Here is a 72,089-nt window from a genome sequence, read left to right on the forward strand (position 1 = left end):
TTAATACAACTACAATACATAAAAGAAATATTGTAACACAAAGGAAAATTAAAGTTTACCACTCGGCTTGTGGATTATGTAAAATTGGGGAGAAATTATGTCTTCGCTCCTCATTCGCCTGTGAAGATAAGTTTAGATCTGGCCAAACTCTTTCAAACGGAACCTGTTCGGATAAAGCTGCTCCAAAACAATCACCTGATGATTGAGGGTTATCCCTATTTTGTGGAACGTCAATATTGCGAACCTCTTCAGCCTTGACATACATGTCCAATATTTTTATCACAAGAAGTCCTCTGTGTTTATCCGAAGTCCTCAAAAAATCTATCAGAGTTTCATCGTCTTCGATGTTAAACTCAGCATAACAACTAACCCCTTGCGGAATAACAGAATACAGATATCTTCCGATTACTTTAATATTAATCGGATGTTTCCTCACACTCATTTATTTACATAACAACGATACCAATATATCGTACTCCATTGTAAATGGCAACTTAACATGACACTGTGGAGAACAACTATAGCGTACTGAGTTATTCTCCACCACAACCTCAACCCCCCAATATAATGAAACCCTAATTTTTTGCTTTTCGGACATTATGACAAAATCCAAAATAAGTTAACGAACAAATATTTCGGAAGACCTGAAGGATCCTAAATGGATTTTAACCAAATCTTAAACTGCTTAAATAAGAAAAATACCAGTCTCGGTGGTACAATAATTGAGGGTATAGCGCATGCATAATAGGCGCTATATATGTAGCGCCTGTTATGCGTGCACTATAGCCTCAATTATTGGTGGGCCAATAAAGTTCAGATGAATTATTGGTAGGGCAGGAAAGTTTAAAACCGCATTATATATAAAATGGTACCCAGTTAGGGTTTTTACCTATTTTTATCGTTTGAGTCCAAAAAAACAACGCTTTAGTTCCGTACTCCATTTTCTTTAGGGTGCTTATGATTTGATTTAATTCAGTTTCATGTAACAATAATTTACTTTCGAAAATCACACAATAATCTTACATAACACTATATATTTTTTTTGAAACATACATAACTTTACTGATCAAAATGATGGATAAGTCACTAGTAGTTAGCTTCAATATAGAAGAATGCAAATCTCAAGCAAGTGTCATAGGAAGGTTATTTCACTATATTTTTTATCAGGAATAGGACCTATCACAAGAATATTTTTTAATTTGGGGCGATAACTCTGATAAAATAAAATTGCCAATCTTTTCTTTCATCTCGGAATTTTTATAGCTGAAATATAATCTTTTCTAAAAGTTCTATCAAAATAAAACACAATTTAAGTTTGGTTAAATTTTTTGGCTTCATTAACACTTAGAGCCTGTTTCGACATAAGAAAAATTTTCCCTCTTTATGATTTTTTTTTAAAACGGTGTTTGGTTATCCAAATCTTATAATTTTTTCAATCTCACTTGAAAATGCATTTTCAAATTTAAAAAAGAGAAGATTGCTAGGTTTTAGTTGCAAAATATGTTGAAAAAAAGACATCGGCAAAAAATTATAACCAAACACAACTTCATCTTCAATTCAAATTTTAGTGAAATTTCAAATTTGAAATTCTTTTTTGGAATTCATGTCCAAACGCCTACTTTTTATCCTATGTAGTTTCACACAAGATCTTATGACAGTACTACTCTTACTAGGGGTGTACATGGACCAGGTTGGTTCGATTTTTATTAAAACTAAACCAAACCAACTATATCGGGTCAGATTGGTCCGGTTTTGTCGGGTTTTTGGATTTTCGGATTTTTTTTGTTACATGAATATTATTTTAGTTTTACTTTGTTAAACTTTTTATAAGCAAATATATGTTTAGTAAAAATTAAAAAGAAAATCGACAAACATATGATCTATTAAAATATTTTTATGGTAGAATTTTGTTAATAACACATGATAGTTATTTTTTTAGTCGCCTGACAATAATTTTTTGTTGATGTATACTTTCAAGGTTAAACGAATTTAATAAGTAAACATAAAAATCATTATGATATCTAATTAATGATAAGTGCTATTTAATTTTACATTATCGAAATACCACTTCAAATTCGAAAAAGATATAAGAATTTGATAAATCTTGACATATGAACATGGAAGAACAAAGAAATTGACGCATTTCAGTAACACTTGATAAGAAAGTGATCATGTAACTCATTATTTAAGGTTAATAAAAATGGAGTACTTCATATTCTATTAAATATTACATTCCACAAGAGAATCCCAAATATTTCTAGAATTTTTGTAAATAAAATTCTATATAAAGTCTTAAAAGTATATAAAAATATTATATATTTATATGTTGGTTTGGTTCGATTTTTTTTTTTTTGTTAATACCAAACCAAATCAAACCAAACCTAGTCGGGTTTCTTAATCGGTTTGGTTTGACTTTTCGATTTGGTACAGTTTTTCTGTTTGATTTTCCGGTTCGGTTTCTACAGCCCTAACTCTTACAATAGGATAACTAGTTGGGATTTGTGCACTAATCATAGTCATTAAAGTCCTTAAATCTATTTAAAAGAAGTGGGGTCAATGCCAACTCACTCCTCTTCATGTGGATTGCGCATGTCCAGGTCACGTGACCTGCCATCACAGTTAGAAGCTTACAGCATTCGCTATGTCTCGGTTGCTCTTCTTATTTGTCCCGCTCAGCTACATGTTTTTTTTAAAGATTATTTAGTTTTAAAAGTCTCTTTTCTATCATTACATATAAATTTAACTTGACCTAGAATTTACTGATATATGTTTTTATAGGCAGAAATCTCATAACATATTTAAGCTTACAAATTTCAAAAACTTGTTCAATCATATTACGTCAACATAAAATTTTAAAAAATAGTAAGACAACTGAGACTTGTAATTTTAAATATGTTATAATATTTGTGTGACTGTAAACGTTTATCATTAAGGTTTAGTTGCTTTTAAATATAAAACATATTATTGTTTCGGTTAATTAATAAGAAAATAATGTTATATAAATTTAATATGAGGGAGCAATATTTTGTACGAAGTAAAATATTTGAGTCTACATATTACTTTATAGGCTCCGGTGTAATGTGTCTTTTTATTGGACAAAAAATTTCATTTTAAGGTAAAGATGCTGAGAGAAGTATATCCGAATATTACATTGTAAAATAATTCAATTACACCATTACCGTACAAACCACCCCTGCCTATGTAGGGATGTTCATCGGTTGGTACGGTACGGTATTTAGATATTTCGGTTTTTTAAAATGCTATACAATATCGTACCTAATTAAATTCGGTATGATTCGGTTCTTGTCCTTTCGGTTTCGGTTTATCAATTCGGTAGCTTCGGTTTATTCGGTTTGAATACTAACTAGTGCGTAGAGTCATATACTGTAATATTCTTAATTAAAGTACTCAAAAGTACAAAACTGAAAACGTTTGTTGACAAAAGTTTTGTCCAAAACCAGCAAATATCAACTCATAGAGAGAAAATTATACATAAAGGAATAAATTTGATCATTAGAAATGTCTTGTTACTTGCTTAGAGTTAATTGTTGAACTTAGAGAATAAAGAAAAACAAAATTTTAGATTTTTTATATTTATGTTATAATTAATAATATGTGTATTGTGCAAAATAATATATATTTCGGTACGGTATTGGTATTTTATTTTAAAATACCAAATACTAAAAAAAATTTAAAAATAAACTATATACTATACAAATACCAAAATATCGAATACCAAATATCAAATTTTTTTATTTCGATACGGTAATTCGATATTTACGGCCCTACCCAGTTGCACACTTTCCAGTTTCCTCCAGTGAATCCAACGCCGTTAGTCCGCCGCATTGACGTTACCTAAACGACGTTGATTCCAAACGGAGTTAGCACGTAACAGCCAACGACAACGAACAACGTTTACCTTTAAAACTTCTCTCATCAAAGAGGAGCAGAGAGAGAGAGAGAAACTCTTCTGATCTCTGAGACCCATTTTCTTTTACTTTTTTCTCATATATATATATTTAAGAAAGGAAGCAATCGAGGCGTGTGTTGTTCATCGTTTGCTGCGTTAATCAAGACGAGGGCCTACCATTAATCCCTAAAAAAATTCACTGTTGGGATTAACTCATCATTACGCTTAGGGAATTGAGAAATTCTGTTTTCATCATTTTACGAGGAATACCAGCAGAATTATGCATTATCCATCACTAATTCACATCAAATGTACGTATCTTCCTCTTTTTTCCTTTTGGATCTACCATATTATAAAATTCTTAGGTTTTTCCTGCATAATTCAGTTGAATTTTGATTGGCAGATTTGGTTGAATAAACCTGCAGCATCCTGTTTCTCACGGAGCCGAATTCCCTGCAGCTGAATTTTTGGAAAAAAACGGAATATATATCGAGAATTCTTATTATCAACCTTACTAGTTCGAAACTGAGACATAGTTATTGTTGTATGGTGAATTATTATCGGCAAACAATAGGCAATTTTTTAGTTTTGTTGGAAAGGGACGGCTTCTAATTAATGCGCCTTCGATCTTCTGTTGGAGGCGGATCTGCTTGGAACTTGAAGAGTTTTGGGTTTGAAATTGTTGAATTACGCAACGACTTTTGGAAATTCAGTTGAATTCTGCTGTACATAGTGGCAATTTTGTCCCTTTTGTTTCTTCGAAACACAGAATTCTGGCCTTAAATGGAGCTGCCTCAGTCCAGAACTTTTGGAGCAGAAGGTAACAGTTAATGTTAATTTATTGGTGCCAAAAAACTGGAATTTTGAATGAATAATCTTAGAGACGAAGTAAAAAACTTAGATTTCCATATATATATTTTTGGTGGCAGGGAGGAAGAAGACGCATGACTTTCTTTCACTGTATTCACCTATTGAACAAGATCCAAGACCTCCGCAAGGTAAATCTTCAGTACATGCAAGGGTTTATCTTTTCTATTTAGAAGTCTTTTATCCCCTTTAGTTTTTTACTGTAATTGTTCTTTCCTCAGTCATATTGTATTGTTTTCCGTTTTCAATTTTTGGCTACGAGGTCTGGATTTAGAAAGTTTACGGCGTCGAATTTAGTAAATGAATGGAGATTTGGAATTTCGTATAAATGTGATTTCTGATGTTAATTGTGGCGGGGATAGAAGGGAAAATTCATATAAGGTACTCACGAGTGTCGCAATTAATACACCCGTGACCCTAACGCTGATTGCTGCATGCGTAGAGTTGGGCCATCTTGTGGGCCTTGACTGTGATAAGCAGCAATTATTGAATGAGATCTTTACGCAAATAGTCGGTCGAATTTACTGTTTACTTTTCCCTGCCGGTATATATGATTTATATTCGTATTATATATGAATTTATATATATTACACATTTGTTAGCTATTTTTAGTTTTTCCCGCCCGGTTTATATACGTATTATATATGAATTTATATATATTACACATTCGTTAGCTATTTTTAGTTTGAACAGTTGGGTGGGCGGCTATTTAAGTTAATTCTTCTTGTTGTGTGGGAATTATAACTCATTTTTCGGTGAAATACTTGTGTTTATATTAAATCAAACTAATTTACTGTGGTTAAGTTCGAAATTAAAGTGAGAATGAAATTAATTAATTTTTGTTTAATAATAAATGTGTATGTGAAGACAATGTCTTGTATTATTAGGATTGGAGTAAATATCGAGTGCGCATAAATTTTTAAGATGGAGTAAATATGAACTCACAATAAACACTTATGCTTCATTTTTGATTTGTTAGAAAATGCGTTCATTTGCTCCTTCATTTCTTGAAGGAGCATCATCTTTCATTATTATGCATGGTATTTAACATGGACAATTATGTCTTCTAGTGCCTTAATATAATCTCAGCTGGCCATGGCTACTAAACAGGTGGCTACCTAAAAACTCATGATTTCTTGCAACCGCTGGAGCAAGCAAGGAAGACAGTTGGGAAAGCAGAAACTAAAGTTGAGGTAGAGGCCACAGAAAAGCCTCCTTCAGCAGCACATATTCTTCCTGGTGGTATTGGCACCTATAGCATTTCTTATTTGCAGCAAAGGATTCCAACACCAGAAACAAACATATTTGCTGTCACGCAGGCTAGTAGTACTGATAGAGAAGATAGAAACTCAAACTGCAGTTCTTACTCGGGGAGTGGTTTCGCAATATGGAATGAATCTGCCATCAAAAAGGGAAAGACAGGGAAGGAGAATGTGGCTGGAGATAGACACGTCGTAAGAGGTACATTTTGATTTCCACTGAGACAACTATAGTATTAACCGTGGAGAGTTAAGCTTGAAGACTTCAGCTCCGGTTAACACTTGTTATGTGCTTGGCAAAAGCAGATGTCAACATTGGTGGAGGGCAACCCACGACATCGTTGGAACGGCAATCACAATTATCTTCAAATCATAATCATAACACTGCAACCTTGAGCACGCTCTCATCCGCTCAGTGAGTGACTGGCCTTCATTCATAAGAATGCTTCTTATTTCTCTTGATATTTTGTGCTTATGCCTCCACTTCTAACTCTATAAATTACGATGCAGGCAATCATCAGCTGTTGAGAATCAGAGTTTCCTCAAAATGATGAAATCAGCTAACAATGCACATGAAGAAGATGATGATGAAGAGGAAGAGTTTATTGTCAAGAAAGAGTCACCTTCACACTCCAGAAGTTTGTCTTGAATAACTCTGATAATTGCTTCTCGCAGTACACTGAATTTAGCATCTTTAACAGAAAGATAACTATGTATAGGCGATTTATCAGTGAAAGTCGATGGAAAAAGCAGCGATCAGAAGCCAAATACTCCGCGCTCGAAGCACTCAGCAACAGAGCAAAGAAGAAGAAGCAAGATCAATGACAGGCATGTTTACAATCATAATTTAGAGCTTTGAGAAAATAAAAGAAAAGAAAGTTTGTGATGTAGTGACTAGTGACTATTTTTATGTGAGAAGGAGAATGGTTGTGTGATCTGAGGCATATCAAGAAGCTTGTTAGTTTGAAAGTTCTATTCCGTTGCTAAACCCATACTAGGTTTTCATGTTAACATCTCTAAATTCGGTTAATCTGCTACTATGTTACCGGACTTATTAATAGTCACAATGACATGATTGTCAATGAAAATTGAACTATTGCATTTGGAACTTCTTTGTCAGATTTCTGAAGTTGAGAGAGATCATCCCTCACAGTGACCAAAAGAGAGACAAAGCATCATTCTTGCTGGAGGTAATTGAATGTCATATATGATTAAGTATTCTATGTTCACAAGAATTATATACCGAATAAGTAAAATGTCTTCGTAGGTTGTCGAATATATTCAATTCCTACAAGAGAAAGTTCACACGTATGAGGGGTCATATCAAGGCTCGGAGAGTAAACCTTCAACATTACCATGGGTAAATCCTTCTCTGATCTTTCTCATTGTTTTCTCTCCTTCTCTAGATCTTTAGTTTTAATTATCCTGCCCTTGAAAGGTCATTGGACTCGGATCATCACAGAAGTTAGGACAAAAATCTCAACATTTAATTTAATATTGTGTATTAAGATGGAGGAGTTGGTCACCAACCGATAAACAATTAGGATGCTAAGTACGAGATACATTGTTTTTGGTAGCACATGATAGATGATTCTTAGATATGTTTGGAGTCCATCACCATCTATGTGGCTCTGGGAGTAAGTACCAATGGGATTTTGCCCTTGAAATATGATGATTGAAATGGTGGAACTCTATTTACTTGTTTATATTGCAAGAATGCATAAAATCAAAAAGGACATGATTATATTTATTCAATTTTGTAGATAGCATCCAATCCATGTAAGATGGCTATTCTCTTAGTACATTCACTAATGCAGTCAGTGACTTTTCTTCATCCATGAAAGCAGAATAAGTGCCAGCGGATGACTCAAGGTTTCATTGATCAATCTCAAGGAACAAATAGTGCATCTACTCCTGCAATTATATGTGCTGGAAAGTTTGACGAGAGCAAAATTGCAATCTCTGCCACAAGTCCTGTAAATGGACAGACATTGGAGCCAAACAGAATTTCCGCTGTGAAACAAAGTAGTCAGCAGTCTGAATTAACAAACAAGACAGCAACACTTTGTAAGCAACCAAACGCATTTCCATTTTGTGGGAGTACTAGCATAGCATCGCTACAGTCTAGACCGGCACCTGATGCCGACTCATTGGAATTGAAGTCCCAATCTCAATTTTGGCTTAGCAGATCAAATATGACTGATTGTGCCGTTACAAATGATAAGCTAAAAGGCCAAGAGGTGTCTATAGAAGGTGGTACAATCAGCATTTCCAGTGTCTATTCTCAAAGGTAAGAATTCTCTAATCTTGGAAAAGTTTGTGATCTAATCTTTCCAAAGCAACCGTTGATATAAATCCAGATACTTTGGCAGTGCTATGAACAGAATATTAGCTCATTATCTGAGTTCCAAGGATCTGAAACTAGATTCAGTTGCCTCCAATATTTTATGGCATTAAACAATGATGTTAAGGATTTCCAGTAGGAAAAAATGGTCGTGTACTTTTGTCGTTGATACTTTTGTTCTTTATTGGATCTCTTTACTACGCATAATTCTGCAATCTAATCAAAACCTTTCAGGTTGTTGAACACATTGAAACAAGCACTGCAGAATTCTGGAGTAGATTTGTCACAAGCCAATATGTCAGTGAAAATTGATCTTGGGAAAAGAGCAAATGATAGCTTAAATGCTTCAGTGTCCAATTTTAAGGTACCTGAAGTTCTTTTAGTTCCACTAATTTTCTAGTTCTTGATTAATATTATTCTGAAACTTAAGATACGAATCAAGCCATAAGTAACAACCTTAAACTTTGACATTATTCCCAGGGTGATAACATTTCCACAAGCAATCGATCAAATCCACAGTTGATAGATTCAAGTACAAGGGAGGAGTCTGTCCATGCCTTCAAACGGCTCAAAACAAGTTGAACCTAATTTAACACATACGGGTTCTTTTGCAATTTATTCAATTTAAATTTTGTACTTTCCCCTTCTGGTTCTGAAGGGATATTCATATCTATACCTGGTATAGAAAATCTCACCTAATCGGATCATAAGCCACTGTAAATGTAATTCTTTTTCTTTTCCTCCCCCTTTTTCTCTTTGATTGTCTGGCTGCACAGGTTGTTTCCAACTAGAGTTTGATATTTATTATTTGTAGTAAACTATCTAAATCATGTATCATATCATTATATGAGGCTTCCATGTTCATGATGAGAAGCTGCTTTTTAATTTAAGGCTTTCAATCATTTCCATCTGAAGTTTCTGAGACATCTTTCTCGAGTATCTTTATATTACTTGAGGAACCTTTGAAGAACAATGGCATATTGTGCAACCATTTCTTTATTTTGGTTTGTCTTCTACTTTTATATTTGCTTGCACCAGAAAAGGGGTGTCACAGGTTCCTCAGAAGCAGAGGTTGTAGAATTTTTTTGACCAATCTACTCAACATAATAATGTCATCAGCCTTTATGACATGGTTATATAGTATAGAGGTCTCCTTTACGTGGTGTCGGATACTTTATCCGTTTTTTACATTCCCCATTTTCGATCAGCCCATATCCGACTCGACTCGCCCGTCTGCCACCCCTAGAGCTAATCAATTAATGAGAAATTCTCACAGCACATATACATATAAATATGGAAATTTTACCTCGTATAGCAAAGGTATACACCCTATTTATTATAAATTAAAATTATTTTAAAATATTATTTTCTATAGCTACCTTTTATATTCTATAGCAAAATAAGTATTTATGGTATATACTACCATTGAGACATGAAATAAGGCATGAAATACGCTATTTATGTTTTTCTTCTCTCTTAGACAGTTGGACATACCTATTTTTAAAGTGATTGTCATTATCGTATTCATGAATACATGGCGCGAATACATGTGAATACATGCACGTATAGCTGGACTGCCTTAATTTTAGGTGCATTTTACTGTTGTATTCATGAATACAGCAGCGCGAATACATGTGAATACATGCGCGTACAGCTGGACTGCCCTGATTTTAGGCGCTTTTTGCTGTTGTATTCATGAATACATGGCGCTTTTTATTGTTGTATTCATGAATACAACGCGAGAATACATGTGAATACATGCGCGTACAGCTAGACTGCCCTGATTTTAGGCGCTTTTTGCAGCTATATTCATGAATACATGGCGTGAATACATGTGAATACATGTGCGTACAGCTGGACTACCCTGATTTTTAGGCGCTTTTTGTTGCTGTATTCCTAATACAGCAGCACGAATACAGCAAATACACTACCGTATCAACTAAATAGTAGCTATAGGAAGTAATTATGTATATGATAGCTATAGGAAGTTAATAGCCACTAAACAATAGTGGTTTCTGAAAATTCCTCTATAAATATTGTGACTAAGATGAGTTTAAATGTGGCGAGATGGAATTATGGTGAGACAATCTTTTACTTTGGTACAATACCGGGAAGTTTACATAAATACATGTAGAATCATAAAATATTTCTTAATCTACAACTATAAAGTAATTAACATATCTTACAACTTAAACACCGTAAAAGAATAAAGGAAATAGCTCTTAAATACGGTAGCTTCCTATAAACGAGGAAACTGAATATCAAACATATTTAATAAAATCATTTGTTCCCTAAAATTACTCCATCACAATTCCTATATATAAGGAAACTTAATACGGAAAATATCCATTACCTTTTTATTTGTATTCTCCTTCTCCGCCACATTCTCAACAAACAATCCATCCTTTATCAAATTCTCCTTCTCTAATAGTAGGAGAAATTATCTTTAAATAAAAAGTACCCAAAAAAACGGAACAAAATAGATCATAATCAATATATAACATGTAACAAAGATATGATGTATTTTATATTATATATACCAAGTGTCATATAAGTTTATNCCCCCCCCCAATGTATACATCGGATGAAGTAAAGGGATACTATTAAATGAAGGTATGTTGTATTGTATACTTATATACATTTTCATATAAGTTTATACTATAAAATATATTATATACTATATTTTTACTAGTATACATGATATATATTTTTTAATAATGGGGAAGAGGCTTGGGACATTGGGATATACTCGAATCCTTTATGGAGAAATTGGGGAAAACTTAATACGGATAGATACGTTTTAGGTGAGAGAGAATCTCAAAGAGATATATAAGGATATGTTTTAGGTATGAAAATCTCAAAGAAAGTAAACAATAATACATAGTATATGTATAATATATTTGTTAATAATATTTTTATTTTTTTTCATTTCAATGTTTGTATACTATATATATATATATGAAAAGTTGTACATAAAAAGGTAAGATTTTAAAATAAATTGTACTAAAATTAACTTGTTTTAAGCAGTTGTAGAAAATATAAATAAGTCTTTAAAGGGTTGTATTCTATGTAAATTCCTCATTCATGATTGCTTAAGGGAAAGCCCAATTCTGTCTACTCCAAACTACCCCGCCTTGTATTGTTACTAGACAATTCTCCTCTCTCATGAGCTATGGCCAAACAATATTGTTACAACAATCATAGAAATATTTAATATTTCTACATTGGTGGTGTAAAAGATTTTAGCCTAATCAGGTAATGTATACTGTAAATATTAAGTTAATATTGAAGCCAGCATATTGGAAGATTAATCTATCAGAATAACCATGAACGGCTACTACAATATTATTAAGTTTCTTCCTCTTGACCAAATTTTTAATCTTCATTAGTTGATTCATTTTTTGTGATTCTCCTCGTCAAATAAGAAGTTACCAAGGAACCATGCATAGCACCGAATAAATAACATTGAATGCACAACATTAATTTGTAATATCGTAAAAAAGGCAACTACTATTAGTTTATTCTTTCCATTTCTTTTTTAACACTAGTTTAGTTTACTCTTACCAGCAAAGGGAAAATGTCTCCGCAATCTCTATCAAATGGTTAGATGCAGAGTGATACAATTAGTTCAATATTCAAAGGGATAACAAATAATTATCCTATTAGAGGTTGTTTCACTTTACCAGATGCACCCTTATACTTTGCGTGTATCTTATGACTCCCCTGGCTCGTTTGAACGGTAATAAATACCATCACATTTGACTGATGTGGCGCTTGATGTATTTTATACTCGATGACAGCGTAAAAACCCCCAAAAGTATCATCTTAATTAATTTTTTCTTTTTCTTTTTCTTTTCTTTTTCTCTTTCTTGTTTCTTCTTCTTTGCACCCGTCATTTCCCTCACTTTTTTTTTTTGGTAATTAAAACTTTCATTTACCAGGGAAATATTTACAAGTAAATCAAAAACCCTTACATATTTTCCTACTTTCCTATGCTTCACCCCCTTACCACCTTTCTATTATTTACACATTTCCTATCTATTCCATTGGATACCAGTCTAAACTATGTAGGATTTTCTCTATATACTTATTACTTCGACAGTGAATCTCCTGTATTATCAGCTTGCATATTATCTCCCATCCTCTTGCCTTGGCTTGGAAAATTCGAACATTTCTTTCTTGCCACACATAGTACACAGTTGCTGCTAATGCCATTTTATATAATTCTACTGCTGCATTTTTCCTCTTAGTCCACTTCTCAGCCCATCTTAGTTCCTCATCCCATCCATACACTGGTCTTTTGATCCCTTGCCATACTAACAGTTTACTCCACAATGCATTTGCATATGGACATTCGAAAAACAGATGCTGAATGGTTTCACTAGCTTGTTTGCATAAGACACATTCTTGATCAACTTGTGTTCCCCATCTCTGTAGTCTGTCTCGTGTGTACCGTTTGCCATGTGCTGTCATAATTAATACAAAAATCCACCTGGGGCATCCTGTATTATGACAAACAACTCTTCTCCAGCTTACTTTGTCAAATTTTCCTCGCAGTATGTGATATATGTGTTTAACCGAATATTTGTTCATCTTTGTGATATCATCATAGTTGAATCCTGCATCCATAAATATTTTCTTTGCTTTCATGATCTTGCTCGCCATCCATGATGTTTGCTTCAGTTGGACTTCCCATATGTTCCTATCTTTGATGTAGTAGCTATGTATCCATTGTATCCACAACTTCTTCTTTTCTTTGCAAAGGTTCCAGTACTGTTTACATATGGCAGCTTTGTTTCAGATAGTTATGTTCATGATATTAAATCCCCCTGCTGATTTGGGAAGATAGACTTTCTCCCATGCCAATAGAGCCTGTTTTGACACATTGCCTTCTCATATCCATAAAAAATTTCTGTAGATTGCTTCAAGTAGCTTAGTGATCTTCTTAAGGAGCATAAAGATTTGTGCCCAATAAGTTTGGATAGAGAACAACACACTCTTTATCAGTTAGATCCTTCCAGCATAAGACAGAAATTTAGCAGAACATGAAGTTATTCTGCCCACTATTTTATCAATCAGAGTTGACATTGAGCTATTGATATTCTTTAAGAGCTTAGAGGAGCACCTAGGTATCTAACTGGCAGGTCACCTCTCTGAATCCCTAGAAACTCTAGGATTTCCTCTTGTGCATCTTGTGTGACTCCTCCAAAGAATATTGAACTTTTATTCTTGTTGATCACCAGTCCAGAAGCTTTTGAGAACTCCATGAAGCAATGGAACAGTAACTTGACTGATCCTATATCACCCCTGCAAAACAATAAAAGGTCGTCAGCAAATCCAAGTTGTAAGATTTGCATCTTTGCACACTTGGGATGATAGTTGAAGTCTGGGATCTGATTCAATGTCTTTAAGCTTCTTGTCAAGTATTCCATTGCCTATACAAATAGGAATGGAGAAATTGGATCCCCTTGTCTCAACCCCTTCCTAGCTTCAAATGGCTTTGTCAATGTACCATTAATCAGTACTGTATAGGTGACAGTTTCCATACATGTCATGATCCACCTCACAAACTGTTCTGGGAAGGCCAAAGCATTCAGTATCTATTCCATGAAAGCCCATTCAACTGAGTCATAGGCTTTTTGCATATCCAGTTTCATCATACACCTAGGTGATACCCCTTTCCTTCCATATCCTTTCACCGGTTCATGGCTAAGGATGATGTTATCTGTGATTACTCTGCCAGGAACAAATGCAGACTGTGTACTATCAATCAGTGTATCCATAACTCCTTGCAACCTCTTAGTTAAAACCTTGGAAATCACTTTGCATAATAAAGTACAACAGGAAATAGGTCTATACTCTTTAATGCTAGCAGGATTCCTGACTTTAGGGACTAAGGTAATAGTTGTACAGTTGACAGGTCTATACATTTGAGTTGTTTCAAAGAATTCCAATACATCCTGTGTCACATCCTCTCCTATAATTTGTCAAGACTTCTTGAAAAATACTGCATTAAAACCATCATAGCCAGGAGCTTTTAGATCATTGATATCCTTCAATGCTGCCCATACTTCTTCCTTAGTCACTGGTTTGATAAGCTGTAACTGTTGTTCTCTATTTAATACTGCTCCCAGTTTCATGACATTTGGGTTGATGGCTGGAATGTTTTCTGCTCTTGACCCCAGTAGTTTCTTATAATATCCCAATATTTCTGCCTCTATGTCATCCTCCATCACTAATTTAGTTCCCATGTCATTTGTTAAAATCTGGATTCCATTCAAATTACTCCTATTCTTCATCTGTGCAAAGAAATAGGCTGAGTTTGAAACCATTGAACTCTGGATCTTTGCTTGTATATACTCTCTTCAATCATTACCCATTTTTCTAATTCACACTTCAAGGCTTTCTCCTTCTCAATTAACTCTATCTTCTGTAGTCTACAGCTCATTTCCTCTTGTACTGACTGCAGCTCCTTCCTGGTCTCTTTAATCCTTTCTTCAACCCCTTTATAATGCTGTATGTTTATCCCTTTGATAACCTCCTTTGTCTTTTTGAGGTTATTCCAGACTGCCTGCATCATCCCTTTTGCACCCCTTTCTTTCCAAGCTAGCTCAACTTGTTGTATGAATTGGGGATGATCAGCTATACAGTTGAAAAATCTGAATGGTCTGTTCTTCTTTCCCTGTACCTGTGTGATCATTAATTTCAGTGGTGAGTGATCAGACACAGGTGGCTCTAGCACCTGCACTTTCAAATTTGGCATTGTCATCATCCAGTTAGCATTCACAAGCCCCCTGTCTATCCTGCTGTAAGTATGGTTGTTAGTCCATGTGTAATTCCTTCCCACATATTATAATTCATTCATCCCAGTATCATTCATATACTCCTTAAAATCTTTTGTCTCCATATCTTGAATCTCAGAACCATGTTGTCTGTCTTGTGCATGTAAGACAGCATTATAATCCCCCATAGCTAACCCAGGACCTTGTTGCATACTATGAATCTGCCTCAGCTTTCTCCACAAATTCAACCTATCTTTAGTGGTATGCAAGCCATATATTGCTGAAAATCCAAATGTGATTGACCTTGAAATTATTCTAATCTGTCCATGTATAAATTGTTCATCAACTTCAGCTGGTTCAAATGTATAGATTCTAGGATCCCAAATTACCCATATTCTACTTTTGTGCCTTGTACTAGAGTTGGATGTCCATTTCCATCCAGGTGCAATCTTTTTAATTGCCTCATTAGTTTTCTGCTCTTTTACTCTATGCTCAACCAAAGCTATTACTGCTTTATTATTTCCTTTTATGAACTCCTTTACCTCTTTTTGCTTATAAGTTTTATTCAATCCCCTAACATTCCATGTTATCACACTCATACTGGTATGAAATAAGGATCATGATACAGTTCCTGCACCCCTGGGCTACTTAGCTGCACTTTGCTTGAACCTGGTCCATCATATGTTTGATCATTTTTCAAACTTTGGAATCCATTATTTCCAGCTAGTTCCTGTTCTTCATTTTGTTTAGCCTTAGCGGCCCTTGCTACTGATTTACCAATGACTGTTATCCACCCCTCATCATTCTTTTGTGCATCTTTCCCTTCTGACTCTGACTCTGCCAGCTGAGTTGATGCAGTCATTTTCTTTTGTTCAGTCTCCTTCTTTTCATTGGCACCATCTCTATCTGTTCTTAGCCAAACCTGCTTGCCTTTGATCACTTTCCTCTGCTGTATCATTCTTTGTGGTTGTGCATTTTTAACCTCAGTACAATCATGTCCTATTTTCAAACATTTAGTGCAGTATGTTGGCTCCCAATCATAAGCAACTTCCTGTTGGATTAGCCTCCCCTTAGGATCCTGAAGTTTCACATTTCTAGGCAATGGTTTAATGATGTCCATTTCGATTAGCATTCTTGCATAAGAAATCCAAATTGAACCAGTAGTACATTAATCAGCATAAACAGGATTCCCCAAGGCACTTCCTATCTTACTTAATGCTTTCATACTCCAACAATTAAGAGGCATATTAGGAAATCTCACCCATAAGGGAATAGTTTTCAGTACTTCATCATGCACATTGAAATCTTCTGACCATGCTTTCATAATTATAGGTCTATTGTTCACTGTATGAGGCCCAGAATATAACACCTGATCTCTTTCCTACAAATTGCTAAATCTTATCACAAAGTAATCTTCATTATGATAATAGATCTGTGGTTTCACTGAGAATTTACCCACTAAGCTCAGGAATCTTTCCATTGCTCCAATAGTAGGTGATTCCCCTATCACATACAGGACAATCGCAGATCTCCATTTATCAGTTTCCTGTTCAACATCATCCAGCTCTAGTTTCACTATCTTCTCACCATTTTGAACTACCGAAGCCATAAACTATAAATTCATACCTTTCATGGCTAATTTGTTCCCTACTACCACATTTGCCAATGACTAATTCCTGTTTTCATTCCTAATTTCACCATTTTTACTGCTCTCAACAGTACCATAGTTGCATGGTACTATTCCATTGTTGATAGTTTTCGTCACTTGTGTTTGAGTTTTCCCGTTTCCAGATCCACCTCCTATAGTTTGTGCAGCTACATGTGTAACAGCAATTGCCTTCAATTTACCCTTATTAAGAGAGAGATCTGCTTCCTCCTTGCTCAGCTCACTCTGCATGCTCCTCGGAGTGAAATTTCCAGTTGGCTCTTCAATTCGTACCCCTTTTGGTGACACAAACAATTCTAATACAGCATTCCTCGTTTCCGTTGATCGCTGGTCATTAATTGGGACCTTCGTCTGATTTTTCTTAGGTCTGCCTATCCCTCCCGTGGCTTCCAAGCGCAAGTTAGCTAGGCCACGTTAACGTGCGCCGAGAGAGAAATGTTAGAGAGAGAAAATTATGTGTGTAATGTTTATTATTCATTTCCCTCACTTTAACCACATTCATCTGCAAACTTTCACAATAGCTCCTTCTTCCTTTAAGATCCAATATATAAAATGGGTCATCCATGACTCAAGTTTGCTTTTTTGGGTTAAATACCTTTCTTTCCCTTTGAGAAAATCTGAAATGGAGGTGGGATTGACGGGAATTTGTCGTTGGATGGATAAATATCCTTGACTAATCCTCGGATTTTAGTAAAAATAGGGTTGTTTTTCGAAAACTCAGAAATTCTGCCAAGAACAATAGAGAGAGATGGAAAAGATTAACTATGGAGGTTCGCCGGTAAAAAAACCTCCCTTGTTCTACTAGAGAAATGTGATTCTAACTTAGTGTTGAGTTTGATTTCAATTCTTGAGTTTTTCTGTATTCTGGTGATGTTCTGAATACTTTTTATGGGCTTTGATTGATTATATTTTTATTCCAATCTTGAGTTAGAAAAAATGGATTTCTACCTGTGAGAATCTCCGACAAGGTTGCGCTTGTCGGAGAAGAAGGTGCCCAAGAAAAAAAAGCAAAAAGATAAAAAGATAAAATAAAAATAATGAATAAAAATAAAAATAATATAAAGGAATTAATAGGACATCATTGAATATACAGTTCCAAAAATTCTTTCACATCCGATTCTTTTTGTTGTTTTGTCATCCACTGATTTCCTTGAAACTAGTGGTTATCTCAAAAAGTGATATTTATTAGAGGTCAAACATAGCCAGGGCTCATAAGACCCCCGCAAAGTATAAGGGTGCATCTGAAAAAGTAGAACAACCTCAATGGGGCAATTAGGAAAAATGCATAAGTACCCCCCTGACCTATAGTCAGATTTCCAACTACGCACTTTATCTTTCCGGGGGTCCTATTACCTCCCTGAACTATTTTGAAGTAGAATAAATTCACCTTTAAAATACCACAATCAGATTTCTGTAGGGCGGTGAACCACACTTGTTCGACACGTGGTATTTCATTAAATTTTTTTGTTTATTTCTTATTCTCTTCCTAATTTTTTGTTCTAGTTAGCCCAAGTAAAGGTTAGTTTTGAAGACTGACAAAGGAACTCAGGCATGAACCAGGTCCATCCCTTGTAAGCACAGATACGGACAGATTTGAGCATGTGGGATGCACGTGAAGGAGATAAACCTAACTTGACAGAATTGATATCTCCTGATCTTGATCGAAAAGGTTGCATAATTGATAAGGAGAAAGACTCCTTACTCAAAGAGAACACTGTTCAAGATAGGGAAGAAGTTAGAGGTTGAGATCAACTAGAACTTTTCCACTAAGGAAGAGTAGCATCAGAATTCTAGTTAATCTTTATTTACTAACTCTATAAATATCAGTGTTGTTCTCTTTTACAGGTAATGCACAAACGCAGAAGTTAAACAAGAATTGAGAGCAAAATAGCAAGGCTTTTTGCAAGCAGTTCGTGTGTGATTTAAGTGTACAAACCTGAAGCTACATGAACCAGATAGAAGAACCAGTTCCAAGTGTATGTCTTTTATTCTAGTTCAATCGTAGTAGGAGTTTTCATATTGTACCTTTCAGCTTTATCTAGAAGCAATTGTAATAGGTACTTTGAGTATTCAAGTTAGAGTTAACTTGAAGTTGTCGCAACAGTTAGAGGCTGGTTACTACAACGGGATTAGAGTTAGTCCTAGGTTTACAAAAGAGTTTTTGTAAATGCAGTTTTTGGCTCAGTGATTTTAGTGGAGAGTTTGGGAAAATCCTACGGGAAAGTAGGTCGTGGTTTTTTCACCTTTTGAGCCAGGTATTTTTCACGTAGAATACTTGTGTTCTTTACTTTCCGCGTTTACTATTTCTGCAATAGTAGGTTAAGGAATACTTAGAAGAACCAAGTCCTTCCATAATCAGCTTAAGCAAAAAATTGGACACCACACAAATCACCCCTCCCCCCCTCTTGTGTGGTATTGAAGTATAAAATATCAATTGATATTAGAGCGAGTTATCCTTGAAGAGGCTAACACCTTAGGAACAAATCAAGATGAGTGCACCACCTGAAAACTGGGAAGGGCAATCCACTACTAGGCTTCCACTCTTTAATGGCCAGTACTACTCTTGGTGAAAAAACAGGATGAGAGATCACATCATCGGAGAAAACTATGAGCTATGGAACATTGTCATTGATGATCCCCTAGCTACCATGAAGAAGAATGCTGAAGGAGTAGATGTGCCAAAAACAAGAGCTGACTGCAATGCTGAGGACTTGAGGAAATGGGAAAAGAATGCTAAGGCCAAGAAATGGCTTGTATGTGGACTTGGTCCAGACGAGTATAATAGAATTCAAAGTTGTACCACTGCTAAGGAAATCTGGGATACTCTGTAAGTGGCTCATGAAGGAACACCTCAAGTGAAGAGGTCAAGAGGAACATTGATGTATTCTCAATATGAGAATTTCACCATGAAGGAAGGCGAAACCATCCAAGATATGTATACAAGGTTCACCACTCTAACAAATGAATTTAAGTCTCTTGGAAGGGTTATTCTTGAAGAAGACAAAGTTGAGAAAATTTTGACAAGGGTTCTGCGGGTCACTTGGGAAAGCAAAATCACTGCAATTCAGGAATCAAAGAACATTTCCACTCTTAAGTTGGACGAGCTAATTGAAAATATCACTGCTTATGTACTTAGAAGGCAAACCATGAAGATGTATGCACCCAAGAAGGAAAGGAGTCTGGCACTCAAAATCACTGAAGATGCTGATCTAGAAGAGGATGAAATAGCTATGATCACAAAGGACTTCAAGAAGTACCTAATGAGAGGAAAGGGTTCCTCAAAAGGTGCAAGCTACAACAAATCAAGGGTTCCTGAAAAACAGACCAACGAGGGTTACTACAAGTGTGGGAAGACTGATCACCACATCAAAAACTGTCCTCAATGGGAAATTGAATGGAGGAAGGAAAGAGCTGAACGAAGAAACAGGAAGAAGGAACAGGTTCATCCCAAGAAGAACAAAGGATCAACAAAGGCTATGGTTGCTGCCGGGGGAGAAAGCTCAGATGATGACTCAGAGGATGAAGATGGAGATGAACAAGCACTTATGGCAATTGGAGAATCAGATGAGGAATCTGAGGTAAGTATAATTCATCTCAAAGACAAGATTAAGTTTTTATCTAAAGAAAGTCTATCTGAGTTACTTCTAGATTCCATTGATGAATCTGAGGTTATAAACAATGAAAAGGAACAGTTGTCTAAGGAATGTGTGATTTTGAAAGATAAGTGCAAACATCTGGAACTTAGGGCTAGTGAGTGATAGTAAAAATGTTGAGTTAAAGAACCAGGTTCTTGAACTTGACACCACTATCCTAGAGCTTAGATCTGAAAATTTAAAACTGAAATTAGGAACAGGTAAAAAGAAAGCTGAGCACACACAACTCACTTTAGAAGAAAACCTAGGAAAAATGAAAGATGAGTTGTACAAAAGAGATGAGCAGAGAAGAGTCCTAAAGGAGGATCTAAGCAAAGTTAAGCACGAGTTGGACAGAACCTGTAAATGGAATAGTTCCTCTGATGCACTTTCATGGCTACAAGAATACCATAGTATCAATAAGAGAGGACTTGGCTACGGGACCCCTGCACCTAAGTGGGATCCCAAAAGAAAGTACATCACACTTCCTGAGAGCAAAATCTTCACACACTGTGGTAAGATTGGTCACTACAAAAGTGAATGTACTGCAAAAGAAAAGGCTAGTCAAAAGAACAAAATATTTGTTCAAGGGAAAAATAGGCTGCCAGGATGGGCCACAAAGAATCTAATTCACACCTTTGCCTATAGAAAGGACCCAAACTAGTTTGGGTTCCTAAGACTAACCCCTGATTTCCTTTTGCAGGTCCAAGTGAAGGGGAGCAGCCAAATATGGTACATGGATAGTGGCTGCTCAAAGCACATGACAGGAAGCAAGAACCAGTTCCTTTCACTTGAGGACCTCAAAGGAGGTAATATCTCCTTTGGAAATGGAAATAAAGGTGAGATCATTGGGGTTGGAAAGGTAGTAAGACAGACTCTCACTCTACTGAGATTGTCTACTTGATATATGGCTTGAAATACAGCCTAATCAGTGTATGACAAATGAACAGAGGTAACTTGGTAGCATTCACCTCTACCAAATATTTTGTGATAAATCTTACCACTGACAAGATTGTTTTGCAGGGAAAAAGAGTAAACAATATATACATTGTAGATCTGTCCACACTTTGAGAAAATGAACTCACGTGCTTAAGTGTGTTGGACAATGATCCCCTCCTTTGGCACAAGAGACTTGGACATGCAAGTCTGAGTCAACTCAACAAATTAGTCTCCAAGGACCTAGTGATAGGGCTACCTAACATCAAGTTTAAGGAAGACAAAGTTTGTGAGGCTTGTGCAAGGGGGAAGCAGGTAAGATCCTTTTTTAAATGCAAGAAAGTGGTAAGCACCACCAGATCGATGGAACTGGTCCATATGGATCACTGTGGTCCAATGAGAACTTTAAGCAGAGGTGGTAAAAGATACGTGATAGTGATTTTTGATGATTACTCTAGGTTTACTTGGACATTGTTTTTAACATCTAAAGATGAAGCATTTGACATGTTTACTTATTTTGTTAGAAAAACTCAGAAACAACTAGGTAATCAACTTGCATCAATTAGGTCTGATCTTGGAACTGAATTTGAAAATGCTAAGTTTGCTGAACTTTGTGATGTGCATGGCATAGATCATAATTTTTCTGCTCCTAGGACTCCACAACAAAATGGAGTAGTTGAAAGAAAGAATAGGACACTTGAAGATATGGCTAGGACTATGCTTGTTTCTAGTAAATTGTCCCATAGTTTCTGGGCAGAAAGCTGTAAATACTGCATGCTACATCATCAATAGGTGCATGACTAGACCTCTTGTAAAGAAGACTCCCTATGAGTTACTTAAAGGGAGAAAACCAAATATATCCCATCTTAGGGCATTTGGATGCAAGTGCTTTGTGCACAATAATGGAAAAGACTCCCTAGGTAAGTTTGATCCCAGAACTGATGAGGGAATATTCTTGGAATATTCTTCACATAGCAAAGCTTATAAAGTTTACAACAAAAGAACTATGTGTGTAGAAGAAAGCGTACATGTGGTTTTTGATGAAACTAACACTTTTTCTGAGAGACAGGAACATGAAGATGAAGCTATTGGGCTGGTAAGAAGTTTAAATGAAACCACAGCCCAGGCTGAAGCTGCACCAGAAGAAGGAACATGTGATGGAACAAGTTCTTTTATTCAGGACAACCTGACAGGGGGAACTGAACAAAGAGGAACTGAATCCAATACCTCAATGGAACCTGTCCATGAGCCTGTTCCCCAGTAACAAAACATTGGAGAAACATCAAGCGGAAACCAGTTGATTGTGAAACCTTACAAGTACCAAATTTCTCATCCCATTGAGAACATAATTACTGATCCAACCTCTAGAATTAAAACTAGATCTTCATTAAAGAATCTATGTGCTTTTGATGCTTTCTTATCTCTTATTGAACCTAAAAATATTGCTGAGGCTTTGCAGGATGCAGACTGGGTAAATGCAATGCAAGATGAACTCAACCAGTTTGAAAGGAGTCAAGTTTGGCATCTGGTTCCAAGACCCAAGGACAAATCAGTAATTGGCACAAAATGGGTCTTCAGAAACAAACCTGATGAAGATGGAATTGTTACAAGGAACAAGGCAAGATTAGTGGTTCAAGGATATAGCCAAGAGGAGGGCATAGACTATGATGAGATCTTTGCTCCAGTTGCAAGGTTGGAAGCAATAAGACTCCTCATAGTCTTTGCTGCTTACATGGAATTTACTCTTCACTAGATGGACGTCAAGAGTGACTTCCTCAGTGGCTATTTAAAGGGAAAAGTGTTTGTCAAGCAACCTCCAGGGTTTGAAAGCAAGGATTGTCCGGATTATGTGTACAGACTTGACAAGGCACTCTATGGACTCAAGCAGGCTCCTAGAGCATAATATGAAAGATTATCAAAATTTCTGCTTGAACATGACTACAAGAGAGGTAAAATCGATAACACTCTATTCTTGAAGGCAAAAGGTAAAGATCTTCTAGTAGTACAGATATATGTTGATGACATAATCTTTGGAGCAACTACCAAAAACTAAGTAAGAAATTTGCTAAACTAATGGGGAGTGAATTTGAAATGAGTATGATGGATGAGCTTAATTTCTTTTTAGGCTTACAAATTAAACAAAAATCAAATGGAACTATGATCCATCATCAGAAATATGTGAAAGAGTTGCTTAAAAAGTTTTAAATTGAAGAATCAAAGGAAATCGATACTCCTATTGCAACAACCACAAAATTGGATATAGATGAACCTGGTTCATCTGTTGATCAGAAGTTGTACAGGGGAATGATTGGTTCACTTTTGTATCTTACTGCTAGCAGACCTGACATTGTTTTCAATGTAGGTCTTTATGCTCGATTTCAAGCAAATCCAAAGGAGTCCCACTTGACTGCTGTCAAGAGAATATTGAGATACTTGAAAGGCACCACTGACCTTTGCCTTTGGTATCCAAAAGGTAGTAATTTTAACCTAGTGGAATATGCTGACGCTGATTATGCAGGTTTCCTTGTAGACAGGAAGAGCACTTCAGGTATGGCACACTTTCTTGGTTCATGTCTTGTGTCATGGGCTACTAAAAAGCAAAATTCAGTGGCCTTATCTACTGCTGAAGCTGAGTATGTTGTCGCTGCTTCATGTTGTGCTCAATTGATATGGATCAAACAGCAATTATTGAACTTTGGAATTGATGTTGGTTGTATCCCTATTTTTTGTGATAACACTAGTGCCATTAGTATGACCAAGGACCCGGTTCATCATAAGAGAACTAAGCACATAGATGTTAGGCACCATTTTTTGAGGGACAACTATGAGAAAGGCTTGATCACTGTGGAGTTTTGTGCTACTGATAAGCAAATTGCTGACATCTTCACAAAAGCCTTAAGTAGAGATCATTTTGAGAGGAACAGGTTGNATGCTTAACTTCTGCTTATGTGCATTACCTGTAAAAGAGAACAATCGTTATATTTATAGAGTTAGTAATCAGAGTTTGATAAGAACTCGAATTGTGGATCCTTTGACAATTCGAGTCCAAGAACAACTCTAACTCCTAATCCATATTCTTGATCCGGATGTAATTCTCTTTTCATAAGGAGACTTCAACTCCTTATCCTATATGCAATCTTTTCGATCAGTTCAGAAGATATTCATCAAGATATTGCTGCTTGATCTCAAGGACTTATCTTTTTCACGTGCATCTCATGTGTATGGGCCATAACAACTGTGTCTCCTTAGATGAACTTGGTCCTTCACTGAGTTCGTTTGTCATTCTTCAAAACTTCAACTGATCTTGGGCCAACAACACTGTATTGCTAGCTTCTTAAGAGAAAGGGATTTTTTCCTAACTATACCATATTTGAAACCTTATTACCAAAAATGTGCATAGTTTGTATATTACCCGCCCAGTCCACACTTTAACTACAATTTATATACCAATCGTTTATTAGGCAGAATCTACCATTTATTGCGCGCGAAAAATCAACCACGAAATCTGGGATTGATTTTATTCCAAATTAAATTTGAAATTTAAAACGTAAAGGAGATCTGGAAGCTGCGTAATTTTGAAACGGAAAGGAGATTTCTGTTCTTTAACTTCATCTTCATCTGTTCTTCCATATATTTTCCACCATTGATAGCCATTAAAAAGCTTGAAAACTTTGAATTCAAATTTGGGTTTTCAAAAATCATTATTTATTTGGATTGGGTGTTGTTGAAAATAATCGGGAATATGATTTGGAGTTTATATCTCAATTTTGAGGGGTTTTGGTGAAGATTAGACTTGATTTTGACTGAATTTCAGATTGAAACTCGAAGAAGAAGAAGACATATTTCCAGAAATTGTAGATAAATTGTAGCATTATAGAAAAATTGTAGATAAATTTTAGATAAATTGTACATAAATTGACTAAAACTTCTACAAATCTTCTACAATTATGTCGAAAATGCCAATTATGCTACAATTGAAATGGGAATTGGGATATTAAAATTCAATGTATCCAATTTGTAGATATCTTGTAGATAAATTGTAGATTATTTGTATTCTGATTGTAAATGCATTATTTTCTGTTTTCACAAATCCAAAACGACTAAAGCTTCTACAAAATCTTCTGCAAAAAACAGTCTACAATTTTTCTACAATTCTACAATTTATCTACAATTTCTGGAAATATGTCTTCTTCTTCTTCTTCGAGGAGTTTCAATCTCCTTTCTCCAGCCAGACTTGTCTGCACGATTAGGAATTATCGTTTGGTTACAGAAATAAAAGCAAAATGATAAGTTTCTTGCTTTCCGAATCATTTCTCCAGGAGTTTCAAAATGATAAAAGCACGATTAGGAGTTTCAATCTCCTTTCTCCAGCCAGACTCGTTTTCGAACCTTGCTTGATCTTCATTGATGAACTTCAAGTAAATAAAAATGAGGATAGGAATTTGTTTGTAGGGTTTACTGGATTTTGTTTGAATTTAGAGGTAAAGATAGTGGTTACAGAAGAAGGAAAATGGAGGAATAAGCGTGGGAGGGTACAAATGAACGTGGGGGTATGGGGATGAGGGGTTAGGAGAGAGAAAGAGAGGATTAGTACTTAGTACTGTCAAATAACGGAAGTGCTTAAATTAAGGAGTATAAAATATCACATTAATTATAACCTTAATTAGATATGGTATATAAATGATAATTTGGTATGCTAAATGTAATTAAGTGAAACCTTAAACATGTAGGGTAAAAAAGTTTCATAAGTGAGATAGGAATATAAAAATTCCTAAGAGAAAATAGTATTGGGCCTTTACAGTAGGCCCGTGGTTGTAAAAGGCCCATACTCCCCAGTTGGCCCGCTGAAGCATCAGGTGATCCTGTTCACTTAAAGATGGACCCCCCACAGGCTAACCGACGCCTATTTCCAACTGGGGAAATAGAAAACATGTTACCATTATTAGCTTTTTGAGGAACGGCCTGATCCACTCGTTGTACATTTACAATATTCAAACTAGGGTTTAATAAACCATAGTACTAATTAATTTTTATATGATTGGTGTGGTCTAGTCAATATATTGGATAGATATGTAAAAAGCATAGTCACCAAATATAACAGCAGACATTTTTAAAAGTGTCTTTAGTAAAATACATACATCTGTTAATTTTCAACGCCGGAGCAAGGAGGCCGTGCATAGAGATAACGCAAGGATAATAAATGGAGAGCGCCGCCGTGTTCGCCGGCCTTCAGCCTAATCCCGGCCACCATCACCACCTTCTTGCTCCATCACGAAGTGCTATTAAGCTTCTTCCTCCTCCTTTCACGGATAAACACCATTTTTGTCCTCTTCCGCTCAAGGTTTTTTTTTTTTTTTTTCTTCTCAGCTATTGAAATGTCGTTTACTCGTGTGTTTCGATTGAACTTGTTGATGTTTAATGGATACGTGTTTGTATGTTGTTAGCTAATGTGTACGTGGCTTCATAAATCCGTGCATGCCTATGGTTTGTGTTTAGATTGGCTCATTCGTGTAGATTTGGTTAATTTTGTGTGTTGAAATTTGTATTGCAGCTTCAGAAGCAGTCGCATTATGCTTCTTACATTAATAATAACGCCATAAACAATGGAAATACACTTCGTGTGGCTTCTCCGGCAAGGTATTTTTGCTTTTTTCTATCGGCTTTTATTTCTTCTAATTTTAGGATCCAGATGTCCTGCTCTTAAAGCATATATACTGAATCATTATTGTGTTCTCTCGTGTGTGTAATTGGCAATTACTACTTTTTAAATGGTGCATGGCCGTCGAATATTCTAGACTAAGGAAATAGAATCAGTTTCATGTCACAAATTGTTGATTAGAGAATTTAGAGATTTTCTGGGTCTTGTCTGTTCCCCATCTGCATTTAGGTACCCCAGTGTTGTGAAGAGCGTGAAGCGAGGAAAATCGACAAGCCCCTTTTCGCTTAAAGCGCGAAGCGAAGCGCTCGCTTTTTTAAAGTGAAGCGGAATTTAGAAAGATATATTAAAATAAATACTTCATAGACAACACATGTAACTGTAAGTAATGTTCAATACTTCAATGTAAAAACTAAAGAGTAGCATCAATTAAAGCACAAAATGAGCATCCTATTCTTCTATCGATTAGATGCGCTTTTTGACGATAGATTCCCCATTCGAAATTTTGTCACAAAAAAGACATCTAATTGCCATCTTGTTTGTCTCGCTAACTCTTGCAGAATAAGCCCAAGCCGGGTCTTTTTTATATATTTTTTTGGTGCCATTAAAAGAACAACTACATAACACATAAGAAAGGCAATAAGAACTAAGAATAAATAATATGAAGAAAATGCTAGTAAGTATACGAAAAAGGGCAGTATAACTGAAACGAAAAAATGAGCAGCATTTCAGCATTTTTATCACTGAAACAATGCAAGAAAATGAAGAAGAAGAATGAGAAAGAAGAACTGAAGGGGAAAAAAAAAATTCGCCAGCATTTCGCTGCTATTTGGACACTGAAACAGTGAAAGAAAAAAAAAAAAAAGAAGAAGAAGAAGGAGGAGGAGGAGGAAGAAGAAATCACATACCTGGGACCAAACTTGATGATCTTGAAGTTGAAGAGTGTAGAAAACTTGAACCCTAGGTTGCCTCTGTTGTTCTCTGTTGCTGCTGGCTCGATGGTCTTTTAAAAAAAGACAGCCTTTTTAGTTTTTAATTAAATATGTTGGCAGCCCAGTTATAAAGAGAAGCGCTCGCTTGTTACGCTTCGCATCGCTTCTCGCTTTTTCAAGAGAAGCGAACGCTTTTGTAAATCTGCTATGCTTCAGTTAAGAGAAGCGCCAGATGCCTCGCCTCGCTTCGCTTCTCGCTTTAAGCGAGGAAGCGCTCGCTTTTTACAACACTGAGGTACTCACATTGGGCAGAACCAAGCAAAATATAGAAACTTTTATGTCTTTTCTGTTCTCGAGCTACATTTAGGTGACAACATAAATTACACAATGATGCTACTTCTCTTTTGCAACTTTTGCCTTCTTCTATACTCATGATTTATTAGAGTGGGAGAGAGAAAGAGAGAGATTGAACTTGGAATATGTTAGTAACTATTTTCTTGTCCTTTCACACAAACCAGTGGTGGTAGTAATTACACTATCAACTTATGAAAAAAGTGCTCACTACAACGAACTAGTGACACATGACCTGAACAAACTTGAATAGAATCTTATACTTTCAGGGGCTTGATAAAAAATAAAAAAAAATCTTTTACTTTCAGGGTCTTGACCTTAAAACATTCTACTTAGTTTCCTTAACCTTAAAACTCTAGCATCATAGGCTAGTCACTCTAGATGTCTAAGATTATGCGTTCTTGAAGAACAAAAATGCCTTAACATATCAATCAATTATCTGAAGGACAACGGTCAGTGAATGCTATTTACATTTTACAGTGAGAAAGGGAAGTGAGTACTCTCTCCAATGCAAGTACCATTAGAATGCATCAATTAAAAAGAGAAAAAAACAACAACTTCATGGTAGAGCTCGCGGACTTAGTCAAATGCAGTTTCCCTGTGGGTCATACAGTTATTTAATTTACAGACAATCTATGAAGCGGCTCTACATCCTTTGCATTACTTGCTTATTGCTTTCCACGTAACTGATAAGATCTTTGTTTTTATAACAGCAACATAACATCTGAATTAGCCGACATTGATTGGGACAACCTTGGGTTTGGCTTTATGCCTACTGATTATATGTATGTCATGAAATGTTCTCAAGGTGAAAACTTTTCTAAGGGTGAATTACAGCGTTTTGGTAACATTGAGTTGAGCCCATCTGCTGGAATATTAAATTATGGACAGGTTAGTTTTTACCCTTTTGTATTATGATAGTATCTCACGAAACCTTTCTTATTCTTAAAGATATTTCTTTGTTATTCATTTGAATGGTTACTGATTCACTTCATGTGTCAGAGTCACTAAAAATGCTATTGGAAATATTAATAGGGATTGTTCGAAGGTTTAAAAGCATATCGAAAACATGATGGCAATATATTGTTGTTTCGACCTGAGGAAAATGCAATGCGCTTGAATATGGGTGCTGAACGCATGTGTATGCCTTCACCGTCTGTTGAACAGTTTGTGGAAGCAGTAAAAGCCACTGTTTTGGCAAATGAAAGATGGGTAACGTGTTACTTCTCTTCATTTAAAAGTTATGTTATTGAGTGACTCGTGCACCTGCTAAATCCTTTTTTCTTTGCTTACTTCAGATTCCTCCTCCAGGAAAAGGTTCATTGTACATAAGGCCGCTGCTTATGGGGAGTGGAGCTGTCCTTGGTCTTGCTCCAGCTCCTGCGTACACATTTCTGATTTATGTATCTCCTGTTGGAAATTATTTTAAGGTAATTTTTCTGGATCCTTGGTTTCTCTGATCCATACTTATTACTGATTTTAGTGTATCTTCTCTTTTTAGTGCTTGCTTCTGCCTATAAAAAAAAAACTTGTTTCTGCATGTCAATATTCGAAGTACAGCTCAGACTATTAATTGTTTGAAATGTAGTTAAACTATCTTCATTAATTTGATAATTGCTAACTATCGTGAGAAAAGCTAGAGTTACGAAGTCGGAGTGTAAGTTATATCAAAATACTTAACTTTTACGATGATATATCACATTAGTCATTTGAATACCTTCAACTAGCTATGAGATCTCGAAGCTTGGGTGTGGTATATAAGTCCTTGGCACGATGGAATTTAGCAAATTATTTGGGACTGACAAAAGGTTGGGGGGGGGGGGGGGGGGGTTAACTCAACAGCAGTTACCAGAACAACTTAGATACTTGTACAAAAGTAGTTTTGTTGCTGATTATCAGAAGGTTTGAAAATAAACATGAAAAATTTACAACAATCATGCTTATTTTTCAAACCTTTTGATAATCATGTTATATGGCAGGTCCCTCTCTCTGCTTATCTGTTTCCCTTTTTTCTTTGTCCGCAGGAAGGTTTGGCACCAATAAATTTGGTAGTTGAGACTGAAATGCACCGCGCAACCCCTGGTGGTACCGGAGGCGTCAAGACTGTTGGAAATTATGCTGCAGTGAGCTATCCTTATGGAGCTTTAATTATTAGAATATTTGTTTGAGTAAAGCACAAATTTATCTGCCAAACGCCTTAATTGTAAGCCTTAGTTACATTTTCTTCATAGAGATTCACAAGAATAAACATCCATGAGTTCCCACTTGAGCTTCTTTATTCCTTCTTTATGTCATCCTCATCTTTTTGTATTTCACAAAGATATGATCAAATATTTTGCAATTAGTTTTCCCCTTACACTTCTATATCTCTCTAACAAGTTTATTATGTCATTTTCTAACAATTGTTTGAATTCTTACGCAATTGACCTAACTAGAGTTCCTTCATGTATTTTGGACTACACTTCATGTCATTACTTCGCATGTATCAAAGGTGAAGAACATTAATCTAGTTTTTGCCTACACATAGGTAAAAAGAAATGCGAGATGGTTTCATGGGAAGAAATGCTACTTGCACCGTTCAAATTGTTGATATTTATCAAGTCTCCTTGATGATTCAGTTTCATCTTTGGGTTTTGCTGTAGGTTCTGAAGGCACAGAGTGCCGCTAAAGCAAAAGGCTATTCCGATGTTTTGTACCTCGATAGTGTTCAGAAAAGATACTTAGAAGAGGTTTCCTCTTGCAATGTCTTTATTGTGAAGGTATAAATTCGGGCCAATATTCCATGTCCTCCTTGTAAGATATGTTGCTAGTGGTGCCTGAATGAGAATGTGATACTGGTTTTGTAGAAGTAATCAATGACATAAGAACTTTATTCGATAAAGAAGACAAAATTTCTTTCTAAATATGTTCTTGCAAAAAAATCTTTTAAGCCTTTACCTTTATTCTTTTTGTCTTGCTTATGAACATGTGGGTTTTTTTCTATGCCTAGCCCCTTGCTATTTCATATTGTGTCATTATTTCCAGCAAGACTGAATCTATTTTATAGTGTCGTATTATTAGATATCTGTTGCTGCACGTATCTTCATTTGTGCCCATGTCTAATTACCTGGTTGTTGCTACTGTCTTTCGGAAACAACCTATCTATCTTCATTAGGTAGGGGTAAGGTCTGCGTACACTTCACCCTCCCCATACCCCACTTGTGGGATTTTACTAGGCTTGTTATTGTTGTTGTTTTATGAACATGTGGGTTTTCTGCTGGTAGATGGATTTTTGTAATATCTTAGTTTTTCACTTATCACAATCTTTTCATAAGTTTTGGTTCTTGTATTTGAAAGTTTAACCCTTGATACATGCGTTCTATTCTTACACTTAGACTTGGTTTTGTGGAAGATAATGTCTTATTAATATGTGAGTGGATTTGTTAATCAATTTAATCTTCCAGCAGTCTAGAGAAGAATTGTCTCTGTTGACCACCCCAAAAAAAGAGATCTTAGGATTCTTGTGTGCAAAATCTTTTTCAACTTGCATTTATCTACACAAAAAAACTTTTTTTTTTAAACTTTCTCAAAGATTAGCATAGGACTTATTATTACTCCCTCCGATCCAATTGTTTAGCATTATTTCCTTGTTATTCTCTCCTAAAAAATTGGTATATTTCAATATTTGGAAACAATCGACTTGAAATTTCATTTTACCTTTAACGAGAAGCTTTTATAGCCACAGAAATGTGATGGCATGTTTAAGACCACTAGTTTCAAAAATCTTATAGCCGCACAAATGTTCTTTAAGACCACAAGTTTTATGATTCCATTTTCTTTTAACTTCATGTAAAACTATGCCATACAAAAACTATGCCATACAAATTGGAACAAGGGATCATTTTATTTATTTGTTTGTTGCACATGGATATATGTAACTATGAGTTCTCTGAACAATCTCTTTACTTAAATGATATGAAACTGTCATATTAATGAAGGCAACTATGTTATTTGATACCATGTTTCCAGGGTAATCTGATAGTAACTCCTGCAATTAAAGGGACAATTCTGCCTGGTATTACACGAAAGAGCATAATCGACGTAGCTCTTAGTCAAGGATTCCAGGTACCCCAGTTTGTTTTCAACATAATATGCTTGCACTTATGCTAATGCTGGTTTAAATTCTGTTATTTTTGTGGTAGGTTGAGTTTCATTCTTAATTTATTTAGTGACTGTCATATAAAAATATTAAGATGTTGTTTGGTAAACCTTAGGAAATTGACTGATGCTTGATTAAAATTACCACAGAAATGGTAAACTAAGTTTGGATTGGATCTAAATACCAGATTTATTTTCCGCCATTCTGGGAGTATTTTTCCCCTGGTTGGTGGTATTAAAATGCTCTGATTATTCTCTGTAAGTTTGATGAAAAAGGACCATTTTATCCGCCAATACAATTATCATTAATTTTCCCAATTCACTTCTTCCTTCGTCTTCCTCTCAGCTCCAGCTATTCGCATTCTCCCAATGACCTCCTGTGAGTGTTAACTACCCCGGTGACTATCAGCAACCATCTGGTCACCATGTCCCCCCTCCTCCCCAAAACAATCCCCTTACCATCAGTTGTCCTCTCCTTTGTCTTCCTTACCTTGTGCCGGCGCTGCGCCTCCCCTAATCCATCTTAGTCACCTTGCTTCCATCTCTGTTAGTCATCCTTGCCAGCGCTCTTCCTCTCTTGACTATTTCCTTTTCTTATATTTGTTCATGAACTTTCTCCTATTTTTCTTCTTAGTTTTCTTATGACGAAATACATAAACAGCCCCTCCAAGTTGTCCAAAACTGTCATTTGAACACCTTAACTGATCCCTTTTTCATTTTAACATTTCAAGTGGCTATTAAATGTATCTCGTGAACACCCGAGTCTGGCAGACTATATATGTGAGTTGCACTCGCCAGTGACATGCAAATGAACCAATTAAAGAATGATATGTGTAATTTATAATAAAATTTTTGATAAATATAAACTAAATACATTAAAAAAATCTTTTTATTAATTAACCAACCCCCCCCCCCCCTCCTTCATCTTCTTCCTTCTCACTCCCCCTCTCGCCCCCCACTCCCTTCCCTCCAAATAACGCCTCACACTGATTTTCTAGCACCTTCCAAGAAATTGGATGACAAAAACCCACATAAAATTGAATGAAATTGAGTGGTGGTCAGTGATTTCCGGCAATTTTCACCCATGAAATTGAGTGAAAATTGGATTCACCAGATTTGATTTTGAACACTCTTTTCGTTTTCATAGATAGAGAGAGAGAAAGTAAAAGATATCGTAATTCGTATATGAAGAAGACATTTTACTAATATTCCAACACCCCTTTTGTATAATATGAACAAACAACACTGTTTTCTCACTTCTTCTCCCTAGAAAATTCTGTTTTTCACTTCTTCCGAAGTATATTTTAGTCATGGCGATGAATGGAGTATTTTCGCGGCGGTGGAGGGTGGAGAAGATGGAGGAGTTTGATAATTTGTGCCCGTCTTTTGATTCTGATGAAGTTCATGTTCTTGTTGTCGATGATAGTCTCGTCGATCGGAAAGTTATTGAACGGCTACTGAAAATCACATCTTGCGGAGGTTGAATGAAAATCCAAACCCCCAGTTCAGTTGTTGTGTTTTTATCCAAACCCCCAAAAAAGGATAAGCCTAATTTTAAAGATCTTCACGCGCTTAGATGTAAGTGTAACACACAAAATTTGCCATGTCAGCATAAGGGGTTTAAGAGAATATACTTCTACGAAGCAGAGGTGTCTATATGGTCACATAACAAGTTAAGGTGTTCAAATGACCGTTGTGGACAACTTGGAGGGGCTGTTTATGTATTTCGCCTTTTCTTTTTCATTTGCAGGAGAGGGGGGGGGGGGTTGGGGAGGGGGAAGGGGGTGTTTCCTCTTCTTTTCTGCATTTTCTTTTCCTTTTTTCCGAGGTGCCTTTGTTGATCCAAGACCCCAGGATGCACAACATGCTACCAAGCAACCCATAATAAGATCCCCTAGTCTTAACCCATAAGGAAGTTCAAACTTATTATGTTATATTTTCGATGAACTATAGTCTAGAAGGCTCTGAAGCATCATTGTGGTTACAAAATCAAAATGACGACATAATCGAGATCAGTGAAAATAATACCAGGGAAGCTATTATGTTTTCAACGAATAAGCATTAGAAATATTGAGGATTGAACATTTGAATGAAGTGAGACACTTAATGAAGTGTTGATGGTGAATATCCTTCATAGAGAACCATGTTTGCCATTAGAATTCCACTATTTCACGTATACAACTAGTATGCCGGGCTTTCTCATCACATCGATAAAAATTTACCTTCACAAAAGAAAAAAAGAGGTGAGGCACATTAGCATCAAAATGTCTGATGTATCATTCAAATTTAAGTAAGTAGACACCATTTGTTTTGAATAACTCTGACTTATATGTTTATCTTCTTGCTAGTAGGATGTTAAGAAATTCCTCTGGATTCAACTTACTACAATAAGTCAGCTTTTTTCTTTTACCTCACCAAATTTATGCCAGGGTCACTTGGAAGATTAGGTTGCTGGTGTAATAGCAAGCATTCAGCTTATTGTTGAGAATTGAATTTTGGAAAAGAATGTGCAACTGCTATGTTCCTTCTAGTAATTATGATGGATTTGTGTGGTGTTATACTAAGTTGGTATGCACAATAGGGCTTTAACTGTCGCATCAGTACAATTCTGATACCATGATGTCAATTTGTAGGTTGAGGAACGACTGGTGTCCGTGGATGAATTGCTTGATGCTGATGAAGTTTTTTGTACGGGAACAGCAGTGGTTGTATCTCCTGTGGGTAGCATTACTCATCAAGGGAAAAGGTATACACATTTTTTGGTTTTGTTTTGCCCAGCTGATGATGCATCAAATGATGTTTCCTGTATATTGATTGTGTCGATGTGTGATTCTAATATGTGCGCATCTATACTAGATATCAATTCTTATTGGAGTCACTTTTGCAGGGTAACATATGGAAATAATGGGGTTGGTCTTGTGTCGCAGCAATTATACTCTGCACTTACTAGTCTACAAATGGGACTCACAGAGGATAAGATGGGTTGGATTGTCAAGCTTAAGTGAGCTTCCAATCAAGAGTAGTATTTTCTGTTGGTGCATAAAATTTTAACTTGGAAGTTTTCAGACACTTGTGATCCAGAGTGTACCTTGATTATTCATCCCATGATGCGTGTCAAATATGTCTGTGTTTGATATGTATCCTTCATCTATAAATAGTCGTTTCCACTCAAATTTTGCTGATTGCTCGTAAAATTTTGTTATTTCACAAATTTACCGTCATCTGGTTGTTGCACAGTAAATAACTTTATCTCAGAGAACGTCAAAGGACAATATGTTCTGAACTTGGGTCGTCTGCTTTGTGTACTTTCACATACCATGGTTATCCGGAAGCTAGAAGAGGACACTTAATTTAAGCAAGTTAAAATTTCGAGATCTTCCTACTAAATTTTTTATTACCCCATTAGTTTTTGCAAGTACAATGAAGAAGGGAAATTAATACTATTATATGGCCTATAATGAACTAGCATGTGAAAAGAATAGTGTGGCATCTTCTTAAAGAGTTAACTTGCGAAAGACCAACTTGATCTAGCAGTGAAGGAGGTCGCTGGATTCAAACCCAGAAATCTATTGATTGAGTGTTGATCTGTTGATCATTAGACTATCCTACATTGACATTGGTAAACCTTGCGAAACTCCCAAGTTGGTACATGGAGTGGGTTGTTGACTAGGAGAGGGATTAAGAATAAGGTGTAGAAAAGGTGGACAATTGAAATTTTTGCTCCCAGTATAGCACGATTCCCGGCTCTACATTGTTTGATTGTTGTAAATCCTGTCACCATTAAAACTTGTCTGACCGCTCGTATTATCCAAACAAAATTTAACTTTTCTCCATTTGAGATGCTTTGATCATTTATGGATTCTATGCGAGATTCAGATTTGAGCGGATTACATTATCAATAGGACAACAGAGAAATTTGGCTTCAAAGTAAGTTTCAAAAGTTGACCAAGAGTAAGTTCATTGTTTGAAAGTTGTCTGAAGCAACATCATTATTGGACTTCAACTGCTCCAATTTCTCTTGTACAGGTCTGACGTGCAACAGTTCTCCACCTTAAATTCCAACAGGTCTCCGAAACTTAAGTTAAAAACGCTTTATTTCCGTTCTTCATTTCCTGCTCGAATCCAAAGGGGACTTATCATATTTAAAATCTTTCTTCGGTGTGCTCCATTTATTATTCTTTCAAATTTTGTTCTTTTTACCACATGATAGGTCACCAAAGTGAACCATACAAAAAGAAATGATGAAAAAAAAAAAAAAAAAGAAACTTGACCAGAGCATCTTAAATTGAGCCTAGAAGCCTTAGTTAACTATTTACATTAGGTAATTCCGTTAATGTAAACAAAGAACTTGAGACATGGTCTTGTATTTAATGTGCAATTTACATTACCTTCTAAATAATATAAGAATCATAGAGAACAAAATCTCATAGCAAATATTATGATCTTTTTGGAGAACAATGACGTAAGCTAGCTAGAGTATTTGCCTACATTTTGGTATAATGGGCCTCACACATTTTACATCCACCAACATGAATAGGTCTAAGTAATACTTTTAACTTTTACTACCATACTACATACAGATCCCTCAGAGAGCCATCTCTCATTCATCCCCCGATATCTCGTCTTTGCTTAAGCATCATACATCTGTAAATGATCTTATTACAAACATGGGGAAGAAATAATGTAATGGAATAGATCAACCATACTAGAATGCCTTGGTCTAGAAACACGGGGAGAAAAGCACAAATAACTCGAATTCACTACTACATAATCCCCAAAATCTCAGCACAAAGCTGCATTTACCACAATAAGCAAACCAAAATAGCAGACGACACACAAACCACTTTGATATAATGTTACTTACAACCACAGCTCTTTGATAAACACTAAACATTCACAACCATACCTATTCTAAAAATTGCCATTTACAAAAATACTTGAGGGTATGAGTTAGCCTGAGACATTTACATGTTTGGGAAGCACATAACTAGTCACCAAACATGGCAGTAGAGTACCACCAGTCACCATCAGAAGTTAGCTTGAAATTTTTTGTAGGAAAACCTGAAAGTTTGAAATTAAAAATAAAAAAAAAAGCAAACAGCAAATTATTTGAGGCTCAAGTGCTACTCTTCTCACATCTGGCAATCTCACTACTTCCTCTTTGCCCTAGTCCTTTGGGATCTGCCCTCAGGCTTCCCATTTTGATCTGATTCCAAGCTACCATTGTTCCCCGCCTTCTGACCACTTTCCCCAGACAGAGTTTCCTGCAGAAGCATGCTTTTATGATTCACATCAAACATAACGTGAAAAGAAAAAGGTACTTTGCGAAATCCTCACCCTAAAAGCATAATTTGGGAAGAAGAGAGGCAAATCAAAAGCTAAATTCAACAGCCACAACCAATACAACTAGGATAGCCTCTTCAATTCGATGAAACCAGACTCTTTATCATACTCTCTTCATCCCAACTGTCCTAATATAACTGGGCAAGGGAACAGGTATTCATGTGAAAGCTGGAATTTCATTGTACTTGAATATGTGAGGGTCTAAAGGTAGAAATATAAAATTCGAAAAAGATCTCAAACTCTCTTTGGTGAGAAAATAGGTCCCACATTGAAAGGTAACTGATTGTAGAGAGAAGTTTCCTCTCTATAAGAGTGGACACCAAGTTTCAGATAACTCAAAATAGAATCTAGGACTAATAACTGAGACGGAAGAATACACCTACTTTTAATGCATAAGACAAATTAGACTTGCCTCCTAACTTATACTCCCTCCGTTTCAATTCATGTGAACCTATTTGATTGGGCACGGAGTTCAAAAGAGACAACACTTTTGAAGGTGTAAAATGAGGCACATATTTGTGTGGCTATAAATCATTACATAAAGGTAAATGTTTCCAAATATGGAAAGGGGTCATTCTTTTTGGCATGGACTAAAAAGGAAATAGGTTCATACAAATTGAAACGGAGGGAGTATCTATCAGTGCATTGCATGTACATTGAAAAAGAGGAAACTTGCACTGCCTGAGTTTCACACAATTAGAATGCTGGGTAATTATCTGAAGTTTGAAAGCACAAATGATAAAATAGAAAAGAAGCTGGAAAAACGACCGCAGCAGATAATGTGGGTTATAGAAAAGCAAAAAAAAATTGACTAAAACAGAGGGTGTAGTAGAGAATCAAGCCAGAGGATTACTCCATGTATCACATAATAACTAAACTACTCTAAATATGCAGTGTTAAGGCGGTACAACAACAACAACAACAACGACCCAGTATAATCCCGCAAGTGGGGTCTGGGGAGGGTAATATGTACGCAAACCTTACCCCTACCCCGAGGGGTAGAGAGGCTGTTTCCAAAAATTACAAAAGTGGATAATTTTAAATCATGATGAAACTGTAACAACGCTTTCATTGTTTGAACACGTAACTTTATAAAGAGAATAAAGCTCACCTGACTTCCCTCCGTGACTTTCTTAACATCGATTGTTGTCACTTCTCGAACTGTAACAATTTTATCAACATACACAGTGGTTTCTGCTGCAGCAACCGGAATTTGGTCTGGTGGAACTTCCAAGTGTTCAACTTCTGGTGCGTCTGGTGCTGTTGATAATGGACTAGAAAGAACCAGAAAACAAATAAAGTCATCAGAACAATACCCAATTTTAACTTTAAAAATACAGAAGGGTAAGTGGGATAACAGAAAAGCATGTGCCACTTGACATGTCAGTTATTAAGAGCTGGGAATTACCGTGATGCACCATTCTCGGTCGATTCAGTTATAAAATCCCCATTTTCCCTCCGCCTTTTGTTACTTTGTGTACGATCTAGCAATGTATCAGCACATCTCTTAAGCCATGAGAATGGAGTAGAGAGAGGAGAAGATGAATTGTCGTTTTCTTTCATGATGGAAGAAATATCTTGTCCAACACCATTATTATAATTCCCATTCGGACCAGCATTTAGCACTGAGGGATGCTTCGGAAACCTTTTTGCACAATGTTTATGTTCAGTGGATTGTAGATCGGAATATAATTTTTTGGGTGTGACAATACGATCTGGTATAATCTTAACATCCTCCAATTTCTTTAACTGCTCAATCTGAGCAAGAATCTCCTCCCTATCAGCATGAAGTAATTCCCTTTGTTTCTCTAATTTCAGCCTTTGCACCTTAAGTTCTTCTATAGCATTGTTTAGCTCTGCCCACTCTTTGTCCCTTCTCTCACGATCCAAATTGATATCTTTTCTCTCAGCATCTAGTTTCTTCAACTCCAGCCCAACATGCTCCAATTCCTTCTCCACAGTCTCCCTCTGAGATGCAATATCCTGAAGTTCTCTTTGCTTTTGTTCCTCAAAGGCTTTTTCCCTTTCCTTTAGGTCAGTCTCTATTTCTTCACGCGTTCTTTCAATGCGGTTCTCTAGCTCTTTTTTCTGCATCTCAACATCCAACAAAAAGTTTTCACGTTCTTTCTGAATTTTGCTAAACCATTCTGCACGCTCACGCTCAATTTCATACATGAAGGCTTCACGGTCACGAGAAAGTGACTCCAGATTTTGCTTATATTCTTCTTGAATTGCATTCTTCTCTGCTTTCAGGCTGTCACGGCTATCCTTAAGAAGCTTAGAAATGGCTATCCTCTCCTCAGCCACGCGTTCAGCTTCTTTCTGCAACTCTTCTCTTTTCTCATCAATTACCTCCCATTCAGTCTCAAATTTAGCTTTCTCTGCTTTCAACCGATCTGCCTCCTTTTCAATCTCTTCCTTTTCTGCTCTGATCATATCTATCTCTTGCTTTAGCCTTGTTTCCAGAATCAGCAACTCTTGAGTTTCACTTTTCATAGCCTCCACATTTTCTTCCTCATGGTCAATGCATTTTCTTTTTTCATCCAGCATTTTCGCCGACTTTTCAAGATCATTTTTCATTTTGTTAATTCCTTCCCTTTCTTGCTGCAAAACTGTTCTCTTCAACTCTATCTCTTTTTCAGTAGCTTGGAGGTTTCTTTCTTTTTCCTCAATAACATGTAACCTGTCTTCCAACTCTTTCTCCTTCTCAACCAGTGTTCTTGATTGAATCTCCAAATCGTGTTCCTTGTCAGCAAGTAGGTCCTCCCGATGCTTAATATCCATATCTTTCAACTCCCAAGCCCGCCTCTTGGTCTGAATCTCATCTTCCACCAATTTTCGTTTTGCTTCCAACTCAGCCTCGATAGAGGAAATCTTAGTTACTAGCGTGGCCTCCTGATTAGCCATAACCTGTTTAACGCCAGCCTGCATGGTTCATCAGAGTAATAAGAAAATAAAGGTATTTCTCAGTAAAGGATGGAACATATTTTTCTTTAGTGTCAAAACTTTACTATCTCTTTGCTTTCAAGTTTCCCCTGTAGTAGCAGTAGTTCTTCTTCTTTCTTGGTAAGCTCGCATTCCTTTTTCATTACGGCCTGTGAAAAGACACAACAATTGCACAAATAAATTCTTCAATATCTTTAATCAGAAAAAGCTAATATACATAATAAGCACAGTGTAAAAGAAGAGAGAAATAGGCTCACTTCCTCTCTTGCTGATATAGACTTAAGTTTCAGCTCCAGATTGTGCTTTTCCTCATTCAGGGCTTTAACGTCATTCTCCAAATTTAATTTAGCATTGTCCAAGTCTTTCTCGCGTCTGTTCAGTTCTTGAGATCTGTTAAATATAAAATCTTCCCTCTTATTGAGCAAAGCCTGAGCATCAAGTAACTCTTCCTGCGACCGCTGTAGAGTTTTCAGCCTTTCAGATAAAGATTGTTTCTCCAGATGGATCTCTTTCTCTTTAGCTTCACAACTGACAGATTATAGAAAATGCTAACTTAATCAATGTGCATGAGGAAAATAATAGCACGTGTGCCTCCATAGAAAATATCATCAAGCAATTATCTTTTCCTACCTAGAGTCCTAGACTACCTAAAATATGATCATTCCCCTGCTAGTTGAAAGGAATGAAACAATTGAATCCTTTGGTGTGGAAAATTCACATAATTGCAGATATAAGTGTCAATTTCATGAATGCAGTCTATCCTTTACTTTTAAGAGATCACTGAAACAACAACAACGACCCACTGAAATCCCACTAGTGGGATCTGGTAAGAGATCACTGAAAGATGACAAAATATATACGACTTTCATTCCTTTATGAAAGCAACTAATCTTTGAAGTCCAGTCCGCAGTCAAAATTATTTACATAAAGTCTTCCTACACCAAAATACATATTCTGTAAACATCTAATTTTTTTTAGAAGACTAAAGTAAATATTTATCCGCAACAAATGTCTATGTTTTTTTTCTAACCACACTGGGCAGTCAATCCTATAAATAATAGCACATCGCTCTATCCTTCTTCACTTAAATAGCAGACATGCGTCTACCACACATCCCGGGGCTGTACTACCTTTTCCATTGAAGCAAAGTCCTGGCGAGCTTGAAGAGAATAGCATCTTAGTGAACAAGGTACAATACATGCAAGCAGTTGAACCTGAGTGGTGTTTACACAGTCTAACTACTAGGAAACATGAGCTCAGCACACATCAAACCACATTACAAATAGACGAACATCCTTATCAACTTTAAGCACGTACTCTGACTTAAATGATAATGTCTGTCTCCTAAGATCATCTTCTCGTGCCTCAACATCACGTAATTTTCTTTCTGCACTACGCTGAAAAAGGCTGGCTTCTGCTTCCAAGGATTCTGCTTTACGCAATTTTTCCTCTGCATCAGCGTACTTCTTCTGAGCATCCTCCATCATGCTTCGTGCTTCAGCCAATTTACTCTCAGATGCAACTTTTGATTCAGCACATTCTGCTCGTATCTCATGCAACGCTTTCTCAATCTGTTTAAAATTCAAAACATGTCAGCAAGATAATGAAAGAAACAACTTGGGGAAGCAAACAAGCGGAGTAATCATACGTTTGCGACGCATTCTTTCTCAATCCCAAGAGCTTTCTTCAGATTATCTTCACGTTTCTTAGCTTCAGCCTCATCAGCCTGACGTGCAGCGCGTTCGCGCCTGTATAAGAGTTCAGCTGACTCGGAAGCTGCTTTAAATTGCTCGTTCTTGGAATCCCACTCCTTCCTTTCCAGGATGAGAAGACCCATCTGATATTGATGGTCATACAGCTACATCCAGTATAGAGATGCAATCATGAACCAAGTTCGCCAATAAATTGAAAATACCAAGGTGCATATAGACTTTGATATTTATTTCATTCAAGCAATATTCCTAAAGGGGCATAAAGAACATTACTAGAATGGAACTTGGGTAAATTAAACAGTAGGTACGCCTCAACAAAAACGAGTACATATGACAATACTATGATAGTAATAAATTCAACCGCCCCAAAAAAAGAAAGCAAAAAAAAAAAAAAAAACAAAGCAGAATTTAAGGGGGCATATTATTAATCAATCAATACGCTGAGCTTTAGTCACAAACAAGTCGGGTCTAGTAATAAATCTTTAAAACGTAAAAATAATAAGTGTAAAATTAATTAACAGACCTCAGTTTCGAGTTTGGCAATATAAGCAATAAGAGCTGCTTTATCTCTTCGTTTAATGGAATCCTCATCAAACCCAGCTTCACGCAGTCGCTTCCATATGACTTCATCTGTCAAAGGGGTTCTTGAACTTGAAACCCTACCTGACGCCGAAACAGGCGTTCGATTCACCGGCGTCAAAGCCAGTCTCTCTGACCCAGGACTTGCCATTCTCGATTTCACTACACTTTTAATGAAAACCCCAGATTCAACTTTGCTTAATCAATTTGTTGAGTTCTTGCCTAATAAGCCCCTTTACTTTCCTCTTCACAAGAACAATGCAGTTGATGGTATTGGTGGGACTCCACACAAACTTTTTTCTGCTTTCTTCTTTGCCTTTTTTGCTTTGTTGGCTCTGATTCTCTCTCTTTCTATGCAAAGTGGCCTTGACTGCTCCACCGTTTGACGAGTAATAAGAATCGATTTGAAATCTCTTGATAATTGTACCACTGGTTTTTTTACTCTCTACTGATTTTTTGCTTCAACAAGACTTCTGTGATAAGCTTACCCGACTCTCAACGGCGTCGTTTTATTGACCGGTAAATTTAGGTCGACTTTACGGATGGCAAGTTTAAAAAAGGAAAAAGACTTTTTTCTTACCTAAATTAGCAGCTAATTTTGAAATTTAAAAGTGTGATTAGTTTAGAAATTTTTGGTTTGCGGATGCAATCTTAGCTGGCAACGTCTCGCATCCAGATTAGTGAGAGCAAATTTAATATTCAAATCTTGAACTTCAGTTTGGCAATGGATTTTTCGAACTAAATATACAATAGGATATTATCAAATAGTATAATTTTTGATACTTAAGATCCCAAATGGAATATTAAAATCCAAGGTTCTAAGGTCAACCAAGTTAACTAAAGTCATCTCCAACTCTTGCCTCTATTTTCGATCCAAAATGGAGTAAAATTACTCTAACTATTACTTAATCTTTTTATTCCAAAAAAAAAGAATATTCCATTTTATATTCTTCTCTCTCTTCAAAATTATATTATTACCTTTTCTTTAAATTTTATTTTCTTATTTCTATTAAAGAAATTCTATCTTTTTTTCGTTTTTACATATTCATCACATATAATTTAATATAAAATTATTTTATACCATAAATTCTTAAATAATATAATTCGTAAGTAAATATTATAGATAATATATATTAACGGATAATTCAAATAAAATTGAAATCATTGAGATACAAGACAATTAAATACATATTAGTAAAATTCAAATTAAATATTCAACTTCCACCTCTAGTATGCTTCCATAAATGATCTATTAATATGATAATAATTTTGGTATATCTGGAAACGACATAAGTCCCTACTAAGTTATTATGCCATCTACAGTAGTTTCAATTTTTATGTATTTTTAATTTTAATGTATTTTATATTTTCAATTTTCAATTTTAGCAACAAATATTATTTTATATTCGCACATTTCAATTTTAGCATCTTATATTTTATATTTGCACCATTCATTTTTTGAGATGATTATATATATTTTTTTACCATTATAACTTATAATAAAATTAACTTATAATTTTACATAAAAACATATATACACAAAAATTAATTTATCAAAATTACACGTCAAAGTTAAGATATAAAATTAATATTATAAAGATATTATATAAACATAATTAGATATATATAAAGAGATAAATTAAAAGAGTTAAATAATAAAAATAATAATAAAGTAGGATGATGGAGGAAATGAATAGTGTCAGTTCAAATTTGGAGTAACACTATTTATCCCCATATTGCAGTAAAAACTGACTACATTTTAGTAAAATACAGCAGCGTTGGACATGCTCGACTGTGACATATTGCGTGGATCTACTCTTTCTTTTTCTTTTTCTTTTTGGTTTTCCAAACTTTTGATGATTTAATTTCAGTGTAAGGGAAGAAGTTTGCAACGTCCTTGGACTTTTTCAAAAACCTCTATTGAAATTCAAATTTACTGTAAGTTGGGAAAGTTAAGAATTTCAATTCAAAACAACAGATTCCTTGAAACCAAATAATCTATCATCATTATAAAACAGAAAATTTAATCAAATAAGAAGTTAGGAATTACGATTTCATTGAGTATACATAAAAGTTAAGTGCTTCACTTTAACCATGGTAGTGCTTTACGTTTATAATTACTCAATAAACATTTCACCAATACTCAGGTGATTCACATCACATCTTTAACTTTTTGAAATCTGGGTCGCCTGTGTATTAGTCTTCTGATTAAAAAATCTATATTATGATTAGGTAAATCTTAAGATAGATTAATTTACATTTTTTTAAGAAAAAAAATGGTATAAATTACTGAAACTCATTAATTTTAGTTTAATCGACCCAAAAAGGAGCTATACAACAGTTATTATAAAACATAGGAAAAATGACACTGTATAGCCGCCGCAAAAATAATAACCGAAAAAATGTATAAAATTTGTATATATTTTTGTATACATTTTGTATGTTATATACAAATTTTATACACTTTTTCAGCTACTAGATATAAATAATTTTTGGCCCGGGCTAAAAGTGATAATATCTCTAAAACATAAGGCAGACATTTCAAATTAGAATTTACATGATTACGATCCTTTTTATCTTTTTATCCTAACTTGTAAAATAACGGATATAACAAGTAAATTCAATACTTTTGAGACTACAAAATGTTATAAAAATGACATGGGATAGCCACTTTTAACATGGTATTTAGTTTTTATCCAGTATTTTAAATGCTGAGCAAAAATAGCCACTAATCTATTAAAATTAATACGAAAAGATGTTTTTATCCTTTCTTCATGAGTGTTGTGTAAATATTAAGGACATGGTGTCCTTAACATTTACACTGCACACATGAAGTTAAGGACGCCATGTCCTTGACATTTGCACTGCACATATGAAGTTAAGGACATAATGTTCTAAAGTTTAACAACGGAAGGTGCAAATACATGACACTTTGTCCTTAATATTTACACAACATTCATAAAGTTAAGGACACCATGTCCTTAATATTTCCATAATACTCATAAAGTTATGTCCTTAACATTTACACTGCACACATGAAGTTAAGGACACCATGTCCTTAACAGTTACACTGCACATATGAAGTTAAGGACATGAGATCCTAAAGTTTAACAACAAAAGGTGCAAATACAAGTTAAGAACATTATGTCCTTAACATGTACACTGCACACGTGAAGTTTAAGGATGCCATGTCCTTAACATTTACGCTGCACATATGAAGTTAAGGACAAGATGTCCTAAAGTTTAACAACGGAAGGTGCAAATACATGACACTTTGTTCTTTATATTTACACAACATTCATGAAGTTAAGGACACCATGCCCTTAATATTTACACAGCACCCATGTCTAGCACAGGGATATTTTCGTTCGAGCGTGTAAAATTTTATTAAGCACTGGCTAAAGAGTAAATACATTTTAAATAGTGGCTAAAAAATAAAAACATCTCTAATTAGTGGCTAACTGTGCACTTCTTCCCAAAATGTTGGTACATATTTATTGTGGTGTGCACCTAAAAGTACATTTTCGTGATAGCTTAGAACATGACTAAAAACCAAGATAGTTTGATCTGATAACATTTAATGATGTATTTATGTTGATGCATTAACTACTATATCATGGTTTGCTTGCAAACATGTGCTTCTTGCAAAACTTTTGATCCAGATGGACCAGATCTTTTATTGACAGGACTTCGTTAAGCATTGTTCTTCTCTTTATTATTTTGCTTTGAGTTGATAGTGGCACGTTAAGACGTTGAGATTTTTTAGTTTCCCAGCAAATTGGTCAAAAATACTATATATGATGCACTGAAACAGACCTATTCAATATCTACGTGGATAAGAGGATAAAATAAAAAGAAAGTCTTGCCTTACAGGAGCTAATTAATTTCATTAGGCTGACAAATGACACTCAAACAACTTTTACTCGAGTAAAATATTTTGTTGTGATATTCATTAGTTCCTCCATCCTAAAATGAATAACACGACTGAAAATACGAGAAAAACATTTAAGTTAACGGGTAATTCAAACCAATTTCTCCGATTATTTTTTAAAAGTATAATTAATAAATTCAGAAACTGCATAAAAATAGTATAAATGTTCTGTTGCTCAATTAAATTTTTTAAAGGAATGTTTGGAAAAAATTGGTAGCAGTAAAGAACAGTAACTCAAGTTCCAATATAGCAATAGTGGCATAAAACAAAGGGACAAAAGGAGTCCTAGACTGCAGATGCAATGATGCAACTAAGGAAGTAAACATAAAAAAGTCTTTAAATTCCTACATACTTTTCCTGCAGATGTAGTTGGCGGCAGTAGGAAGAAAATGCTTCTCTTCTATTTCAGAAATACTTTTTCAAGGCCGGTAACAGTTTGTTAATGCTCTAATATGTTACCTTTGATAGTCACCACAAGTGATCATATGATGGTGGAGAGAAGGCATTTCAGTTCCATATATGCTGTTGCATCAAAACCGATGATTATTCCCTTGAAAGTAATATGTCGAATGGTGAAAACACTGACACATTTGTAAAAGGTGGTTTCTCATGTTAGCAAAGGCAAGTACAATATGCCAGTTTTCTGGTGAATGAAAGATATCATTGTCTACATGCTGAAAGTTGCCTTCTTTTCATCATAGTACTTGTCCAACCAACCCCTTATCAGCTTAATCTCACTTGACCTTTGCTCCACAAGCCAATCAGGATCTTCAGCTGTTGCTGCACGCAGATCTAAGTGATGGGCACCTAAACATAAACAAAAAGCTCAGGTACCATGTTGTGGTCAACTGCTCTTGTCTTGTGTTTTCAGACAACTACCAATGTAACGTATACATTTATGTCAAAGTCGTTGTATTCATTGAAAATCTATAAAGAAAAATGAACTGAACCCTTGCACACAAGCTAGTCAGAAGGGATAGAAAGTTAATTATGATAATGTTTTATCAGCAGAAAGTTGATCACGTTCTCTCTTTTTTTCTCAATGACAGTGCAGGGGCGGCTCAAGCACACACGGGGCCTGACGCCAAAGTTTAATAAGAGGCCTAAATTTTTAAAAGAAAGTTATAAGATATGTTTTTATTTGAAGCCTATTCTTCTAACTTTTTGAGATATAAAGTTGTTAATAATTTTATTTATAATCGATTTTCTCTAATAATTCTTGCTTGATTGATAATATAGCCAACCTATCTAATATTTCTTGAGATATTGTTGATCCTAAATAAGATTTTACAAAGTAATAGAAGTATAGAACTATTGGAAACTTAAAAGTATTGTTGAACACTTGAACTAGTGTAATCTTGGAGAAGAAGGTGAGTAATGAAATCTTGAGAAAGGAGTAAGAATATCAAAGAGAAACACAAAATATGTAGGGTGTTCTGAAATATGAAGAGATTGGATAAAAAGAAAGATTGACTTGGACAAATTAAGGAGGAGAGAGCAAATATTTTAATGGAGGAGTGAAAAATGAAAAACTAAAAGTTATGAAAACTATTCATCTACACATATTTAATTTTAAGTAAGTCAAAGTATTATTTTATTTATATATCTAAAAAGTTTTCTTTCCTTTATATTAAAAACTCTAGTTTTGTATCAAAAATACTAAATATTATTAATTAAATACCTATGAACCTATTATTTTTTAAAAATGGGCCCCCCTAAATTTAGGGGCCTAAAGCACACGCCTTACTCCACATAAGGTTGGAGCTGGCCCTGTGAAAGTGGTGTCTGGTCCAGCTTGTGTGCACCTAGACTATTCTACCGGTATCTGCTACCTCCCACAAGCACAGATAGCAAGTTGATCACGATCTTATGCTCAACACGGGCCCATCAACTAGCAAACATTTTTCTGCTATCTCAATCTCAAAACCATGAACTGAACTTAACAAATATGAAACATAACATGTAGTACAAACACAAATGGCAAACAGAATTGGTGTAAGAGAAAACAAAAGACAAGAGGGACTTAAGAAAGGAGTTCCTTCTCTTAGAATAGATGATTTACTCCAGGTGTTGGAGTGCCCTCCTATGTTGCGTAGACTCTACATTTTAGCCGCCGCGCCCGTGTTGACACGACATTGGTACTGGTAAGGGTGTGAGATTCGTATTGGGTACGGTCAGTTGAGATCGGGTACTTTGACCACAATCCATGATAAATTTGAGAAAAAATGAAAAATGAATGATTGAATTTAGCTGCTGCCAGCTAGTGCCTAGTGCCTACGACTTGAGAAATTCTCAAAATGAAAGACTGAATTATTGGCTGCACTCCACAACCTTTTAGGATATTTTTATAGATCTATTTTTAGAATTTTGAATTATTTTAGCCGAATCCCATCACCCATATCCATAACCTGAATCTTAAGATTTAGATTATGAAGGATCCGACCTTTAGATCCGCACCCGGATCGGGTACCCACACCCGAGCCCGAGAACATAGGTGCCCTCTATAGGGGCTTTCTGCTATCCACCCACATAAAGTTTGATGAACTTGCACTCTCATTCAAAATTTCCATCACATAAATAGTTAAATTACACGGTCCTATTGGTAACCCAATAGAGTGTCGTATCTGAATTTACAACTTCATCAAGTTGAGTTATTAGTAGACCCTCAGAGCCTAAATTGCAAGTTGCTCACAAGCTATAAATGTGAAAAGAGGAAAGCATGCAGCCATCACAATTTTTTTTGTCAAAGTGTAAAATAGAAGAATCCTGTAAAAAAGAATGCAAGTGTTTGAAAATGATTGTCGTTCTTACTAAAAACATTTTGGCTTTGGCACTTAAGATGGTAGCAAGTGCTTATCCCAGCCTCAGACAGTGACAGAAATTAATAAATAAGGAAAGAAAAGAAGAGATTGGTTATAATTGGTCTCTATCGACTATCATGATTGTTTGAAGTAAAATGAGAGGACGAGGTCACATGCACTTTATTACATCAACTCAGCAGACAGAAATAACGACAACAGCATTCACTCAAGCTGATGATTGACGGTGCATTGGTACACCGTTACTTATATCAAAAGAGCGATGTGAATGAGGAATTATTTAAAACGCAGTCACAGAATTACCTTTCTCAGTAGTCAAAGCAACTATAGTTTCTGACACATCCTCCAGAACACTACACAAAATGTTTTGACATATAATTTTAGCAAAAACTTTTTGATTGAGTTTCCATAGTCTACAACAGAAACTAATGAAAAAAGACTACCTGCCACCACTCCAGGGATCTAAGAGGCCGTTTGAGAATATGATGTTACTCCCAAAAGCTTTTAGCACACTCTTGAATGCCTTCAACACAAGATAGAAACAACACATAACTCAAACAGGGGAACCCAAAGAAAATGAAATCTAGAAACTAAGCAGTTTAGAACCATTACTACATTTTAGACTCTATACAAGGTCCTGCACAGGAAATGCCACTTTATTCTATATTTTATGAATTTTCAAAATAATTTTTTTTATAAAAAACTGAGCAACTTAAACACAAAATAAGTAATTAATCCTTAAAAAATTTAAAATATTTTTTTTCCCATCAAAAAGATTTAAAAAAATTCAAAATTGTTATTCCCCTTCATATTCTATGCACACCTACAAGAACATGAACCTGTCATAAGCTCTTCAGAGTGAATAGATCACGTGGTCTAGACCTCAAAAGCTCTTAATTTAGCACTACACACGGTATACATAATTTTCATGGGACTCTAAAGGATATACAGAATGTTGCAAAGTTTTTGCACATTGTCATACATGTCCACCAAATTCAGTTGTTATCCATGTCGGCCTCGGTTTAACATGAAAATCTTTCAAGCACTGCTCTTCATTTGACTTAGGGTCATAATAGAACTCTGGAAACATACTAGTCGTCTTGTTACTTGCCATAGGCATAACCATCTCAGTGCATGCCTGTAGACATTGTACGAAAGATGAAAGTAACTTAGTTGGGAGGATTTTTTGCAGGAGTGCATCCTTCTATGACTTAAGAACTCAAATTATGAGCAACAGAGAAACAGTGTGTATATTTATCATCACCATACCTGCCAATCCCAACCACTCATACCATGAGGATCATCGTCAAGATTGAAACAGTCAACTGTCCCAGTGTAATTATAATAGACATCTATTCCTTCAAATATACGCTGCAGGACACTAGCATCATCCGGCAAACTATCAATCTTCCTACATACCTGAAAGCAAAGAGGTCGGAAGGATATTATTCACAGGGAAGAAATTGCTCCAGAAAATTGACTACTTGTTGATCACCGTGAAGAGAAACATCTGCTATCTACTACACTGTATCAATTGAGACGTGAATGCTTTTCCTCAAAAGGTTGGCTTCTGCATGAGCATTTGTAATCTTGAAAACAACAGGTAGCTTCAAGAAGAGTATAAGGTTCAGTGCTAACCTCTTTTATTGGGCTTCCAGGTAAAGGCATCAAGAAGTCGGTAGGATAGGGGTAGTTGGCCATTGCCAAGTAACTATAAGCAGATTCTAACCAGTTAGACAAAGCGTCAACACTCTCCAGTTTCCTGCCACTCACAACATAGGATCAAATTGCCTCAACTTGAGATTTGAATCTTGAAATTCTAAAAGTCAATGACACTGTTGGCTAACAAGACAGCAAAGGGTGGTGTCATAGGCATCTTACCTACAGAGGTGGAAAGTCTTTGTGAGTTGTGCAAGTCCACCATTTTTCTGTCCCACCGTGTTCATCACATCCCAAGACTCTTTGATAGTCTTAAAGCAACTCATACTCTCGCGCTGTAGAACGTGATACAACCAAGATGTCATAAAGCCAATCTAGAGCTTTAGGAATGGAATTATATGAATTTGATTAGCGAAGGATCCCTGTCCTAAGGCAAAAATCTGGATCCAATCACATTAAAGTCCATACTATACTTGATTTATGGGGTTGAGATTGATATTAATGTGAATAAAATATCAGTCCTGAAGTGGACGGTCTGAAACTTTGCCGTGATTTGTAAATCTATCGTTTGGTTTATAAATAACAATGCACAGTAGTTTTATAAACAGAATATTTACATAGGTTAATGTGCTCTAAGTTTGAATAACAGGAAAATTTTCCAAACTAGGATCAATTGATATCCTACTTATCTCCAAATCTTAGGCAAATAAGATTTGACGGCATGACAGTCTTCAATTGCACAAAAATTGTGCAGAGAGCTACTCCACAAGAATTGTGCCTGCCATCCAATTTTTGATGCATGGCGAGATTACTCCACCGCTCTATAAATGGAAGTTACATGAGTGTCTTCACTTCATCAAATTCAAATCAAAGAATGAAGGGACCAAACCTAACATATTTCCAAGAAAAGAAAAGAAAAAGAGATAGTTTCTTCCGACAATAGATTTTATTTGGTTAAAAACTGTATCAAATAAGATGATCCTACTTCCATCTCAAAAAAAAAAAGATGATCCTACTTCCGAAAGTTTCCCAAATAGATATTTGTAGTAAATTTGAGGTGTCAGTAGAAACAGAAACTAGTCTCACAGACCCTGAAATCATTGGAGACTATGTTATAAAAGGTTTCAGGTGGCACAAGATCTTCAAACTGAAGAATTGGTGCAGAAGAAGCAAGTGCACCAATGGAAATATGGGGATATTTGAGCCTCATCCAAGCTGCAAGCACTGTTCCAAACACAATAAAATAGAGAATCTCTAAGTGAAGCACAAAATCATAAGATTAATTAAAAATAAGTTCGCAGAACACATACTACACAAGTAAAAATACTTGATGTAGTACTAAAATAGTAAATGCTACATACTTACTTCCACCATATGATCCACCAAATAACACAACAGGGCATGCCTGTGCAGATAAACTTCTTTTAAGCTCAGTGATTAACACGGCATAATCAGCTAGTGCTTGTTCAGCTGTTAGATAAGATAAAGTGGTAGCGTTCTTATATGCTTCTTCCTTACTTCCATAAGGCATTGACTCCCCATAGTATCGATGCTGCAAAAGCCAATTGTCATAATTTATAAATTATCAACATTTTAAGCAACTTAAACATTTTGTATGACTAAAAATCATCTCATTAAGGATAAAATAAAGATTTAAAAGTATAATCGTAACTAAATATAGAAATCTGACATGTTGTACAGAATAAAAATAAAAGTAAAAACAAATTAATTGGAATAGAGGGAGAGTAGCATGTAACATTACCTCCGGGAAGATAACCATGGCGCCGAAACGAGGGGCAATTTCCCAGACGAAGCCAGTATTAGCAGCGAACCATTCGATATCACCTTCATTTCCACAGTAGAGGAAGATGGGGCCCAAGCGAGAGGGACCCACCCAGTGTTGGGTATTAATTAGGTAACGCTGGGGAAACGACGGTAGATCAGCGAAGCTGAAGTGATCCAGCTTCTGCTGAAAATATTTGGTCTCGTACTCGTACTTTGGGGCTTTACTTTTAACAACAAGTGGAAGTGTTTTGCTTGAGCTCAAGAAATTGCCAAGATAGCGAGCACCATTTGTTGAAGGCTGTTGAATGGCTGATGATTGACATAAAAATAAGACAATCAGTATGGGAATAGAATATAGAAATGGCGGAGGAGTTGCCATTTTCGCTGGAGGCTATGTTTCCGGTGACTGTAACTCAATAAGGAACAGATACAAAACTCCAACCCGTCTGTTGTTTATTGCGCTAACTTTAAATTCCACCAACACTTGTTGGTTGTGCTTTAGGCCTTAGATGTTTTAGGCTCATTTTTATGTGCAGATGTTATAGGCTCATAAGATTATTCTTTGGTACGATAACTGTCATGTGCAAAACTTGTAACCCTTCTGTCGTAGAATATTAAATCGATACAGATTTTAAAATACTAATTGAGGAAAAGCACCAGGTCAAATTTTGTGATATAGTCTAAAAAAAATGACCAATCATTTTTGGACGTCGCAAGTCGCAATTTAAGAAATTACGTGAATTAAGATTGAAGTTGTGTACGGGTAAAATCCGGGGCAATATCTATCCCGATTCCCCGATGAGGAAACGGAAGGGGGGGACGGATCCGCGAGATTGTGATCGAGGTCAAAGACCCTTCGTATCGGGATCCAGAAAGAGTGAACAATATATCTGACATTGGACATGGTCACGTGATACACCCCGGTCCGAATATAAGTTCTAGATGTCGAGAGGCACGATGAACGATCATGCAGGACGAATAGAGGGCTCTAATACTCGCCCTCAACCGGATATAACGGTGCAAATCTCGTTCAATATCAATTATGGATCAACAATTGTCGGGAAAGGAAGATTTTTACTTTTTTTAGACTTATACTAGGACTGAAACTCTCCTACTATATAAAGGGGAAATTTTTCTTTAGTCTGACATATTGTAACACGCAATTCAAGGCAATAAAAGTTTATTTTTGTTCTCTATGCTATTGTTAACAGTTTTGCTCAGTTGCTCTGTTCTTTATTCACGTTTGGGCTTAAATTGAGGGCAAACCCGAGGACGAGCTCATTATTCAATCCAAGATCAGTCCTGGTCTTAACATTGCGAGTGGTTTGATTGTTTCATCTATAATTTATTTATCTATTATTCTTAATTATTCGTGTTGAATTAAACCACGTATACTTTAAACCGGGTACAAATTCAATTGTTACCTAATTTTGGGGTAAACAATTTGGTGCCCATCGTGGGGCCAAGGATAATAGTGGTGATTTGACACGAATCTCCTTAACACACCCTATTTTATGCTTGTTCCTTAAAATCATAATTTCAAGTCAGCTTAAAATGTCAAACTCTCAGTCTGCTCACTTGAACGTTGACGCTGAGTCTGTCCATCACGGCGAAAATAATAATTTGATGCCCAGCAACAATGTGCTTCCTGCCGATCCCAAAGGTGTCCCAACTGCCGGCCCAGTCGATACTAACTCGCAGGTGGCCATCAATTTCAATTTGCCACCTGATCCCGAAAACAGTGTTCGCGGGGGACCCCGACCAACAACTCGAGAAGCGCCCGAAGGCGAAGGTAATGGGGTGAGCCTACGGTTGATTTTTGAAATGCTATAGGCTCAACAAGCGGCAATGGCACAGCTGTAGAATCAAAGTCACACCCCCAACAGGGTCTAGCCCAAACAATCCTGGAAAGTACTCGAATAGACGAACAAATTACCGAGAGACCGGGTGAAGCTAAGCCGGGGTAAATCCCAAGGTGCTGAAAATGCTCGAAGTGTTGACAAAACGGGTGGAGTCAGGTGAGAAAAAAATTGAGGCTAATGACAAGACGATGGAAACATACAACTCCATGGTCGATCAGATCCCGGGAGCACCCCCGATATTGAAGGGACCGGACTCCAATTTTTTTTTAATCCAGAAGCCCTTTCCTCCGAGCGCGGCACCAAAGCCGATCCCGAAGAGGTTTCGTATGCCCGACATCCCCAAATGTAATAGGACCACGGATCAAAATGAGCATGTGACCTCCTATACATGCGCAATCAAGGGGAACGATTTGGAAGATGATGAGATCGAGTCGGTGTTACTGAAAAAGTTTGGGGAGACTTTGTCCAAGGGAGCGATAATATGGTATCACAACTTGCTTCCCAATTCTATTGACTCGTTTTCTATGCTTGCAGATGCTTTCGTAAAGGCCCATGCCAGGGCCATTAAAGTCGAGACCAGAAAGTCAGATCTTTTCAAGGCTAAACAAAGGGATAACGAGATGCTCAGGGAGTTCGTGTCGATATTCCAGATGGAACGAATAGACCTACCACCGATTGTAGATGATTGGGCCGTTCAGGCATTCACTCAGGGGATCAACCCCCGAAGTTCCTTGGCCTCTTAACAGCTAAAACAAAATTTTGTAGAGTACCCGACGGTAACCTGGGCCGCCGTCCACAACAGGTACCAGTCAAAGATCAGGGTCGAGGACGACTAACTCGGGCCCCCTTCTGGATCTGTTTACCCTATCAAGGCCGATGATAGATCTAAGAGAGCCATTGATCAAGAGCCAAGACCGGTCCGAGAGCGGTATCAATCATACAACACGGACCAAAGAGGAAATGGATCCGGGCGTCACCCCGCAAAGAACGAGAAGAGAAGCGATTGAGGGCCCAATGACCGAGTTCTGATGAGCAAGAAGGGTTCGACGAGCCGCTCAAGAGTAGGGGAGCACCGAGATTATCGGAGTACAACTTCAACGTGGACGCTGCCAGCATCGTGTCAACCATATGGCACATCAAAGATACCAATAGCCTGTTTGGCCAAGCTTCTTTTTGGCCAAAAGTGCTTTTTTTGGCCAAAAGCACTTTTGGCCAAAAATTGAGGTGTTTGGCCAAGCTTTTGGAAGGAAAAAAAGTGATTTTGAGGAGAAGCAGAAGCAGTTTTGGAGAAGCAGAAAAAAGTAGCTTCTCTCCAAAAGCACTTTTTTCAGAAGCACTTTTGAGAAAAATACACTTAGAAGCAGTTTTTTATAGCCTGGCCAAACACTAATTGCTGCTCAGAAGTGCTTTTCAAACTAATTAGCCAAACACAAATTGCTTCTCACCAAAAATACTTTTGAGAAAAGCACTTTTGAGAAAAACCACTTCTCAAAATAAGCTAATTTTTGCAGCTTGGCCGAACGGGCTACAAGTGTCCCCGACCATTGCAGTCTGACCCTGCCCAAAGAGATCCTAATTGATGTGTGAGTATCACGGCACTCACGTTCACAGGATCGAAGATTTCCGACAGTTAAGAGAAGAAGTTGCTCGGTTATTCAACAACGGACACCTCCGACAATTCCTGAGTGAGCAGCCAAAAACCACTTCAGGAATAGGGACGCCAACAAACAGGTCGAACAAGAGGAGCCTAAGCACGTGATCAACATGATTATTGAAGGAGTCGATGTTCCCTAAGGGCCAATGGTTAAACGCACTAGAATATCTATCAGAAGGTAAAATTGCACTCGGGGTTACACTCCGGAAGGAGCCATTTCGTTTAGCAATGAAGATGTCGAGGACATCGTACAACTCACAATAATGCGTTGGTAATATCCGTACTTATCACTAAATCTCGAGTTAAATGTGTGCTGATTGATTCAGATAGCTCGGCCAACATCATCATATCAAGGATCATAGAGCAATTCGGGTTACAGGGCCAAATCGTACCAGCAGTCCGGTTATTGAATGGATTTAACATGGCGTGTGAGACCACGAAAGAAGAGATAATCTTGCTAGTAAATACCGCCGGGACAATCCAAGAAATGAAGTTCTACGTGATCGAAGGGGACATGAGGTACAAATCTTTATTCGGAAGGTCATGGGTCCACAACATGAGGGCGGTACCCTCAACCTTGCACTAGGCGTTGAAATTTTCCACGCCGGGAGTAGTCAAAACAGTCTATGGAGAACAGCCGGCCACGAGGGAGATGTTTGCTGTCGATGAGGTAATCCTAGTTCCTGCGGTTTCGACATCAAGGAATACGGAACCGACCAAAAAGGAAGAGATTAAATAGCAATCACTGATACCAGCTGTCGCGCCCCCTTTTTCCCTCTTTGCATCGAAAAATCGGGTTTATGACATTTTGGGCATAGGACAACTCATTCCTTTTGGGAACTGGGTTTTGCATTTGAAGAGTCGCCACCTAATGATTTAAGGTGCATTAGGACACCTATAAGGTTCACTTCTAAGTTTGTTTGATAACTAGAGATAGGGTAAGGGCTTGAAATTATCCTAAGAGGAAGGTGTTAGGCACCCCTCGGGATCTACTAGTGCGGTTCCCGACCAGACAATTTTTGTGAATTTGTGCAATTTAGCAAATAGACAAGTATAGGCTCAAATAGTAGGGGATTTAAGTTTAAACACATAAAAGTTCGTAAGAGCAATTATTAAAAGGCGGATTTTGAAAAGAAGTGGCAAATGAAAAGAAAAAGGGTCCTAGGTTTATTTATAATATGGATCACATTAATGCAATACCCGATAATCACTCCTCAAAAGAGGGGCTACACGTGGTATTAGCGCACTGGTCATCATATCCATATCTACCCTTCCCACCCCGTCGAGGTATTAAAGCGCGGATTGGTCTCGACCATTATTGCATGCTATTACCCGTCCTATTCCTATCAGTCCCGGAGGAACTTAGGACTACTATTCCTAAATGGGAGGGATATTAGGCTGACTTTTAGGTTTCAAAAGGTGAAAAAGCTAAGGCGACATACAAAAACACATAGGACTGCACATAAAGGGGAAACATGTAAACAACTAAAAGGCTCATGTATACCTCCTCAAGCAAAGCACATAAATAGCATGACTTAAACACAATCAGGGTCTGAATCTAAAGTACATAGGCAAGGGGGTTTTATTTGTTGAGGCAGAACAGTTTATTACATAACTCAGATAAGAAGTCCGAATCAGGACTGCCTGCTGGTTGTAGCAGTTACTAATTAACAAAGGCGGGTTTAGTTTTATTTGTTGTCACCTAAGGCTTGCCTAAGTGTTTGGGTGAGATCCTATAAACATGATATCTATTACTGATTCAGAATATGGCAAAGCAGTAACAATTCTAAAATAAACGATTTGAGATCCTATAGACATGCTTTCTAAATCATATTAATAAGAAGAGAGAGAGAGAGAGAGTTGTTTTAAAAATTAGTTCAGAACAGTATGAGTTGAACTGATTCTAGACAAGACTGGTTTCAGATTCTATAGACATTGTTATCTATTATTGCTAATTTTAATTCCTATAGACATGATATCTAGTTGAACGTGAAACGAAGCAGGCAGGATTTTCTTGAAATTCTTATAGGCATGATTTATGCGAAAAGGTACTGATTTTAATCTATTGGACATGATGCCTGATTATAACCAATTGGATCCTAAGAACATGGTGTCTAAGTGTGTAATAAACATGCAGAATTTAAGACAAATCCTATAGGCATGTTATTTAAAGGAAGAATTTAAAACAGGTCCTATAGACAGGTTCTCTAAATGCAGAGTTAAACATGTAGACTAAAAAAAAGGTCCTATAGGCATATTATCTAAATGTTGAATTAATCATACAGAAAATAGGTCCTATAGGCATGTTCTCTAAATGCAGAGTTAAACATGCAGACTAAAAAAAAGGTCCTATAGGCATATTATCTAAATGCTGAAGTAATCATACAGAAAATAGGTCCTATAGGCATGTTCTCTACCCTTCTAATAATTAAGCATGCATAATTACCCAGCCCTTTCCAATAACCAACCCCAATGTTTATTACAACTTATTACAGACCAAATAATGAATTCCATCAGAAAAGTGTAAAAGAAGGGGTTACAACCAGAGGAAGCCTGATTCTTGACTTCCTCTCTGAGTTATGGAATAAACCACCCCAAATGCCATTAGTTTCAAAGCCTTTCTCAAATTTGAGTGTGTCAAAGTTCCCTAAGGGTCTCAAGGGACCCCGGGCAGTACTTACACCCAAGTTTGCATAACCAGGTAGAGATGAGTGCAGTGTGGAAGGGCCAACCCTTATGTGTCCAAGTTCAGAGGGAGCTCATAGGTCCCAAGGCAAGGCTCACACAAGAGGGGCAGTGGCTCACACAAGAGGGGCAGAACCTAAGTCTAAGAGTATAATTGAAGTGCAGAAACAGAGATTTAAAACTGAATGGAGAATAGAGAGGGGTAAGGGTGATTGGAAAATAGTAGTAGTAAAGCTAACACTACACAGAATCAGCATTTTTATACAAATAGGTCAGGGGTTTGGGAATTCATTGCAGGGAGCATATGACCTTAAGAAGGGGTCGGGTTTGGGCATGCACAGCAATAGATGGTGCTGGTATGCCCATAAACCAGCCAGAGAACACAACACATAGAGGGGATATGAAGCATATGACCCCAGAGAGGGTCAGGTTTGGGTCATGCACAGCAATGTGTAATGCTGACATGCCCTCAAACCAACCAGAGAATACAAACACATATGGGATATGGGGTTTGGAATTCATAAGGCATAATCACATAATCAAATGACTGACAGAGTATTTATACATAAAGGAACACATTGATTTACAGCATGCTTTAGGAATGAAACTTGATTAAACACAAGCAGAAAACAGGCAAGAGTGGAGGCAATAGTAAAGAAAACATGTTGTTTTTGATGCTTGAAGATTAATTAGAACATACCAGTAAAGAAGCAAAGTGCAGAAAGATAAAGAAAACAAAAGTCCACAGTCTAGCCTTGGCTTTCAGCCGGCTAGCCAAAGCAATGGCACAAGTAGCAGTAGAGAAGAGAGAGTTTTAAGTGTAAGTGTGTGTTTTGAACTCAAGTTGTTCGTTCGTTCTTTGAGAGAAAAGAAGGTAGGTATTTATAGTTTCGAAAACGAGTAAAAAAAATAAGGTAATCAGTAAAGTCTTAACACAAACATGGAAATAATCACCATTAGAATCAATTAACCCAAGTGATTCCCTTTAATTAAGGAATCATTGTTTAACGGGTAGAAACAGGTCTAATTAAGGGAAGAAAATCAGTTTGGAAATAGGCTGATTATTGCCATATAAGGGGGCAGTAAAAGCATGCAGTGAACAATCAAGTCTGAGTACAAAATATACTTATTTTGGGAAAGAAATCAGCAAGGTAAAAACATCACAGTAAAGGGAAGAGAATCAATTAATTTTAAACAGGCGAGTGAAATCAGGGCTCATATAAGAAAAGCTTTTGAAATCAGTCACAAGATCGAGATCAATCAAGGAAGGAATATGCTTCTGCACTTCAGTATATAAATGGAGTGAACAAAACATCAGTCATGCGAGGCCAAACACATTGGCGAAAGAAACAACATACAATAGTAGCAGAAATAAGCATAGGATTCAGTAGATAGTCAAGGCTCACACATGTAGCCAAAGTGTAGAAGAGAGTTAGAACAAGTACAGGTCTTGCAGTAACAAGTGGCGAAACCCGTTTGAGAGATTAGGGTTTCAACCATAGTCTAGTTGAAAGATAGTAAAAATCAGATAAGTCTCCTAAGAAAGAGAGAGTCAGAAACAAAGAACTTTAGTCGAATCAAGTGCATACTCAAACAAATAGTTTCTGACCAAGAAGACCTAGCGTTTTCAATAGTAATAGATTTTAAAAGATGATAAACAAATAAATCAAACAAGTACACATCTAACAAACAGTTTCAGAACTCGAATGAGACCACAAATGAACTAGGGTTTTAACATGCTGAATCAAATAGAAGAACAACATGAGCAAAACTTAGCAAAATCACAAACACGTTAAAATCAGAGATCTTTGAAAAGAAAAACTTAAAGGAAAACCCTAATCAGAGAAGTTGAAGGGTCGTTTTTGAAAGAAAGTTGAAAACTTTCGAGAAAACACTTAAAAAACACTCATAACAAGTACAGATCTAAAGTAGATCTGAAAGAAATGGAAAGGTATTAAAGGTTAGGGTTTCGAAAAACCCAAAAAAGGTGAGAAAGGCCTTGAAAGTTACCAATCTAACCAGAAGAGTCAAGGATCTGACTCGAACGGCCATGGCTAGCCGGAGAAAAGTTAGGGATGACCGGAGAAAAGCCATGAACAGTAGTCGAGCAAGGACTGGACCGGACTCCTTCGAGGTCTGGTCATGAAGCCATAGAACCCAACACATAGGAGCCATGGAAGGCTGGTACAGGCCTCAAATGACCACAGAAGGTCATAGATTAGGCAGGTATTAGGGTGGGGTGAGAGGGCGGCGGCTAGGGTTCATGAGAGTTTCAGAGAGAATTGAGAGAGAAGGGGGAATTCTAGGGTAGCGGTAGGTGAATAATGAAGTAGGGTAAGGGGTCGTTTGGAATTAAAAAGGAAAGGGAAGCTGGTGGCTGTTGATATCAATGATCAACGGCTGGGATTAAAGGGGTTAGGTGGGGATCCGGGTTTGGGTAGGTTTAGTTGGGTTAGGGGTCGGGTTTGGGTTGCTATTGGGTTGGGAAATTGGGTCTGATTTGGGCCCAATTTTAGGCTGAAATTGCAAGACAAATCTGGCTAGATTTTAAATAGCCATTTTCCCTATTTAATTTATAAAAAATAATAAATCAATTTCTAAAAACAAATTTAAAGCACTAATATGATTTATAATATATAATTAACAATTTAAAAAACAGGACTTAATTTTATGAATAGAAATGCAGTTAAATCTTAAAAGAGGCTAATATTGCAATTATATGCAATTTAGCTTTAAAAATACTAAATAGATTTGTAAAAATATGCAAAAATTACCTTAGCTATATCTTAGCATAAATGTGAAAGTTCAATAAATGAGCTACCTAAAATAATAATTTTGGAAATTATTATTGGGGTTTTATGGATAAAATAGGGAAATAAATTGATTTAAAAGCCTTAAAAAATTATAGAAAAAATAATAAAACACTTGGGCATACTTATATATGCATACATATGCTATTTTGAAAGGTATTTTGCATATTAAAAAATATATAGGGAAAAATTGGGTGTTAACAGCTGCCCCTCTTTACCCGGGAAGGATGAAAGAATTTTCAGGTAAAGATATGACGGCCAATTTTGACCGAGCGAAACGGCTTGGGAAGATTAAGGCTGCACCTAGCTTCTGAGCTGCCTACATATCCCTGGTTTTACAGGAATCTGGCCATATGTAGTTCAGGATCCGTCGGCGGAGTATGCCGACGGGTACTTTCCAAGAACGGACACAATATCTCGGGCTGGGTGAGTGGACGGCTCACGGGAACGGTTAGGTTTGATGTGGCTACGGGCACTGGAGCGAAAATGCTCCTGCCGGGACGGCTGTTGCTTGCCGGTTCACCTGCAAATAAGTAATACAAGCATATATCGTGCGTAAATTTAGACATGATGCAAATTCTCGTCGGACCATGAATGTTGTCTTCGGACGCTTAAGATGACGTCCTTAGACCATGACGTCCTGGGCCATGAAGCGTATAATAAAGGATTTGCAGGCCATGAAATGATGTTCTCGGGCCATGAGGATGGTGCCTCCGAACCATGACGCCTTTGAATAATGATATGCAAAAGATTGGAAGAAATCCTCAGGCCATGACATGGTGTTCTCGGGCTATGAAGATGGTGCCTCCGAACGATGACGCCTTTGGATGAGTTGGCGATATTTCAGCCCATGAAGGATATAGTAGCATGTGGCGATCTTTCAGCCGTGCAAATGTAGTATGTGGCGATCTTTCAGCCGTGCAAATGTAGTATATGGCGATCTTTCAGCCGTGGAAATGTAGTATGAGGCGATCTTTCAACCGTGCAATGTGGCGATCTTTCAGCCATGCAATGTAGTATGTGTCGATCTTTCAGCCGTGCAATGCAGTATGTGGCGATCTTTCAGCCGTGCAAATGCAGTATGTGGTGATCTTTCAGCCGTGCAAATGTAGCATGTGGCGATCTTTCAGCCGTGCAATGTAGTATGTGGAGATCTTTCCGTGCAGATGTAGTTAGAGGTAGATCTTAACCTCGGAAGGCAGGATGGTAGCCTTATGCAAGTTGGAAGGCAGAATAGTAGCCTTATGCAATGCAAATGCAGATAGAGGTAGATCTTAACCTCGGAAGGCAGAATAGTAGCCTTATGCAATGAAAATGCAGACAGAGGTAGAGCTTAACCTCGGAAGGCAGAATAGTGGCCTTATGCAAGTTGGAAGGCAGAATAGTAGCCTTATGCAATGCAAATGCAAATAGAGGTAGAGCTTAACCTCGGAAGGCAGAATGGTGCCTTATGCAAGTTGGAAGGCAGAATAGTAGCCTTATGCAATGCAAATGCAGATAGAGGTAGAGCTTAACCTCGGAAGGCAGAATAGTAGCCTTATGCAAGAAGTAAAATAGCAGATGACAGTAGAGTTTCTTAGCTGATAGCAAATTGCGGCGTGGTGATTACTGGGAGCGTTGTGACATACGGAACATTATGGGTGCGTGCTGATAGCAAATGTTGGTAAGTGCAATGGTTCGGAGAATCGGGTTCTTGAACAATGTTTGTTCTGTATGTTCAATGATTTCGTAATCCTAGTGCCTACATCCAAAGAAAAATCGTGAGTTTTGTAAAGGGGAAGGTTAGTTCGTATTCCTGCTGGCTTTGCTCGACTCGTTTGGCTTTGATCTGGCAATATCGCCTGTATTATTGGGGTAGCGTTGCTAAAAGAAGCAGTTTCAGTAATAAACACGCATGATATTTGTAAAAGTATGACATAAATGTATAATTAAAATTAAAATAGTTTTAGATGAACCACCGACTGTGATGCAATCCAGGACATTGCAACCCCTCCTGCTACGGAATTTTGAGGGTCCTCCTCAAAATTCTGCCCCAGTTTGATGGGTTAACGTTTTTGACTGCTGCTCGTGCGGCGATCGGTTGAAATTACTTCGAAATTTTGAGGGTCCTCCTCAAAATTCTGCCTAGTGTCCAATTTCGGGGGAAAATGGAAATTTTATTGAATTGTGACCGAACCCATAGGGCTGCCTACGTATCCCCTCTTAAACGCGAATCAGGTCAGGCGTAGTTCAATTACATCATATAGGGAAAATATAAAGATAACACATAGTAACGCTTGACTGCATCTGAATTGATCGGCTTTGGCCAGACTTCTCCGTCCATTTCTGCAAGTATGAGGGCTCCTCCTGTCAGAACCCGGTGGACCATGTATGGGCCCTGCCAATTGGGAGAGAACATCCTCTTGGCTTCATCTTGATGTGGAAAAATTTTCTTTAACACCAGTTGCCCCCGTGAATTGTCTTGGTTTGACTCTCTTGTTGAAGGCTCTGGACATTCGGTTCTGATAGAGCTGACCATGGCAGACTGCATTCATTCTCTTTCCGTCTATAAGGGCTAGTTGTTCATATCGACTTTTCACCCACTCTGCGTTCGAGCTCAGCTTCCTGTATGATACTTAGGGAAGGAATTTCTACCTCAGCGGGAATGACGGCCTCTGTACCGTAAACCAGCATATAGGGGGTTGCCCCGGTTGATGTGCGGACTGTGGTGCGATATCCCAATAGAGAAAATGATAGCTTCTCGTGCCACTGTTTATGCTTCTCTATCATTTTCCTCAATATTTTCTTGATATTCTTGTTGGCGGCCTCTACAGCTCCATTCATTTGCGGCCTATAGGCTGTGGAATTCTTGTGTTCGATCTTGAAGGTTTCACACATAGCTTTCATCAAGTCGCTGTTGAGGTTGGAGCCATTATCAGTAATAATTGACTTTGGAATCCCGAATTGACAAACAATGCGTTCGCGGACAAAGTCTGCCATGACTTTCTTAGTCACTGCTCTGTAAGATGCTGCTTCGACCCATTTGGTGAAATAATCGATTGCTACTAGGATAAACCTGTGCCCGTTGGAATCGGCAGGCTCGATTGGTCCAATAACATCCATTCCCCAAGCGGCGAACGACCAAGGTGAGCTTGTTGCATTAAGTTCATTTGGAGGTACCTTTATCATATCTGCATGTACTTGATAGCGGTGGCATTTCAAGACATTCTGGATGCGGTCCGTTTCCATAGTCATCCAAAAGTAACCAGCTCGAACACTGTTTGTGTAGCTTGGCAAGCCGTCCCTTTTGGGTTGTTGAAGCCAGCCCCTTTGTAGGGAAACTTTCATATCTATGATTTAGTTTGCTTTCTTGGAGTCTCTTGCTCTGTTCTTTATACTGTGGTATCAAAGCCAGCCCATCCTTTCGGAGGGAGGAACAGTTTACTAAATATGTCTGAGTTATTTCCATCATCCTCTTCCCTTGCAAAAATGAATATGTCCCCTACTCTATATAAAACCTTGTCCAAAAAATATGATTACCTCTATGAAGTAGATATACTACCTGATGAACAAAAAGTATCCTCCACTGAACTACCCCTCATAAACCCTTACTCAGCTTTTGCCAAAAAATCCTTTGCACCCTGGACCCAAATTCGTTCCTTAGTCCAACACAGACCAAAAGGAGCTAAAAAATATGTTGCTGCCTCAAAACTTGACCAACATCCTATTCTTGCCACTCGAGAGGAACAATTTATCACTCTTCAAATACCAGATGATTTTCCCACACAATGGAGAGATCATGGTTTTACCCATATTCATTTTGGTGCTATCCGAATCGCTTTAACATACCACGGAAGAAAAGGTCAACCTGTCGTAGCTCGACTTTCTCTTCTAAATACAAGATATTTGGAGTACCAACATGCAAATTTGGGTACTGCAGAAGTTACCTTAAATGCCGGGACAGTCTTCATAACTATCTTTCCAAATTTCAACATGTCCCTTTATGACCCATACCTAACCGAAGCTCTAAAAATCCAAGTCCAAATCCAAGGAGCCCCACAAGCAAAAGATTCCATCCAAGCTACTCTTCACCACCAAATAGCATGGCGAGTCCAAAATCATGCCATGGATCTCTGTCTCCCCGGAGGAGAAAATGCTTTACTCTTAAATATTGATGCTACCAAAGGAAACACCATGTGCACCCAAATACCCAGACAGATTTCCAGAGATGAGCTAGTCAAAATTCTTCCTGACTCCTGGATCACAAATTACGAAAAGCTAAGGGAACCTGAAGAATCTCTGCAATCTGGTGAACCAACTTTTACCAAAAGAAGTGACAAAACCGTTTGTATAAGCTTTGACCATTCCCATCTCAAAAAATCCAATAAAACCATCTTCTCTTGCCAAATGATTCAACCCAAAGATACAACAGATACATACCCAGAACCTGAGGGAGAGTTTTTCTAGAATATACAAAGCATCATGGAAGAACATAACTAGTGCCAATATTTTCACAAAGAAGGAAAAAGAATGTGGTGGTTCAAATGCCCCTTCACTGGAAACTGCCCATGGAATCTTTGTTGCACATGCTAAGACTGTTTAGAAGATCCAATTGGAGAATATGATGAACATCACCAGCGCAAACCAAAATCCAAGAAAAAGGAGAAAACTACTGAAAAACAATTTCGAGCCAAATATGAAAATAAAGATCCTTCAATGGGATCATTAAGCCGTCCAGGTAAATATGAATTTCTTGTCAGTTATGAACCCCATGAATGGCCAAAATTACCAGAAAAATTCACTCCAAGTTGGGATGATAGTGAAACCACCCCAAAACCCAAACCACCATCAGCTCGTAACCCAGAATCCAAAAAGCAACCTGAACCTAAAACTCCATCAACCCAAAAGTCTACACATCCACAAATATTCATGATGAGCCCTTCAAGTTCCAGCCACTCCCAAGATTTTCCTCCACTTCAATCTTTCGAAAAAGAGGGTATCAGTCATGCCCCAAAAATCCCCAAGAAAAACATAGTACTACCTTCTGGAGAAAAACCCCCAACGAGTGACATTGAAGCAACAATAAATTGGCAATCAGAAAACTCCATCTGCCAAAACAAAGTCCTGAACAACATTGGCAACACCATAAAGAACGTGGCCCATACACAGAACAAAATGATGAGCAAAGTGGAAACAATTGAGAAGAAGAAGGAGCAGACATCGTCTCACCATGCCGGACTAATCAAAGCTTTGGAACTAAGGTTGGCAAATTTACAATATGAGATTTGTCCTCCAGGAACTTCACTTTTCCAATTTTTCCGACAACAACAAAAAGAGATGATTTCCATCAAGGAACAAATCCAACTTTTGAGAAATGAACACTTTGAGCCACAAAACCCCAGTTTTCCCTTCAAAGCCTACCTTCTTCCCTATGTCTCCACAAGCATATTTCCCGCCTAAGTTGGACTATACCTTTTCTACATTTCCATCTACCTCGCGTAATCCAATCTCTTTCACCCAACCAGCAAATGAACAACATGATTTTGATATCGCAAAAATGGTTTGGGAAAGGAAAGACGCCCTTGCAGCACAGAAACAAACCAAGAAAAGGCGAGACCAAGGAGAAAGTTCAAAAGGATCGAATCCCGAAAATCTGATGATTTCTAACCAGAAGGCTCCAGGCCTCTATGTCTCCCAGCCAAGATACACATCAGAGGAAGATACTCCATGGTCAGAATCTCTAAATTCATCAGAAGATGAAACAATGGAGATAGCTCTCAATCAAGCAATGAATCCACAGCGAACTATGCCGAAGAAGACGATCCCCCAATATTTGTAAACCAGCCAAGAGACCCAGAAATATCTGAAGTAGATGAGGAACAATAAGGCATGACAGATGAACCAATCCCAGAAAAAAGATATGAGTCCATGGCGTCAAAACCAGTTGGAACTGGTTTCATACTTTCATCTTAGATGACGTCAAGGTTTCAAAATGGCCTCAAAGGATCCAAGACTTCTATACTTGGATGGTGACAAAAAATTTGGTTGAACGAGAAAAGTATATCATCCTTTCAGAATTCACTTCACGGTTCTCAGGAATTCTCAGAGTTTGGTGGAACTCACTTGGAATCCAAGACAAAAATACTTTTCTTACTTCCCAAGATTTTGCCTTCAACATCAGGATCCTACATGAAGTTTTCTGCGGAGATACTGGCCAAAGACAGGAGAAAATGAGAAGACAACTCTTTGAGATGAAGTATGTGTCATTGGACAGAAATGACATTGATAGACATTTTCAAAAAATGGCGAAGATATACTTCGAGATCGGTGGAGACATCAATTTAAAGCAAGCCTTTGCATCTTCCCTTCCAAATTTGCTGGCAAGTCGAACCATGACCATCATTGAAGAAAAGTTTCAGTCCATAACAATCCCACAAATTGGTTACATCAGGCAAGCTATTTTCGTAGCATTGGATGATATTTGTACGAAGCGCTCTACCCTAAAAAAAATTATCCAACACAATCCAGTGCTTGACAAAGCATGCCGTAGATATGATCTAATCACCGGATCAGGATGTTCCTGCCACACATCTAGGCGACGGAGAGAATTCAGGAGGTTCAAATGGCCAAGAATTTCAGACGGGAAATCAAGGTCCAAGAGACGTACAAAATATTTTAGACGAAGAAGGCCTGGAAATTTTCACAAGAAAAACAGATGTTTTCTTTGTCATTAGATTGGACATTTTGCTAAGAATTGTCCACAATCAAGAAGATCTGTCAAACTGATTGAAGAAATTGAAGATTACACCGGCATACATCTCGGAAAGGAAGAGGACCTTGAATCCATATTCTCTGTGGATGATGAACCCAATGAAGAAACTTTATTCTCTCTTGATATCTATGAAGATCAAGGCAATGATCATTACCAAATTTCAGAACCAATGATCGAAGCCCGAGAGGAGATCAATGCGCTCGCAGTCATTCCTCAAGTGGAACTCAAAGTTTATTCATCCAAGTGGGATAAACCAACTCGAGTTATTGCTTTCATCGACACCGGAGCTGCTTCCTCACTTATAAATCCTGCTGTTCTCCCTGAAGATCAATGGGTACCGCACTTTAAGGATTTCAACACTGCGTCAAATGCATTCTTGACCACAACTGTCATTACAAAGCACCCGATCACAATTGAGTTCTTTCCAGGATCGAAGTACAGAACCAAGCTGCTAGGATCTGATGTACCAGGAAAGGATCTTATTATTGGATTCGACATTTACAGACAATTTAGAGATCAACTCCAGATCAGGGCCAAGGGGATAGCTTTAAAAAAGCAGTTCAGACCTTATTCTGAGATTCCAAGGCTATTCCAAATCACCAATGACGAACAAATCAAAGAGATTGAGCAACATCTCATTGAACAATCATGTGCCAAATCCCACAAGGATTTCATGAAGAAAGGGAAATGCCCGTTATGGAAAAACGAAGAGTTTTTTATCAAGCTCCCTTTCAAGAAAAATGAAAATATCAATCCGACAAAAGCCAGTCATTCAGGGATGAATCCAGATCATCTTCAGCTTGCAAAGAAAGAATGTGAAGAACTTTTTGAATTTGATCTAATAGAGCCATCAGATTCACAATGGGCATGCGAAGCATTTTATGTCAACAAAAGAGCTGAGCAGACAATAGGAAAACTCAGGTTAGTCATCAACTACCAGCCACTTAACCATTTCCTCCAAGATGATAAGTTCCCTATCCCAAATAAACTCACCCTTTTCTCCCTCTTAGCCAAGGCCAAATATTTTTCCAAGTTTGATTTATAGTCAGGATTTTGGCAATTGGGAATTCACCCTGAAGAAAGACCCAAAATGGGATTTTGCATCCCCGATCATCACTTCCAATGGAAAGTCATGCCCTTCGGGTTAAAAACTGCACCTTCTTTGTTCCAAAAAGCCATGATAAAAATATTCCAACCCATCCTCCATACCTCTTTAGTTTACATTGATGACATCATGTTATTTAGTTATACATTGGAGGAACATATCAACTGCTTCGTCAATTTGAGGCATTGGTAACACAGTACGGAATTATGATCTCAGCAAAAAGATGGTTCTTGCTCAAAAGGAGATTGATTTTCTTGGAATGCATTTTGTCCAAGGTGAATACAGTCCAGGACCACATATATGTCAAGAATTACTCAAATTTCCGGATACCAACTTCACAACAAAGCAAATCCAATAACTCTTGGGCATAATAAATTATGTGAGAGATTTCATCCTAAATATCTCTACATACATTTCTCCACTTACAGAGATGCTCAAGAAAAATGCTGCACCATGGGGAAAGAAACAAGATGAAGCAGTCAAGGAAATAAAGGAGATTTCTAAAAATGTCAAGTCCCTCTATATCCCTTCAGACGGTAAGAAGATATTGCAAACTGATGCTAGCAATGAATATTGGAGTGCTGTTCTATTTGAAGAAAAAGATGGCTAGAGGAAAATATGCGGATACGCTAGTGGAAAGTTCAAAGATGCCGAGCAACATTATCGCTCCACTTTCAAGGAAATTCTTGCAGTAAAGAATGGAATCAAGAAATTTAATTTCTTCCTTATTCATACATAATTTCTGATAGAAATGGATATGAAGGCCTTCCCAAAGATGATTCAGCTAAATGCCAAAATTATTCCCAACACTCAGATTCTCAGGTGGGCTCAATGGTTCTCTCCATACAAGTTTGAAGTCAGGCACCTGAAAGGAAAGGATAATATTCTCGCAGATTTTCTGTCTCGACCGGAAGAATTTTCAAAGAGATTTTCCCCAGCAAAACTGAAGTCAAAGCAAAAGCTAATCAGTCACATCTTCATGTTTTCAAGTTTACCAGGAACAAGTTCATCAAAGCCAACAGATCATCCACCGGAATTGTTCAACCTCATGGATCCCTTTGATCCGTCAATTATTATGGAAAGAAGAACTCATTACGAACTCCAAGTTTTCCGACAACATGGAGGATCCATTCTCAAGCCATATGGGGTCAATCCAGAATATCCGTTCTGCCATATATTCATAGCTCAAACCAAGGATTTTTCACAAGAACTATTATGGTTTTTCTGGTACCTATGCCATCAGTATTATATTTTCATGGAATTCAAATGCAACATCTTCAAGGATTTTGATAACATTGCACCAACTCTTAAAATATTTTTGCTATGGTTCAAACCTAGAAGATACTGGATGAAATGTTTCAATGATTCCTACGCAGCAAAGGTATTCATGTTTCATAGGCCAGTAAAGATTATTAATGGAAAAGTCCAGGCGCAAGCAGAGGCATCATTCTGGTGGAAATTTCCCGTGTCCATTTTATCAATGGAAGAAGAATATAGCGAGGCACAAAGAATCTTTTTTCAGCAAAATAGGTGCATTCCGAAAGCGATATGGGCAAAAGATTGGGCAAGCTGGAATTATACAAGCAATCACCCAATGACACACACTTCATCTCAAAGAGTTGTCTTCGCATTTTCTCCTGCCTTTGGCCAGTATCTCCGCAGAAAGCTTCATGTAAGATCCTGATGTTGAAGGCAAAATCTTGGGAAGTAAGAAAAGTATTTTTGTCTTGGATTCCAAGTGAGTTCCACCAATCTCTGAGAATTCCTGAGAACCGTGAAGTGAATTCTGAAAGGATGATATACTTTTCTCGTTCAACCAAATTTTATGTCACCATCCAACTATAGAAGTCTTGGATCCTTTGAGGCCATTTTGAAACCTTGACGTCATTTAAGGTGAAAGTGTGGAAACCAGTTCCAACTGGTTTTGACGCCATGGGCTCATATCTTTTTTCTGGGATTGGTTCATCTATCATGCC

At 37.0% G+C, this 72,089-nt stretch overlaps 4 protein-coding genes across 5 annotated transcripts; 2 read left to right on the forward strand and 2 right to left on the reverse strand.

Annotated features, from left to right (window-relative positions):
- The first annotated feature begins 3,952 nt into the window (after positions 1-3,952).
- Positions 3,953-9,294, forward strand: LOC109244692 (transcription factor BIM2-like). 2 transcript variants are annotated; one of them, XM_019411826.1, is made up of 12 exons: positions 3,953-4,221; positions 4,314-4,730; positions 4,840-4,908; positions 5,888-6,238; positions 6,343-6,451; positions 6,547-6,674; positions 6,768-6,864; positions 7,157-7,226; positions 7,304-7,396; positions 7,884-8,326; positions 8,615-8,744; positions 8,861-9,294. In XM_019411826.1, the coding sequence occupies exons 2-12, from the start codon at positions 4,694-4,696 to the stop codon at positions 8,960-8,962; spliced, it is 1,629 nt and encodes a 542-aa protein (XP_019267371.1). In that variant the 5' UTR covers positions 3,953-4,221; positions 4,314-4,693; the 3' UTR covers positions 8,963-9,294. The 2 variants fall into 2 exon arrangements, with proteins under 2 accessions (XP_019267371.1, XP_019267370.1); XM_019411825.1 differs by having other exon boundaries at positions 3,954-4,221; positions 6,756-6,864.
- A 17,039-nt stretch (positions 9,295-26,333) lies between these two features.
- On the forward strand, positions 26,334-35,693 carry LOC109244694 (branched-chain-amino-acid aminotransferase 3, chloroplastic-like). The gene is made up of 10 exons (XM_019411827.1): positions 26,334-26,737; positions 26,948-27,033; positions 29,049-29,226; positions 29,371-29,547; positions 29,634-29,765; positions 30,360-30,458; positions 30,978-31,094; positions 32,344-32,439; positions 35,106-35,218; positions 35,360-35,693. The coding sequence occupies exons 1-10, from the start codon at positions 26,597-26,599 to the stop codon at positions 35,475-35,477; spliced, it is 1,257 nt and encodes a 418-aa protein (XP_019267372.1). The 5' UTR covers positions 26,334-26,596; the 3' UTR covers positions 35,478-35,693.
- A 1,498-nt stretch (positions 35,694-37,191) lies between these two features.
- Positions 37,192-43,511, reverse strand: LOC109244695 (protein CROWDED NUCLEI 4). Its single transcript, XM_019411828.1, has 8 exons — positions 42,997-43,511; positions 42,410-42,619; positions 42,079-42,332; positions 41,019-41,289; positions 40,827-40,910; positions 39,224-40,740; positions 38,927-39,089; positions 37,192-37,736 (listed from the first exon to the last, which is right to left on the reverse strand). Exons 1-8 carry the CDS (start codon positions 43,201-43,203, stop codon positions 37,623-37,625), a joined length of 2,820 nt encoding a protein of 939 aa, XP_019267373.1. The 5' UTR covers positions 43,204-43,511; the 3' UTR covers positions 37,192-37,622.
- A 3,689-nt stretch (positions 43,512-47,200) lies between these two features.
- Positions 47,201-53,817, reverse strand: LOC109244696 (lysosomal Pro-X carboxypeptidase). Its single transcript, XM_019411830.1, has 10 exons — positions 53,224-53,817; positions 52,827-53,013; positions 52,552-52,685; positions 51,684-51,796; positions 51,441-51,564; positions 51,072-51,221; positions 50,785-50,940; positions 50,246-50,325; positions 50,106-50,155; positions 47,201-47,790 (listed from the first exon to the last, which is right to left on the reverse strand). Exons 1-10 carry the CDS (start codon positions 53,623-53,625, stop codon positions 47,651-47,653), a joined length of 1,536 nt encoding a protein of 511 aa, XP_019267375.1. The 5' UTR covers positions 53,626-53,817; the 3' UTR covers positions 47,201-47,650.
- Between the last annotated feature and the right edge of the window lie 18,272 nt (positions 53,818-72,089).

Source organism: Nicotiana attenuata, unplaced genomic scaffold (genome assembly GCF_001879085.1).
Source record: "Nicotiana attenuata strain UT unplaced genomic scaffold, NIATTr2, whole genome shotgun sequence".
Taxonomy (NCBI): Eukaryota; Viridiplantae; Streptophyta; class Magnoliopsida; order Solanales; family Solanaceae; genus Nicotiana; species Nicotiana attenuata.

Coding starts and splice junctions, on each gene's coding strand:
- LOC109244695 (XM_019411828.1), bottom strand. CDS start 43,203: ATGGCAAGTCCTGGGTCAGAGAGACTGGCTTTGACGCCGGTGAATCGA. Junction 42,333..42,409: donor AGAAAGAATGCGTCGCAAAC/GTATGATTACTC, acceptor AATTTTAAACAG/ATTGAGAAAGCGTTGCATGA. Junction 37,737..38,926: donor AAGTCACGGAGGGAAGTCAG/GTGAGCTTTATT, acceptor ATGCTTCTGCAG/GAAACTCTGTCTGGGGAAAG.
- LOC109244692 (XM_019411825.1), top strand. CDS start 4,694: ATGGAGCTGCCTCAGTCCAGAACTTTTGGAGCAGAAG. Junction 4,909..5,887: donor AGATCCAAGACCTCCGCAAG/GTAAATCTTCAG, acceptor GCTACTAAACAG/GTGGCTACCTAAAAACTCAT. Junction 8,745..8,860: donor CTTCAGTGTCCAATTTTAAG/GTACCTGAAGTT, acceptor CATTATTCCCAG/GGTGATAACATTTCCACAAG.
- LOC109244696 (XM_019411830.1), bottom strand. CDS start 53,625: ATGGCAACTCCTCCGCCATTTCTATATTCTATTCCCATACTGATTGTC. Junction 51,565..51,683: donor AAGACTTTCCACCTCTGTAG/GTAAGATGCCTA, acceptor TGTGAGTGGCAG/GAAACTGGAGAGTGTTGACG. Junction 50,941..51,071: donor TGAGTGGTTGGGATTGGCAG/GTATGGTGATGA, acceptor CAATGTCTACAG/GCATGCACTGAGATGGTTAT.
- LOC109244694 (XM_019411827.1), top strand. CDS start 26,597: ATGGAGAGCGCCGCCGTGTTCGCCGGCCTTCAGCCTAATCCCGGCCAC. Junction 29,548..29,633: donor TTTTGGCAAATGAAAGATGG/GTAACGTGTTAC, acceptor TGCTTACTTCAG/ATTCCTCCTCCAGGAAAAGG. Junction 35,219..35,359: donor ATTACTCATCAAGGGAAAAG/GTATACACATTT, acceptor TCACTTTTGCAG/GGTAACATATGGAAATAATG.